This window comes from Zingiber officinale, chromosome 6A (assembly GCF_018446385.1).
Source record: "Zingiber officinale cultivar Zhangliang chromosome 6A, Zo_v1.1, whole genome shotgun sequence".
NCBI classification, from domain to species: domain Eukaryota; kingdom Viridiplantae; phylum Streptophyta; class Magnoliopsida; order Zingiberales; family Zingiberaceae; genus Zingiber; species Zingiber officinale.
In genome coordinates this window covers 148,282,644-148,345,797 of record NC_055997.1, presented here as the reverse complement: position 1 = coordinate 148,345,797, position 63,154 = coordinate 148,282,644, and the positions used below count along the sequence as shown (strand labels likewise).

Below are 63,154 nucleotides of genomic sequence, written 5' to 3'. Positions count from 1 at the left end.
TTTGGGAGGGTTAAATTTCCCACTTGCATATGTACAAATTTTTTCTGAGGAGATTGGGTCAAATTTATTCTTTTTCCATTTACATATACCTCCCCACCCATCCATGCATCCATCAACTTCAAGAATGATGTAGCATTCTAATGGAGGTATTTCAAGATCTGGAAGCTGTTTAACCTTTTCTTTTATCTGTTTTATCAAATCCCAATATTGCTGGTTTAGCTTCTTCTCACCATTAGGTGAAGTTTTAGCATATAGGGGTCCCAGAAGTTTTCCCAAGTTAGGGATATATTTTCTGGCATAATTTAGAAGACCAAGCCAAGACCGCATACCTTTAGTGGTTTTGAGTTCATTGTCTTTGAAATTAGCAATTTTTGAGATCACATGCGGTTGAAGTTTGATTCCGCAGTTTCCAATAATTGCTCCAAGAAATTCAATTTCTGATACTGCAATTTTCATTTTGGTGGAGCTTAAAACAAGCCAATTCAGCTGGCAAATATTGAGCATACGTTGAAGATGTTGCTCGTGGCTTCTTTCATCCGGAGAGAAGACTAGAATATCATCAATATAAACAGCAATAAAGTCTTCTGTTTCTTTGAAACAAAGATCTATCTTTCTTTGAAATATTGCAGGGGCATTTTTAAGACCGAATGACATAACAAGCCATTCATATAATCCATCGGGTACCCAGAAAGCGGTCCATTCTATTGAGTCAGGATGCATGGCAACCTGATGAAATCCACTCTTAAGATCAAATTTTGAAAATATACAACTATTGCTCACCTTTTTCAAAATGGTGTTAATGCCCGAGAGACTGTACTGGTCTTTATGAGTAATATCATTGAGACGTTTATAATTAAATATCTATCTCCTTTCCTTTCTTTTCTCTTCCAGTTTCTGGATTAATAGTGGTACCTGAGTTGACAATGATAGTCATTGTTCTGTGCCTGCTTTTACTGGGCCGAATGATACCCAAATCTAATAAGGCCTTGACATGTTTAGAGAATGCTTCCTTTTGGGTTGGAGTCAAGTGCTTCAAAGGACTATCTTTAATAATGAATTCAGGATTTTTAATGTCTAGTTGACACAGGATTTTATTCTTCTGCCAATGTTGGAGAGGATTTTCCTCAATAACTCCTTATTTTTTCAGCTCTTATAATAAAGGACTAAACTTTTGTTCAAACGTTGAATTGATTCTTCCAGAATAAATGACCATTTCTTTGATTTGTATATATTCTTCCTCCTCAAGGTCAAGTTCCTCGATAGCTGCATTCACAGATGATAACGTATTGATAGTAGTTAGATTTTTATAAAAAGTTACCGTGTTACCCTCAATTCGGAGTCCCCCATGCATTGCTATGATAAAATTACATCCAATAATAAATTGGATGTTATCTCCTAATACCATTGGGAAGCTGTAAGTGTATGGTATTCTGAAAATATTATCTCCAATTATCATACGCCCATTTTTTAGCTTCATTTTGACAGATTGTTGTGAATTAATACCACTGAAGTTTGCCACAAATGTATTTTGTTCCAAGGCATCTTTGGGAACAGATCTTTGATCCACACAATAAGTTGTTGCACCGATATCCAAAATTGCTTTTAATTTGAACTTCGAAATACCTGGGATTTCAATTTTCACAGTTAAATTATATAACATGTTTTTTACTAACCGTGGACTTGATGCAGTTGCAACTGTTTCTTCTATGAGCATGTTGGCAGTTTCTTCAAGTTCTTGGAAATCCTTTTTCAAGTCTTTTTCTAATTGTACGACTTCTAACTGTGACTTGTAGTATGCAATTTCTTCCTTTAATCTTCTGATTTCCTCTTCGTGCCAGATAATATAGTTCCTTTGTTCCTGTATTAAATTCATCGGGTAAAATAGAGTAGAAGGTGCAGGAGTGACGAGTACCTCTTTATTAAAATAATACGGTCCACATAAGTTGTATATTGTAAGATAGCAGTCAGGGCAGTGTATCCTCGCCCTTTGAATAGTACTTCTTTTGCAACAGGTACATATATGTGATTGTGGGGCAAAATTTTTTTTCATTATGCTTCCATTGATGCAAGCAGTTTGACTGTGCATCTGTTAGTTTGATTTGCTGTTGATAGCCTTCATCCACTAATCCAAGCATATATATAGAATTTAATTGCAAGTATTGAATAGAATGTTGTACCTCAAGAACATCATCTTCTCCTTCAGAGATGCTATAGATAGCATCGCTCTGTGCTTCTCCTTCTTGTACAGATAGGATGTCATAATCATCAGGAAGGTCAAGTTGCTCAAAAATGGCAACTCTCTTGACATTTCGTTTTTCATTTGGGCAGTCTCTTGCAAAGTGCCTTTCTTGACCACATAAATAACATTTGCATTTTTTGTTTCTTAATAAATGCTTGCGTTTTTCTATCCTGGCATGAGTATTATGTGGTTTACCTTTGTAGGTTTTGGTTTTTCGAACTCCCATTTTCCTGGATCCAGATCCAATCTTCTGATAATACCCCGGGATGGGAATTTGGCTGCAGAATGATAAATCCTTCAAAGGTCACTTAAATGCTGCATCTTTACATTCTTGCTCAAGAAATTTATAAGCAAAGATAATCCTTGGAAAACACCAACTGTTAAACCAGGGTGTTTTGCTTCAAAGGTTGCCTTGATTTTATTTCCAAGGTCTCCTGACATTTTTAACCAGAATTTCTCAGAGAGCTCAGGTCCCGCAAAGAGGCGTCCAGTTTTTGCTGCTAATATCATGTAATCGTTAATATACTGGATAATATTTTTAACATTGTCACATGCCAATTTTTCTAAATCTCTGTAGGCTGAATTTTGAATTTCAGTTGAACCCTGAGTTGGGTCTTCTACAGATAATACTCGCCTCATTTGTGATAGAATATTCTGTGTTCCTTCACGACCTTCACTAATAGAGATAAGAACATCATATTCAGTGGAATACGTCATTCTCCATTGTATCCATGTAATTTTTTCAATTTCCCCCAGTAAATTTTCAATAAACTCTATTTTTTTTTCTTTTGAGTCTGAGAAAGCTTGTGATGCCACGAAATTTTTTGTATTTGATTCCCACCTTGAAAAGGCATCATCAAATAAGTTTAACTGCTCAGGAATAACAAAAAGGGCCCCACTTTGTTGTTGTGCAGATGGTAAAGTCCATAATTCATTGTTCATTCCTCCTTTAAATCTAGCCTTGGGGGGTTGCTATTCATATATCGACTGAAATTTAGGGGGTCCTGGAGAGTTATTTGCTGGTGGATAACCAGGTGGTCCCATTACTGTATCCGTAGGTGGTATATACGGAGAAATAACAGTACTGGTTGAATATATGTCTCCTGATAAAGTATTTTCTGTTAGCCTTTGAATACTTGGGTATTCTATTTCATAATTTGCCGCAATAATTTGAACAAATTCTTCACAGTGTGCTGGAATTATTTCGATAAAATTCTCTTGTCTCCCACCACCTTCGCTTGCAAATGGATTTGTCCATTCAGTATCAGATGCTGGATATGTATCCCATAATGGTTCAGTATTTGAAAGTGATGCCAAGTATTGAATGTAGTCTAAGTAGGAGTCAGTTTTTTCCTCATAGCTAAGAGTAGTTTGCATGGAATGCGGTACAGAGGCCCCTGGGCTTGTAGTCGCTGCATGGTTTTGCTCAAAACTATTTTGGAAATGGTCTCCTTCTATTAAAAATGCTATCTTTTCTTGGGGTAATAGGAGAGAAAAGATGTCCTGGGTTGTAAGCTTCTGTGGTTCATGGGAAGATGAGGCTTCGTCTACTGGTAGGAAAACATGGTGATCAGTAGATCCGAAACCCTTGTCACCTCGATCAGTATAACTGAGGTGCGGAACCTCATAAACTTCAGGCATAGCTATCTTTTCTAAGATTAGCTGAGCAATGATTTGCTGTGATGATATCATTATTGGAAGATTAGTTCTATTAAATAGAAGAACTTGTACCTCTCCTCGAAAATTAGAGTCTATTACTCCAGCTCCAACCTCAATCCCGCTTTTCCATGCTAATCCGGATCGTGATGCTATTCGGCCATAATATCCATATGGGATTTCTATCCAGAGTCCAGTATGTATAAGATGTCTGCCATATGGTTCAATAATAGAGGCATGGCTAGCTGCTATATCCAGTCCAGCAGATCCTTCTGTTTGCCGTTTAGGCAATACTGCCTGCGGGAACATTCGATTAACTAAAATATGAGGTTCAGAGGAGTACCTTTCTTCTTCTTATTCTGCTATTTGTTTTCCTTTTAACATATATTCATCATAGTCCCCATAATTTTCAAACTATTCCTCTTCTGTGCCTTCATAATGAGTGAAAACGCTTGGATGAGTTTCAATTAATACCGCCAAAATTTCTTCATCATTATTGCTATATTTTGGCTCTTCTGCTGGTTAAGCTGCTGCATAGTTACTAAAGCTCAGCAATATCCGTCCATCCATCATGGTTTGGATGTTTACCTCAGCTGGCTGCATGGGAATTGCTATTTGAGTTGGATTGATAGTCCAATTTAAACCTTGTAGTCTGCTTGTTGAAAAGCTTCTTCCTGGTAGGGCTTTAACTCCATGGGATGTTAAATAATCTACAACACCTTGAATTTCATAAGCAAAGCCAACGTTAGGTGTGTTTGAAAGCCTACCTACCAGTCCTCTGGTGATTAGCAGATTAGCTTCACTGTTATGTCAGGCTTCATATCCTCTTGTAAGAATGGATATTTGGATATTTCGATAGAAATCACCTATTGTCATCATAATTTCTGGAATAACATAATTCATGTGACTTCCATGAGTTAGATCTACCTCCATTGTTGCCAGAATTGCTTGGTCACCTTGCCATCTATTATCTCGGAAGACAATAAATGCCATTGTTCCTTCTCGTTGTCGATGCAATATTTGTATTCGTACCTGAAGGACTCCCAGGTGGATATATTGCATTCCACTACGTCGTAATTGATGAAAGCTTTCTTCTTGAATAAAGCTTCTGTCTGCTTGGTGGTTGTCAGTAACAAGCATAACTTCTTTTGATCTATGCACATATGCCCTGTGATGGGCATCATCTCTTCGTGAATGGTAGAGTACCTCAGCAGGTACTATAGAGGCTCGCTCCTGCATGGATAGCTGTAATTGCGCTTCTGGTTCTATTTGTTGTTCGAGGGTATGTCTTGTGGAAGTACCGCCAGTAAGTGCTTGCCCAACACGCCTTGCCGCCTGTTGTGCATTATAAAGTCTTCGCTGATTTCTTCTGTAACCTCTTATTTGATCCTCGAATAAAGGTATTGTGGTTACTTGTTGTTGCTCTGTTCTTGTGGTGGCCATAATCCTTTTAATTTCTCCTGTTTTTCCTTCAGAATTTTATAGGGATCTTTGAAGACACGGAGTTTTCCGGATTTTTCCTTAGGCTTAGAAGGTGAAAGAGATAGGTTTTGGAGTTTGGTGATGAGATCTTATGGGAAAGGAGTGGGGTTTTGTTTTTGTAAATTGGATTGAATCTCTTTCAGGGTTTCAGTTATTTGGATGAGGAGCTGGATTTGAGTGTTTTTTTGCTTAATAATTGTTGCAATACTAGGTGTAATTCCCTGATAATCACTTGATTTAGCAAAGCCAGTAGAAGGGGATTATATGGGATCAGTTGCAGAAATGACTTCTCTATAAGATGAAGTGTTTTTTGAAATGATATAATTATTCATAAAAGGGATCAGTACTTACAGGGATTCCTGAAGCTCGGGCGAGGACAATTCCTTCCATGAGAATCTCATATAGATATGACCTTGATTATTTTGTAGGCCTCCTTACCTTTCTTTAATCAAGTTAAGACTGGTTGATCGTGGTGGGTGAGAAATTCGACTCCACCAAACTTCGAGTAAAGATAGGTCTAGTGGATCTTCAAGATAATCTAATTTAGTTACTGGACTTAAGTAAAGATAGGATCCTGTGGCTCGTGTTAGCATTAATATGGAACTGATTTTATGTTCATTTATAAATTTAATAATAAATTAATTTGACAGTATTTAATTTATATTTTAACTTATAATTAAAATTTAGTTACACAGAGTAAACCTTTTAATATAATTTATTCATAATTTTAATTAGTCTGTACAATAAATAGACAGCAAATCAAACCTTCTTTACTCATTATTTTAGTTCGTCTACACAATAAAATAATATTACTCACAGCAATTTGAAGTTATTTTATATAAAACAACACCATGTTATGAAAATAAATTTAGTTTGAAATAACGTTTAATTATTTGAATATATATAAAAAAATTATTTGATAGAAAACAATTGCAAGGAATAACTTTTTTTTCATTATTAAAATTAAGGATTGAATTATCAAATAATGTTTTTACTATCCCTTTTATAAAAAATTGGTAAAAAATAATTATTAATTTTTAAAATCTATCACTAACGATAAAATTATAAAATTAAATTAAAATAAAAATTAATAATATTCCTCACAACAATTTGAAGTTATTTTATAAAAACAACACCATCTATTATAATAAATTTAGTTTGAAATAACCTTTAATTATTTGAATATATATAAAAAATTATTTGATTTATTCCATTAATTAATATCTTCCTGGTAGATAAAGAAAAATACAATTGGTCCTTATTTTTATATATGTTTTTTATTTTTTAAACATTTTATTTTTATCGTCTATCCCATCAATACTTGGAACGTTAAAGCACGCTCGATCGAGTAAAATTAAAATTTAAATAGAAAACAATTGTAAGGAATAACTTTTTTTCATTATTAAAATTAAGAATTGAATTATCAAATAATTTTTGACGATCAATTTTATAAAAAATTGGTAAAAAATAATTATTAATTTTTAAAATCGATCGCTAATGATAAAATTATAAAATTAAATTAAAATAAAAAATAGTGATTGACTAAATTTTTTCATAGTTATAATTAATGACGTCAAATAGATCATTGACTAATTATTTATAAAATCGATCAACAAATAATGATCTATTTTATAAATAAAATAGTAAAATTAAAAAAATAATAATAAAAAAATTGTATATGAATAACTTTTTTCGTCATTATATTAATGATCAAAATATCAAATAGGTTAATATTTTACTTCTCCGATCCAAATTAATCTGAGCTTGGGGTTGCCCTAAATTATGTAGTTATTAATTTTCCCCCATTTAGTTTGCATTTAGGTGAAATTTGTCATCTCAACGGTCCTACACGATCGGCCCCACGACTATTTGTGAAAAAATAAATCGAAAAAATTATAGTTGACTAGTGTGGAGGAGGATTTTTTTCCTCGACTTATCGAGATTTGAATCCTTATCCTATGAGAATAATTTTGTTATGTATTAATCAACTCAATCTTACCCCGAGGTTACTTGTTCTTGTTATATGTACCTTATGTTGTGAGATTTTGATGCTTAATTATTCTTGTGTTTTGCTAGGGTTTGATCATTGCTGTTTTGAGTTTACTTAAGTGCGGTAGTTCATATTAAGGTCTAATTGTTGTTCTTTTCAAATATCATGGATCGATTTACAATTCTAGTTTAGGTTTAATGGAATTACCCTTGTTTCCTTTCTTAGGGGTAGTTTTAATTGTTCACTTCCTTTATAAGAAAACTTCCCAAATCAATTCATGACTAATAATTTAAAAATAATATATCATTAATTATATATGACTGAATATTAAATTTTTATCATTAAATTAGTATTCTATTTAATAGGGATGTCAATTCAGATGGGTCAGATCGGGTTGAGTTTTTTTTTTAACCCAACCCGAACCCGAATTCAACCCAAAACACTTCAACCCGAACCCGAACCCGAACCCGACCAACCCGATCAACCCGAACCCGACTCATATAACCTAAAAATCCTATTCAAAACGACTTTTTAGGTTATTTTTCTTATAATTCTTTACTTTTATCTCAATACTTCATCATTATCATACAAACATGATATTAATATACATAAAAACATCTAAATTTTTAAAATAAAATTTAATTTAACCTAAAAAAAATCCACAAAACCCTATATTTAAATCAACCCAGGTGAACCCGAATCTGACCCGATCCCACCCGAAACTTTTTTACTCTCCAACCCGAACCCGAACCCGAAAATGCCCAACCTGAACTTGATTTTTTTTCGGGTCGACTCGGATTGGGTCGTTGGATCGGATTCATTTTTGATACCCCTACTATTTTAATTGATCGGTAATTTAGACACTGATATAATTTATTTACGGGGCTTCCACTACGTACCTTCTCCAATCTCCATTCCCTCTTCTTCTCTTTTAGTAAGTAGAGCTTCCTTGCTGGCACCAAAAGGTTAAGCAAGAAGAAGAGATGAGCTCACCGGGACTGATAGCCTGGCGCACTCTAATTTCATATCTTTTTGGAAGCTTTACTGCAATGTCATTCTAATAGCCATGGCTCTGCTCTGATCTAATCGCAAGTCATCCTGATCAATTCGCCATCACCATGGCAGTGGAGCCAATTAGGTTTGGGGTCATAGTCATGGCTGCAACTCTCGGTAGTTGGGAGCAGCCAGCTACACTTTAAGACGAGGGAGTTATACAATTCAACTTATCAAAAATTTATAGACTCTCATATAGATATATATTTTTTTTACTAATTTAGTTAAATTTAAATATTAAAATTATTTCAACATTAATAAAATCATCGTAAAATTATTATAATCATATCTACTACAAGATTATAATAGACAATAATTTTACTATAATTTTAATAATGATAGAGTGATTTTTTTTTCACGTTTAAATAATTTTAATTAAATTTAAAAAAATAATATAAAGATATTGTATATATATATATATTTATTTATTAAATCAAATTAATTTATTTTTATAGTATTTTAGGTAAAAGAATATAAAAAATATGGTCGGGTGTTTTCTTTTTTTTTTTAAATGTTCTTTTAATTAATACTTGTGTCAATTAGAAATACTTTATAAATTTTTAAAAATATTAAATATCAGAATTTTAAAAATTATTGTAAACAAATCAAATAACACAAACCACATACTACAGCTCAGCATGTCGGCTCCAATAATTGCTGCAGGACTTGGCAGTTGGCAGTTGACTTCAAATCCACTGCCTGATCTCCATTCCTAAATCGCTTCTCGATTACTGAAGCTTCAGAAATCTCCTTCCGAGCATTCGTTGTTTCGCCTCGATCGCCATGAATCCCTCCATCAATTTCGGTCAATTCCTCAACAAGATATGGGATGCAGCTTCGATCTACCTCGCCAGGCCTCGATCTCGCGTCGAAGACTTGGGCAGAGATGCGGAGCTTTTGAGGGCCAAACTGGAAGACCTCAACCGGGCCATCGATGAGGCTGAGCGCAACGGGCAAACCGCCACTGAAGAAGCTCAACTGTGGAAGCGCCGGTCTGAGACATTTTTATCTACGGAGGTCGTCGCCGCCATCCAACGGGACTACGGGGCGATGCGGTGCCTCGGAGGCTGGTCGTGGAATTGCGTCTCCATCAATCGGAGGGCCACCAAGAAGCTGGAGGAGGTGAAGGAGTTGATTAGCCGAGTGGATGTTTCTAGGGTTGCCGCGATGCTGCCCCCGCCGTCTGCCGTGGAGCTTCCTATTTCAAATGATATCGTTGGGATGCAATCGGATGTGATCCAGATTGTAAACCAGATTAGGGATGAAAATGTCAGTGTTATAGGCATCTACGGCATGGGAGGGATCGGAAAGACGACACTTTTGAAGCTCATCAACAACCATCATAGAGAGATCTCCAAGCTCAAGTTTGATCATGTCATCTGGATTGTGGCTTCCCAAGGATGCAAACTGCAAAAGCTTCAGATGGATCTGGCTAAGAATATAGGATTGAATCTTAAAGATGATGAGAGTGAAGAAGGTTGTGCTTGTAAGCTCTTCAACTCCCTCAAGGAAAAGAATTGTCTATTGTTTCTTGATGACATTTGGGAAACCTATGATCTTTATATGTTGGGGATGGAAAAAACACATGTTGAGCAGGGCAAGGAGCAAAAGCGCAAGGTGGTGGTTTTCACGACGCGCAGTGAGCAAGTATGTACTGGAATGAAGGCTAATGTGAAGAAAAAAGTTACAGGCTTGGCATCTGATAAAGCATGGAAACTTTTTCTTAAAAATGCAGGTGAAAATGTTATCAACTCCGAGTCAAGAATTAATCGACTAGCAAAAGAAATTGCTAAAGAGTGTGCTGGTGTGCCTCTTGCTCTCATCACAGTCGGAAGAGCCATGTCCGCAAAGAGGTCATGGGAAGCTTGGAATGATGCTCTCACGCAGCTGAAGCAATCACAAATGCCAGATGTCACAGGTATGAAGAAACGAGATCCTATGTTCGCTGCCTTTAAGCTTAGTTATGATAGTTTGGAAGATGACAACATGAGAGTCCGACTGTTGTGTTGCTCTTTGTGGCCTGAAGATTTTGAAATTGACAAAGTTGAACTAATACAATGTTGGATAGGCCTTGGCTTAATTGATGAGTTTGACTCGATCAATAAAATTTTCGATCGAGGGCACTCCCATATCGAGACTCTTACATTTGCATGCTTATTAGAGCTTGTTCATAAGGAACATGCGATAAATATCAAGATGCATGATGTGATCCGAGACATGGCTCTTTGGATGGCCTCATATTGTGGATCCAATCAACACAGATGGATTGTTAAGGCAGGTGCTAGATTGTATGATTTAGAACTAGAGAATGAGCAATTGCAAGTGGTGGAGCAAGCATCATTCATGCATAATCATATACGTTCTTTGCCAAGTGAGACTCCTACTTTTCCCAAACTTTCTATGCTCATGCTCCAACAGAACCTTAAGCTATACTTAATTCCCGGGTCATTTTTCCAGGCTTTGCCTGTTTTAACATTCTTGGATCTCTCGGGCACAAATATCACAATGCTTCCAGGGGAAATCAACTTGTTATTTGAGCTCCAACATTTAAACTTGAATTTCACCCCAATAGAAGCACTACCAACAAATTTGAGTAACCTTTCCAAACTCAAGTACTTGTTTTTGAAAGGAACTATGAGGCTGACCCAAGTACCCAAAGGAACAATATCCAACTTACCTTTACTCAAATTGTTGGATTTATATGAAAGCAAATATGATAACTTGGCTGAGCTAAAGGGATTTAAAGGATACCGGAGATACATTGGAATTACCATCCGCACAATGATGGCCCTTGAACAGTTGGGTTCTCTACGACAATTATATACATGGAAACTCCAACTAGAAAACATGAAAGATTTGGCTTATCCTAGACAACTATTTAAGAGCATCACGAGTAACCACAACACAAGGCAGAGCCTCGAACGACTAGATATTGTAAATATCCTAACAGGTGGTGAATTAATAGTTGCTCAGAGCAACAAGGATAGTGAAGAAGGCTTTGAATGTTTGCGGTATATGGTGCTCATAGCTGTCGATGATTTGCAAAAAATCACTTGGAAAGCAGTCGAGCCTCAAATAATATTTCCTAATCTTCACGAATTGATCATCGCTAAATGTAAAATGTTGAGAAATATCACCTGGGCTCTTCAACTACCAAACCTTAGTGTTTTGAAAGTATCATATTGTGATGAGATGGAAGAATTGATAAGTTACGTTGGGAGTAATGTCAACTCTAGCATTGACCTACACTTACTGTCTTTGGCTCAATTGCCTAAATTGAATCGCATCTCACGACGGCAACTAACCTTTCCCTACTTGGAGCGGATATATGTAAGCGAATGCCCAAAACTCAAAAAGCTGCCGTTTGGAGCTGAAATTTGTCAAAATAAATTAAAAGGTATATTTGGCAGAAAGAAATGGTGGGAAAATATCAAGTGGGAGAATGCCAAAGACAAGAATTCTCTCACCTCCTATTTCAAGTCTAGTATGGTAAGTAATCTTATGAACAAACGCATGCAAATCTTTTTTCCATATATACTTTTAAGTAAGAAACAACATTATTAGAAAGTTACCATCTCTATGTATGAAATCTCTGAGAACATCTACAATCCATCACTAATACCCGCTTATTCATCAAAAAAAAATACTGTCACATACTCATTATAACACCATATTTTTTTTCACTCACATTCCTTTTAGCATTAACACTTATTATTTATGGATTCCACAGTACACTCAATTATTTTAAAATTATATCATATTAAATAAATATATTTTAAATATATTTTAAAATATTTAAATTATTATTATTACTTTTTAAAAAATAATTTTACTATTTTTAAAAATAATATTAAAATTTTTAAATATATTTATTAAATAAATAAATGGTTATTTAATTTTAAATTTTAAAATTTATAATTTTTTAATAAATAAAAAAAAAAAAAAACACGGGGTGGGCTAGCCAGGGGCTGGCCCACCCCACATTGCTCGAACGTGTTCAGAGTATTGAACGTGTTCAAGTGAATAACACCTCTTTACAATAGTATTTAACATTAATAATACCCTATTAATATATGTATTGCGGATGTCTTGAAGGTACTTAAGCTTTGTTATAGCATCATTATTAATTTGTGAACAAAAAGTCATGTAAGAAAATATTTAAAATAAAATAGGAGACATAACCTATCCCTATTCAAATCCATGCAAACATTCTTGATTTTATTTTACTTTCTGATAAAGAAAGTGATTTAAGTAATCTTAAAGACAGTTCCTTTTCCTCTTTAAGTTCTCTTTGTTCCAAAATATTAAATTGTAAGGGAACCTTTTGGCTGCCATGTCCTCTATTTATTTTGCTGTGCTCATAAGTAGTTTTCTTAGAATCCGATTCAATGGAACTACTTAAGCTAAATCACTGGTGAGTATGTGGGTAAAATATATACCCACCAAGTGAAACTGACCATGGTAATGGAAGACATGCATGCAGAGAAACGTGCATAAAGAGTATTTGGATGCTCGACACCTCTATAATATATTTCACATCTTTACTAGTATATTACTCATATATCCTCATTTCTGAACATTCACAATCTCTTTTTTTTTTATTAAGAGATATATAGATACATTGATAGAAATAGACCACACTTGATATATCTGTAGTTCTGAGTTTCTTGAAATTAATTAGATAGTAATTTTAATTTGCTAATATTTCCATTTTTCAGCAAATAATTATGTTGAGATTGGATATAAGGAGTGCGAGTTTTGATATGGGAGATACTAATGCTAGAGCTGTGGCTATCAAGATTGCTCTAGCAATTCCTGGTAATCATTCATTTCATTGCTGGTCTATATCCATTTTTCCATTCTAAACAGGACAATTACTCTAACGATCAACTACTGAAATATGTGGATATTAATTTGTCTTTTTCCTTGTATCTTTCTCCCTAAAATTATATTTCAGTATATATGGTTGATATCAAATTACTAATTAATTATTTAGTTAATTCTACATCTTTTGTAGCTTTTTTAAAAGTACTAATTAATTAGATGTTTATATTCCATAATCAATTGCAGGTGTTATGTCAGCAGAGCTGGATGATGAGTGTTTGATCGTGAGAGGTGAGCAGCTCGACCCGGTGGAAATAGTTGCCCGATTGCAAAATCTATTTCAGGCAGAACTCCTCAACGGTGATATTGAGAACTGAGGTACTGTGATATTTTGTTGATGTATACAAGTTTTAAAATAAATTATTTGAATGGCATGTAACTAATAATTTGATAATTTTTAAGATATAAATTTAATAATATTTATAATATATTTTAAAATTTAGTAGCAGATAGTAGTTCTTATGATATAATTTACAATCATATACAATATAATTTACTAATACGTACAATATCATTTTAGTTATATTTTAAAAAATTAATAATATTTATAATATAATTTTATAATAATTGAGACAATTATATAATAGCACTTGCCATTTTTTTTTCTCTGCAATTAAATTGATGAAACATTATTATAAAATTAATTGACAATATTATTTTCATAGGAGAAAATTTTTAAAAATTTATATGACGAAATAAGGGAGGGTTAAAGATAAATCATTTGATTTATTAAAAAAAATTATTTTTAACAATACATCAATTGGAAACCACAAGCATCTGAATTTTGAGTCAGATAGAAACTTTAAAATAAAAACATAAATATATTCATGAATAGTGCTTACTAGCAATAACCATTAACAAACAAATACTGAATATTATAAATATTCAAAAGCCAAAAGATATTCCTTATGTCTACGTACCTTTCATTTCACCCAACGAATTAAGAATCACTCCGGAAAAAATAAAAAATAAAAAAATCAAACGTATTATATCGTAGCATATATGTAAAAGAATGTCAGCATGTCCTCGAGAGCAGAACAAAAACAATGTTATTGGGCTGGCATGAATTCTAGCAAACTTGAGCAAGGATATGAGGGGCATTAGAGTTACCAATAGATGAAATTTCATATCAAACAATTAAACGATCCTCAATAGAACATTCATATATTGGGGAAAATACAATAGCAAATGAATAACAGTAAAGACTTGCAACAATGAATAAAACATTGGAGAAATAATATTCTTAATGAAAAATTTTAAGAAAAACTTTTAAGGATAGACATATAAATGATGGGATCCATCATATTGTAGCCTACAAATGATCTAATAAGCAAGAGGTAGTTTTTGTAGGATTGTAAACAAAAACACAAACAAAAAAGATTGTGGCCTACAAAGATGCAAGTTGCAAATGAATAGTAGCAAAGACTTTAACAATGAATAAAACATTGCATGACCTACACTCGAGGGTTCACTAAAACAGAGGGAGAAAAATAAGATAATAAGCAAGAAGTAGGCCTGTAGGATTAAAAGATAGCAGTAGTAATGATTTTAAAACAAAAACAGCAACAAAAAAAAGATTGTGGCCCACAAAGGATGCAAATTACAAAAGATTTAGATGAACCTGGCTAAGAAGGTAGGACTGCATATTGAAGATGATGAGAATGAAGGCGATTGTGATCAGGGACTTGTCTTACTCGTCACTCTGCCCGGCTCTCACTACTCTTGCCTCACTTGCCGCTTTTCCCGACTCTTATCCCTCACATCTTACTTGCCGCTTTGCACAACACTCATCAAACTTTCTTTACTCGCCGCTCTGCCCAGCACTCATCACACTTGCTTCACTCGCTGCTCTGCCTGACACTCATTATACTTGCTTCACTCGTCGCTCTGTCCGACACTCGCCATTCCCATTTTGTTCACCTCTGTTGCTCAGTCGGCACTCACCATCCACGCATCGCTCTGCCAAGCACTCACGGCTCGATCCACTCGTCGCTCTGCCCGGCAGTCATCGTTCGCGACTCACTTGCCGCTCTGCCCAACACTCACCATTAGCGTCTTAATCACCGCTCTGCTCAGCACTCACCACTCTTGCCCCACTTGCCGTTTTGCTCGGAACTCGTCCCTCGCATCTCACTCATCGCTTTGCCCTGCATTTGCTGCTCGGTCAATACCCGCTTTCCTCGCTTGACATTCGCATAACCACCTGATTGTTCTACTCCCGTTTGCACTCCATCCACAGGCTCTGCTCGCATTCACACCCAATCCACAGGCTTTGCTCTTGGTCGCTTTCAATCTCTCGGGATCCGCGCCCGACTCGGCTCACAGAGCCTTTGCTCCCATTCGCGCTTGATCCACGGGCTCTGCTCTCATTCTCATTTGGTCTCAAACTTCGTGTTTATCTAGCGCACAGGCTTCGTGCCCACTCAGCATTCTTTTGATCACCCGGTCGGCCTTCTCTTAGTCGATCGATCAGTATCGCCTAGCCATCTGCTCGGTTGTTCGCTTGGTACCGGTCGGCATTTTTCTCGTTTGCGCTCACGACTTTGCTCGTTCATCATTCTCTTTATTACCCGGTCGCAATTTACTGTCGCTCGATCGACATTTTTCCTTGGTTACGCTCATGCTTTGCTCGTCCATCATTCTCTCTATTGCCAGGTTACGATTTATTGTCACTTGGTCGGCATTTTTCTCAGTCACGCTCACAACTTTGCTCGTCCATCATTCTCTCTATTGCCTGGTCGCGATTTATTGTCGCTCGGTCAATATTTTTCTCGATTGCGCTCACAGCTTTGCTCGTCCATCATTCTCTCTATTGCCCAGTCGCCCCGGTCGCGATTTACTGTCGCTCGGTCGGTATTTTTTCGATCGCGCGTTCGACACCGCTCGCCCATCGTCTTTCGACTCGGTTGACATTCTCCCTATAGCTCGGTCAATATTTTCTCGGTCGCGCGCTCGACGCCGCTTGCCCTTTGTCTTTCCACTCGCTCGACATTATTTTTTGCTATTTGGTCGGCACTCGTTTTACATCTTGCTTAGCACTCGTATAATCGCCCTGTCATGATTTACTGTTGTAATTGACATTTTCTAGTCCGTCTGCTCAACAATCACCCAATTTGCATTTGCTCAGTCGCCTGCTCAGCCCCGTCTGATCGTCTTCTTAATATCACTTGGTCTCCCGAACGACATTCAATTGATCGCTTGCTCGGCATACGCTCGGTACCATTTTTCGTCGCTCACTCGATATTACTTCAGTCACTTACTCGGCACCTCCATAGCTACTCGTTTGATGTTATACGATAAGCCTAGCGATCGAACTCTGTATTCAGGAGGAATTTTGCTTTTCGTTTGACTGGGTCTAGTCAGTCAGGTTGTGCCTTCTTCGACTAGACTTGAAGGGGAGGTTTGTGATGTGGATATATCTAGAGGGCTTAGAGGGAATTAGGGGAAAGGGGAGGGGCAATTTGGTTAAATCACTGTGTAGGGTTTTTAAGAGGAAGGGGGCATTGTTGAGAGGGGGTCTTCTTCGTGGTTTTTTTCTTCCGCCGCAATCAATAGAGGGAAGGAGGTCAGCGCCGCCTTGCTACCTCCCCTTTCATAGGCGCACACGGACTTGACCCTCTCATGCCAGCAAACCTCCGACGCTTCATTCCCCCTTGTTGTTTGGAGAGGCCGCCGCCACCTCTCTCCCTCACTAGTGGCGAATCCAGGAATTCAAGTATGGAATTCAATCACGATAAACAAGGGGCGGTATCCTCCATCTCCACCGGTGGAACCCCATAACACTAGGGGTTCCACCGCCGGTAAGCGGGGGCGACCGCCGATGGCGCCCCCCACTGGATCCGCCCTTGTCCCTCATGCAAGCCACTTTTCCCTCTCGACGTTGCACCTCGCTGTCGCCTCCTCTCCACACGTGTTGCTCCCAGATGCCGTCGATGCTAACAGCCGCCTCCTTCCCCTTCTCCCTCTCTACGCGTCGTAGCCTTGCTTGCCGCCATCCGCCATGCACCGCAGCCACTCCCGCCGACGCCACCTTCGACTCCTCTTGCCACCGCTGCTGCACAAGTCCACGCGAGAATGCCGCCACATGTTTTCTCCTCTCTCTCTCTCTCCCGCAACTCGACTACAACCACCGCTTCCACTACCGGACATACCTTTGGACGCCGAAGGACGCCACCACCTTCCTACTTTGTGCGCTGGCAGCACACACTCCGATCTCTGAGTTCATCGGCACGCCGACAACCGCTCTTTGGCGGCTGCAACCTTCTACCCTCGACTCGTTCTAGCGTCGAGGGCGTTGTTATCGCATTCTACAGTCCTCATCTTCATGCCACCTGTCGGTAATCCACGTGGTTGCAGTCCACACGCCGATCCCGTCCCTATTCCAGCTTTGTGTGTTGTTGTGTCTCAGCCTTCGTGCCATTGTTACCGTTCAACACTCGATCTATTGTTATCCCGACTTTCGTGTCATTGTCACAGCCCAACCTGCGTGCTGATATTATATTCCAGCCTGTGTGCCTATGTCATATCCTAGTCTACGTGTTTCTGTTAGGTCCTGGTTTGTGGGTCATCTTCTGGATCCAGGTCGCATTCAGCTCCGCGCCGCCATACCCAGCTCTACATTCGACTCATGCGTATACTCTTCTAGGTCACGACAACTTGAGCAGCGTCCCATCCAAGGGCACCCTCCTGGGCAAGATACGTTATCATACTCACTCTCCATTCATTTGATTATTCAAGTATTAGTCTGTTACTTGTATATTCGTTGGATTTGCTTCGAGCCTCGGGTACCAGAGACTGGAGCAATCAGTCGCTAGGTAGTGTTGATCAGAGGACTTCTAACGACTTGGTCAACGTAGAAGTCATCTCAGCATACTTTCTTCCGAGACGTCGTGATTCGATCAATGTTCTATCCATTTCATCCGACGATCTGTCTGATTCAGATTTTGGACATGATCAAGTATCATTGAATAATGATACTTGATCGTGATGGGTGAGCATATCGACGAAGTGGGCCAATTGCACTAGTTATTATAGTTCGAAAAAAGATAGTTCGGGGCAGTCGGGTGGATCTAGTCAGGGTTAGCAATAGCATCAACGACTAAGGTCGATTTTCTATTCATGAATGAATTTTAAAATAAATTAATTCGATAGTATTTAAATGCATAATTTTAATAAATTTATAATATATTTAAAATTTAGTAGCAGATAAGTATAATTTACTATCACATGCAATATAATTTAATAACACATATCATATAATTTTAATTATATTTATCAAACAAATTTTATAGTATTTATAATAATCTATACTATTATGTGATAACATTTGGTATTCTTGGACTATTGATGAAACAATATTTATGAACATATTATTTTCAAAGGATAAAATTTTAAAAAATTTATACGACAAAATAATAAGGGCTAAAGATAAATCATTTGATTTATTAAAAGAGATTTTATTTTATTTTTTAACAATATATATCAATCGGAAACCATAAGAATCTGAATTTTGAGTTAGATAGAAACTTTAAAATATAATATAAAATATATTCACGAATAGTACTAGCAATAACCATTAACAAACAAAGGCTTAAAATTATAATATTCAAAAGTCAAATTAAATCCCACGATTATGAAAAATAAGATCATGGTGAATATAATCTGGAGATAACTAACTGTTAATAGTGGTCAATTTTGAGTAATTGACTATCTGAGATTTATTCACTATGCATCTAATTTTCGTATATCTATATTTATCTCTCTCTATATTCGTGGATCGACATTCAGATTGGTTAAAGTAGTGGATCTACCTTTACGGAATTAACTAACTGCTGAGCGAGCGAAAGTCAATATGCACAGATGGTCTGCGTCTGATGTTCAAGGCATCTGTCTGAGTGAACATTGGAAGGCTTCTCTGATCTCACAGATGACTTGCCTGTTGAAGCTATGGAGCTCTCGGGGCCAAGGTGATTGGTGGCAGTCACAAACATCGAAGATCAAAGATCTTAATTGGTTCTTGGGACGTGAGAGAGTTTGTATGTGATGGGTGAATTTGTTCATGATTGTGTGTTGAAAGCTGGACTCATGTGATAACAAAAAGTTTCTTGTGTGAATTATGTGCTGAAGATGTTGACACTTTAAAGTTGCCTACTTCATTAAGCGACCAAAGCAACACTTCAAATTGTTTAAACTATTTACAGGGCTTCCACTACCTTCTTCAATCTCCACTCCCTTTTCTTCTCTTTCAGTAGAGCTTCCTTGGCACCAAAAGGTTAAGCAAGAATTAAGAACAAGAAGAAGAGATGAGCTCACCTATACTGATAGACTCTAATTTCATATCTTTTTGGAGGCTTTACTGCAATGGTCATTCTAATAGACATGCATGGCTCTGCTCTGATCTGATCGCAAGTCATCCTGATCATATCGCCATGGCAGTGGAGCTAAGGTTTGGGGTCATAGTCATGGCTGAAGATAGCATTCCTTCTTTTGTTGCAACTCACGGTAGTTTGGAGCAGTCAGTCAGCTGCATGGTAAGAAAAGGGAAGTTGTACCAGTTCAATCAAGGGAGTTAGGCAAAAGTTAAAATAGGTTTTGTTATTTTTTTAAAATAAATAAAATACAATTCAACTTATCAAAAATTTATACATAAAGGACTTTCATATAATTTTTTTTACTCATTTGGTTAAATTTAATAATTAAAAATGATTTCAACATTAATAAAATCATCATAAAATTATTATAATAATAACTACTGCAAAATTATAATAGACAATAATTTTACTTTAATTTAATGATGTTAGAGTGATTTTTTTTTCAAGTCTAAATAATTTTAATTCAATTGAAAAATTAATATAAAAGTATTTTATGTATATTTATTTATTAAATCGAATTAATTTATTTTTATAGATATTTTAGTTTTAAAATATAATAAATATGGTCGGATGTTTTCTTTTTTTTTTAAAAAAAAAATCTTTTAATAATTCTGTTAATTAGGAATACTTTTTTATTTTTTTTTTAAAAAATATAAAATATCAGAGATTTAAAATTATTTTAACAAAAATCAAATACTTAAAAATAACACATGACCACACACTTCAGCTCAGCGTGGCGGTTCCAATAATTGATGGGGCAGCTATCTGTTGACTTCTGGTACGAGACAAGATCTATGCCCGTTCCTAATTCGCTTCTCGATTGCAAAAGTTTCAGTAATCACCCTCTTCCCAATTCCTTCTCCACTGATTGCTATCCAAGCATTCGCTGTTTCCCCTCGATCGCCATGAGTATCTCCTTTGACATCGGTCAATTCCTCAACAAAATATGCCACGTAGCTTCGATCCACCTCGCCAGGCCTCGATCTGGCGTCGAAGACTTGCACATAGACGCGGAGCTATTGGGGGCCAAACTGAGCGACGTCGACCGGGCCATCAATGAGGCTGCCGGCAACGGGCAAATCGTCATGGAAGAAGCTCTGGTGTGGAAGCGCCTGGCTGAGGCGTTTGTATCTAAGGAGGCTGCCATCCAACGGGACTACAACGAGATGCGGTGCCTCGGGGGCTGGTCGTGGAATTGCGTCTTCATCAATCGGAGGGTCACCGAGATGAAGAAGATGCAGGAGTTGATTAGCCGAGGGAATGATATTAGGGTTGTTGCGGCTCCGCCGCCATCTTCTTCTCCTTCGCCGCCGCCGCTGCAACTGCCCGTGAAACTTCCCATTTCAAATAATGTTGTTGGGATGGAATCAAATGTTATACAGATTGTAAACCAGATTATGGATGCAAATGCCAGGGTTATAGGAATCTACGGTATGGGGGGAATAGGAAAGACGACACTTTTAAAGCTCATCTGCAACCACGACGAGATCTCCAAGCTCAAGTTTGAGTATGTCATCTGGATTGTGGCTTCCAAAGGATGCAAATTGCAGAAGCTTCAGATGGACCTAGCTAAGAAGGTAGGACTGAAGCTTGAAGATGATGAGAGTGAAGACGATCGTGCTTCTAGGCTCTTTGACTCCCTCAAGGAAAAGAATTGCTTGTTGTTTCTTGATGATATTTGGGAATCCTATGATCTTTATAAGTTGGGGATGGAAGAAGTACCTGCTGAGCATGACAAAGAGCGGAAGCGCAAGGTGATAATTTTCACGACGCGCTACGAGCACATATGCACTGGAATGAATGCTAACGTGATAAAAAAAGTGGAAGGCTTGTCATCTGATCAAGCATGGGAACTCTTTCTGAAATATGCACGTGAAGATGTAATCAACTCAGAGCCAGGAATTAATCAACTAGCAATCGAAATTGCTAAAGAGTGTGCTGGTGTGCCCCTTGCTCTCATCACTGTTGGCAGAGCCATGTCCGCAAAGAGGTCATGGGAGGTTTGGAATGATGCTCTCACACAGCTTAGGCAATCACAAATGCCAGAACTCACAGGTATGAAAGAATCAGATCCTATGTTTGCTGCCTTTAAACTTAGTTATGATAGCCTCGAAGATGATAACATGAGAGCCCGGCTGTTGTGCTGCTCTTTGTGGCCTGAAGATTTCGAAATTGATAAAGTCGAACTAATACAGTGTTGGATAGGTCTTGGACTAATAGCTGAGCTTGACTCGATCAATAAAACATTTCAGCGAGGGCACACTCATATCGAGACTCTTACATCTGCATGCTTGTTAGAGCTTGCTGATAAGAAATACGCGACAAGGATCAAGATGCATGACATAATCCGAGACATGACTCTATGGATTTCTTCGGACTGTGGATTCAATCAACACAAGTGGATTGTTAAAGCACAGGCTAGATTTAGTCAGTTGGAATTAGAGAATGAGAAATGGCAAGTGGTAGAGCGTGCATCATTCATGCATAATGATTTAAGTTCTTTGCCAAGGCATACTCCTACTTTTCCCAAGCTTTCCATGCTCATGCTCCAAGGGAACTATAAGTTGAGCTTAATTCCCGGGCCATTTCTCCAAGCTTTGCCTGTTTTGACGTTCTTGGATCTCTCGAACACAAAAATCACAGAGCTTCCAAGGGAAATAAACATGTTATCTGAGCTCCAACATTTAAACTTGAATATGACCCCAGTCGAAGCATTGCCAGCAGAGTTGAGTAGCCTTGCTAAACTCAAGTACTTACTTCTAGTAAGGACTAATCGTCTTGCGAAAGTACCCAAGGGAACAATATCCAACTTACCTTTACTCAAATTGTTGGATTTATACGAAAGTAAGTATGCTGACTTGGATGAGCTAGAGGAATTTAAAGGATGCCGAAGATGCATTGGAATTACCTTGCAATCAGTGACAACCCTGGATCAGTTGGTCTCTCTACAACAATTGTCTACATGGAAACTCCAACTAAAAAACATCAGTGACTTAGCTTATCCAAGCCAACTATTTGAAAGCATCATGAGTAGCCACAACATAAGGAAGAGCCTTGAACGACTAGAGATTGTAAATGTCCAAACAGGTGATGAATTAATAGTTGCTCGGAACAACAGGGATCGTGAAGAAGGCCTTGAATGTTTGAGGTATATGGTTCTCAAAGCTGTCGATGATTTGCAGGAAATCACTTGGAAAGCAGTCAAACCTCAAACGGTATTTCCTAATCTTCGCGAATTGAAAATTTCTGAATGCAAAATGTTGAGAAATGTCACCTGGGTTCTTCAGCTACCACACCTCAGTGTCTTGACAGTATCAAATTGTGATAAGATTGAAGAATTGATAAGTTGTGTTGGGGATTCCGTCAACTCTAGCAGTAGCCTACGGTTACTGTCTTTGGCTCAATTGCCTAAATTAAACTGCATCTCACAACAGCCACTAACCTTCCCCTACTTGGAGCAGATATGTGTAAACTCATGCCCAAATCTCAGAAAGCTGCCTTTTGGCGTTGAAATTTGTCAAAATAAATTGAAAGATATATTTGGCCAAACGGATTGGTGGAACAATATCCGGTGGGAAGATGCCAATGATAAGATTTCTCTCACACCCTATTTCAAGTCGACTTATATGGTAAGTAATTTTAATAACAAAAGCATGCTAATCTTTCTTTTTCCATATAAACTTTGGTAAGAAACAATACTTTTCTGAAGTTACCATCTCTATGAAATGCAAGGTACTTTAGCTTTGTTATAGCATGACTAATTTACAAAAGAGCATGAATATTAATTTATGAACAAAAAGTCATGTAAGGAAAATTTTTAAATAAAAAAAGGAGGCATAATCTATACCTATTCGAATCCATGCAAACATAGTTGGCTTTATTTAACATAATGAAGGTGGTTTAAGTAATCTTAAAGAGCAATTCATTTTTCTATTTAAGTTCTCTTTGTTTATATATTAACAACTGGAGTATTTGTTCTAAAATATTAAATTGTTAGGAAATATTTTCGCTGCCAAGTCCTCTATTTATTACACCGTTCTCAGGTCATGAGTGGTTTTCTTAGTATCAGACGTCCGATTCAATGAAACCAATTAAGCCAATTCATGGTGAGTAAAATACCCAATAAGTGAAAGTACAGACGTCCGATTCAATGAAACCAATTAAGCCAATTCATGGTGAGTAAAATACCCAATAAGTGAAAGTACAGACCATGGAATGGAAGACATGCATGCAGAGAAGAGCTCAGCGTGCATGAAGAGTATTTGGCTGCTCGACACCTCTATAATATGTCGGAAACGTAATATGAATGAGAATTAAATCTAGATCATTAGATAAGATTAATAAATCTAGAACGTCAATTTCAGAAAGAATAAGTGCTCTGACTCAATTTCGATCATTAATTGATATCTAAATGAAGAGACATTGTATCTCTTGGGAAGGGATATAATCTAAACCATCTAATTCAAGTTGGATGGTTGAAATCTAATTAACCAAAAGATTCTTATTGTTAAGACCCTCGGCGGCTGACTAGGGGAGGGGGGAACAAACACAATTTTTCTCGAACTTATAACTTAAAATAAAAGAACACTTGCATAAGATTAATAAACTAAAAAGACAAGGCTCACAGATTTACTTGGTTATATCCGAGGAGGTTGTTAATCCAAGGCAGATGAAAAAGTACACTAATTTCTCTTTCAGGCGGAGAAACCTCTTACAGCATTCAAAACTCACAAAACAAAGCTAAACAAGAACTAGGAAGTGTACAAGTGTTGTTTCAAACTATTCTTCGTTGTTGTAAAGCTTCTGGGAGCAGGGCTATTTATATAGCCATGCTCGGGGCGCCTGGAAGGGTTTCAGACGCCTAGAATGGGATAATATTTTATCCCTGATACAATGGTACGTGCCACGACAAATTTGGCTAAGAATTGGGTTCCGAGTGCCCCGGACTGCTTCGGGCGCCCGGATTGGTTCCGGGTGCCCCGAAGGTGAAAGTCAACCTTTTGTTTACTTTATCTCCGGGCCTCCATCTTTGACTCCGCTTGCTTTGGTCCGGGTCTTCCATTTCGGCTTTGCTCGCTTGGGTGATTTCGGCCATCCGAAATAGGGTTCATTCGAACCCAACTTCCGGCTTTCTCGAGCAAGCTTCCGCTCATGGCTTCTCGTCCTTCGGAAACGCCGCGCGCCTCCTTCTCGTCCGCCTACGTACTCTTCCACAACACCTCGTCCCCCAGACGCATCGAGCCCGTCGGCTCTCTCCCGTGCCGTCCTTCTCGCTAGCTGTGTCTTTGCTCAACATCATGTGCTCCTAAGTTCCTGCACACTTAGACACAGGGTTAAACACAATAGGACCTAACCTAACTTGTTTGATCACATCAAAATTACCTTGCCAATAGATATGTCAGAATTAGACCTGACTGTCATTGTATTTGCAGCTAACTTGGTGGACAATCCTAGAAAGTGGTGGGTCGATATTGGTGTTACACGACATATTTGCTCTGACAAGCCCTAGTTTTCAATTTATAGTCCTATTAATGGGAGAAAACTAATCATAGGTAATTTTGCAACTTTCAATATTGTTAGTCTTGACAAGGTGGTATTAAAGAGACATCAAGCAAATAAGTGACATTAATTAATGTGCTTAATATTCCTGAGTCAAAGCTAGATTCTGACTAGTATTTGAGTCAAATAAATATATATTGATAAAAAATGGTCAATTCATAGACAGAGGGCTCATGGAGAATAGTTTATTCAAAATGAATGTAATGGTTGTACACCGCAAATTCAATGACAATAAAGTTATAAATTCTGGTTATTTGGTCGAGTGTTCCAATTTATAACATGTTAGACTTGAACATGTAAATTATAACACTTTGCGACGACTTATGAATTTAAATTTATTGTCAACATTTAATGTTGATTCAACACATAAATGTGAAATGTGTTGAAGTTAAAATGACAAAGTTGTTTTTCCATTCAGTGAAAAGAAGCACAACCCTTCTAGAATTAATTTATAATGATATATGTGACTTGAAATTCGTGCAAACTAGAGGAGGTAAATAATACTTTATTACTTTCATTGATTATTGCACTTGATACTGCTATGTGTATCTATTGAAAGGAAAAGATGAAGCCTTAGAAACATTTAAAAAATTATAAGAATGAAGTTGAGAATTAAATTGGTCAACAAATTAAAAGAATTTGAAGTGATCGAGGAGGAGAATATGATAGTTCATTTGATAATTTTGTATTGTAGAGACTCCGACATTATTCATCAAACGATAGCTCCTTACTCTCCTCAATCAAATGGTATTGCCGAGCGTAAGAACTGAACTCTTAAGAAAATAATGAATGCTATGCTGATAAGTTAGGGCTTATCCCAAAATTGGGGGGGGGGGGGGGGGGGGGGGCAATTTTATCGATAAACCATATTCTCAATAAAATCTCTCGCAAAAGGAAAGATAAAATTCCTTATGAGTTATGGAAGAGTCATAAGTCTTCTTATAAATATCTGAAAGTGTAGGGGTGTTTGGCTAAGGTGGAAATGCCTAAGCCAATGCAAACCAAAATAGGACCAAAGACAATCTTGAAGTATAAGAATATGCCAATAATAGTAGTGCATATCAATTTTTGATGCACAAATTAGCAGTTCTTGATATACATGTTGGAACAACAATTGAATCAAGGAATGTTGTATTTTTTGAAGATATCTTTCCTTGCAAAGATAGGAAAGAAGAAAGTTCAAATCAAAGAACTATGAAACTGTGAGTAAAGATAATGTTGGAAATAGTGAAGAACCAAGACACAACAAAAGGACCAAAATAATAAATTCATTTGTTCCTGATTTCATGACTTATATGTTGGAAAATGAACCAAGGACAATAAGCGAATCCTTATCAAGCCATGAGGCTCTCTTTTGAAAAAAAAGTCATCAATAGTGAAATAAATTCTATCATGCAAAATCATACTTGAGAATTGATGGATATTCCACCTGGAATCAAACCTTAGGATGTAAATGGGTCATAAAGATGAAATATAAGGTTGATGGAACTATTGAAAAATACAAGGCAAGACTAATGGCAAATAGATTCAAACAAAAGGAATGTCTTGACTTCTTTGATAACTATTCACCAGTAATTAGGATCACATCCATTCAAGTACTCATTGCTTTTGCTGGCAATACATAACCTTGAGATACATCAAATGGATGTGAAAACAACTTTTCTAAATGGTGAATTAAAAGAAGAAATATATATGGAACAACTTGAAGGATTTGTGGTTCCAAGACAAGAAAATAAGATGTGTAGACTCGTGAAGTCATTATATGAACTAAAATAAACACCGAAGTAGTGACATGAGAAATTTGACAAAATAATGATGCCAAATGGATTTAAAATAAACAAGTGCGATAAATGCATATATATCAAAGGCACACCTGACTCTTTTATCATTATCTGTCTATATATAGACTATATACTCATAATGAGTAGTAATCATGATATAATCATAACTACTAAGAAGATGCTGACCAAAACCTTTGATATGAAAGATATGGGTATAGCGAACGTTATACTCGGGATTAAGATCGATAAGACATTAGATGGAATTATCCTTTCATAGTCTTATTATATTAAGATAGTACTAAGGAAATTTAATGCATATGATCTTTCCCCTATAAAAACACTAATAGACTTAAGCTTGCATTTGGCTAAGATCCATGGTGAACCTATATTCCAATTGGAATATTTGAGAATAATTGACAGTTTGATATATATCACTAACTCGTACGTCCAGATATTGCCTATATGATCAATAACTTAAATAGATTTACAAGTAATCCAAATGATGACCATTGAAAGATATTATTAAGGGTTCTTAAATATTTAAAATACACCTTAGAGTATGGATTGTATTATACGAGATATCCAGCGATACTTAAAGGCTATTGCAATGTAAATTAGATATCTGATACAAAAGACTCTAAATCCACCAGTGGATATGTATTTACCGTTGGTGGTGGAGCAGAGTCATGTAAATCCACGAAACAAACTTGCATAGCTCAATCAACTATGGAATCCGAGTTTATAGCCTTAGATAAACCCGTAGAAGAATCTGAATGACTTCGTAACCTCTTAGAAGATATCCCATATTGGGAAAAAATAGTGTCTGACGTGATGATATACTATGATAATCAATCGGCAATTGGAAGGACACAAAATAGCTTGAATAATGGTAAGTCACAACATATTCATCAACGACACAATACCATTAGGTAGTTGATCTCTAATTGAGTTATCTCTGTTAATTATGTCAAATCAAAAGATAACTTGGCAGATCCGTTTACAAAAAGTTTGACTAGAGATAAAATATACTACACATCAAGAGGAATGTGATTAACAATTTACAAACAAGAGCATTCATAGTGGTAACCCAACCTTATTGATTAGAGATCCCAAGATCTTGGTTCAATAGAACAACGAAATTATGAAAGTTCGCGTGAGTACTTTGACTAGTTTCCCTCTCATTCCTAGGATGGAAAAGTGTTACCTACGATATGTAGTGATGTTAAGTTATAAACTTTTAATGATTACTATATTTGAAAAAGTAGAGTATGATACAATACTCTTTATAGGAGGTCACCTATATATATATGAAGACGGGTCGCTTCAATGAAATACTTATGAATCTAAGATGTTGTCCATGGCCAAAACGGACAAAATAGTGAGAACTATAAAGAATTGAGAAATATTATTGTGTATGTATCATTGTCTTGGTTTATACGAACGATTGAGTAGTTTAAGGCATGTTCACTAAGCAGCCTAGTAAATTCGATGATACTTTACTATGGAAGGTTCAAAGCCACAAGCTACCTCTCTTGATGTAATAATCTTTGGATTGAACTCTCCTTAGATGATAACATGCATGTATTAATTTTGATTCATGCGGAGAATTGTTGGAAACATAATATGAATGAGAATTAAATCTAGATCATTGGATCAAGATTGACAAATCTGGATTGTCGATTTGAGAAGGAATAAGTGTCCTTTGGATGACTCAATTTCAACCATTGATTGACATCCAAATGAAGAGACATTGTATCTCCTGGGGGAAGGGATGCAATCTAAACCATCTAATTCAAATTGGATGGTTGAGATATAATTGAACCAAGAGTTTTTTATACCCTTTCACTTAGTATAAATAAGGCTCCTCTCATTCTTATTTTACTCACTCAATTCATGCCAATTCAAATCAAGCATTACATTCCATACTTGCATTTGGAGACTTTGAGAAGATTTTTCGGTTCGGAGGTCTTGCGATTTGCAATATTGCTATCATAAGATAAAGTCGTTGTATCTTGGGAGACGATTGTCGTGTTCCGTGAGCACCGTGTGCGGGCAAATTCATCTTAAAGAGATAGAGTCCAACTCTAACCTTGATTTCGTCAAAAAGGTGTTACACTGTATTCTGTCCACGCTCAGATTGCACCAACACTAGCTCCCAACATAATATATTTCACACATTTACTAATATATTATTCATTTGTTGCTAACAGAAGTTCATCAAGTACTGCTATCTATTATCCTCATTTCTGAACATACACAATCGCTTTCTTTGTTAAGATATATAGATAGATTGATAGCGATAGACCACACTCCTTTTGTTCTCAGTTTCTTGAAATTAATTAGATTGTGATTTTAATTTGCTTTCAGTTTCTTGAAATTAATTAGATTCTGATTTTAATTTGCTGATTTTTCCGTTTTTCAGCAAAAAATTGTGTTGAAATTGAACATGGAGGATGCTAAATCTAGAGCTAAAGCTCTCAAGACTGCTGTAAGAATTCATGGTAATCATTCATTTCATTTCATTCCTGATCTATATCCACTTTTCCATTCTAAACATGACAATTAACTTAACGACAACTGAAATATGTGGATATTAATTTGCCTCTGTCCTTGTATCTTTCTCCCTAAAATTATATTTCAATATGGTTGATGTCAAATTACTAATTTATTATTTAGTTAATTCTTCATCTTTTGAAGCTGTTTAAACGTGTTTATATTTCATAATCAGTTGATGCCGTTGTGGTCGTAGGTGTTGTATCAGTAACGCTGGAGAATGACCTTCTGATCATGAATGGTGACCAGGTTGACCTGGTGGCACTTTCTAAGACAATGCGAAGAAATTTTGGTTGGGTGGAGCTCATCAGTATTTCCGAGGTACTTTGATTTTATGTTAGCGTATAAATTTAAAAATAAATTAATTTGATGATATTTAACTTATAATTTGATATTTTAAAGAGATTTAATATTATTTATAATATATTTTGAATCTATAATAAAATTTAGTAGCAAATAGAAACAAATTCACTACCACATCCGATATAAATTTAGTTGAATCTATAGAATAATTTAATAATATTTATAACTATTATTTGACAACATTTGGTATTTTTCTTAAGCATAATTAAATTAATAATATATTTTTTTTCAATTGATCTGTTAAAAGAGAACCATTAATATCACATAACACATCATATTTTTTTTTTTTAAAAAAATAGGTTCAAATATTTTTCTTTTAAAAAATTATCGTCAACCAATTTTAACTTTTCTAATTCATAAAGTATTATATGAAGAGAGAAAAAAATTTCATCATTTTTATTTTTGTGAGTTCATCACTGTATGTGTCTATTCTTGAGTTTTTTCCTTAAGATTTTTTCCTTTTGCATATCATTTTTTATATTTTAAATTGTTCGAGCCTATTTTGAAGTAAAGAAATGATAGGGTCTTAAATAACTAGACATTTTAAATGTCTTGACAGATGGTGGATTAATCATTGCTCAGAGTAAGCCTTGAATCGGAGGCGCTGGGACGAACGAATTATCTTTTGTCATATGAAGAAGACATTGAATATTTGAGGTATATGATTCTCTAAGTTATCAATGTTTCGAAAAAAAACATTCAAAATCAGTCAAGCCTCGAAGGATATTTCCGAATCTTAATGAATTGAACATTTTGGGATGCTATTGCATGTGTTGTATTAATATGAGTAAAATGCCGATCGAAATTTCAATTCAATTAATTTGTTTTTTAAAACAATCTTAGTTAATTTGATTTTTCCTGTTTGATTTCGATTTTAAAATTCAAAAATTAGTTAAATTGATAGTCGACTGTCATGTTTAAGTAATCCATTGATATACTTGAGTCGATGTTTAAAAAAAAATAAATCACGAATTTATAGTAGCAGTTGACTGACAAGAAATTAAGTTTGGTTAATTTAATAATCGATTGATTTAATCAATTTTATATCAGTTCAACATGTTTTGTATGTTTATGACTTGCCTACTATTAATCCATGCAATATTAGCTATATGTATTAATGTTTTTATTATTTGTCATGGAATATTTGATACATGTATTTATTATTACATGACTGGTGTATTTTTTATCTGTTGTTATGTTTAATTACAGGTTTCATGTATATATATGTTTCATGTAATTAAGGATGAATGACATCTTTTGACATCCAAGGTCAAAACCTTTGATTACATCTTACAAAAATCATAAGGTTAACTTGTTTATATATCAAAACACATAGATACAAGTGATATGCTGTAATGATGAATTAAATTTTATTTGTTGACACATAGATACAATTGATAAGTTAGACATGAATGTAACTTTCAATTTGTTTGTTTCTAACACAGGAAAAGAAGAAGAATGGAAGAAGGAAAAGCAAGTGTTTACTGAGGCAGAAGAGGATGATGATTTATATTTATATTTTTTTTATATTGTTTGATATGAAACTTATTGAACTATGACATCTGTATATTTATGGATATGATGAGTTTGTAAGCATATGTGATGAGTTTGTAAGCATATGACTTGTATGATTATATTTGTTTTGATTTGTTTTTTAGGATTTCATTTTGGATATTTGGACTTGTATGAATGACTTGTTTAGATGAATTGTGTATATACGATGTGTTGGATTGCTTAATTATTGTGTAGGATGTGTTGGAATGCATTGTTGTGTAGGATTGGTTGGATTGTTTAATTATTGTATAGGATGTGTTGGGAATGTTGATGTTGTGTTTATATAAAAATAAGTTTGAGTATGATTTGTATACACGATAAAATGTACAAATGATTAAGTTTTGTGGAAAAAATTTATATTTTGCGATGAAATTTTTCATTGCAAACTTATCGTAAAGTTACATTGTGTATCGCAACTCTGCGATGAAAACCTTTTTTCGTCGCAAATATACACTAAAAATGGATTTGTCACAGATTTGCAATGAATCTAGACTCATCGTAGATCTGCAATGACTTTCGATTCGTCGCATATTTACGATGAATAACCATTTTTGTCACAATTTTTCGAATCTACAACGAACTTAGATCGTCACAAATTTACGACAAATATCTCTTTTCGTCGCTTTTGATATCATGAAATTTCGTGATGAATTCTTTTTCGTCTCAAATTTGCAATGAAAAAAATTTGTCACAAAATTTGTGATGATTATACCTTATTTTGTCATAGAATTTGGCAACAGCTTATTCACGATGAAAAATTTTTCATCGTAGATTTGATCGCAACATGCCCGTTTTTGTAGTGAATTATCTTCATATATATGAACCGTTCAAGCCTACTTCGAAGTGAAGAAATGATAGGCCTCAAACGACTAGAGATTGTAAATGACTTGACAAGTGGTGAATTACCTCGGAGCAACAAGGATGAAGAAGACATTGAATGTTTCGGTACATGGTTCCCCAAGCCGTTGACTATTTATAGGAAAATATTTGGGAAGTAGTCGAGCCTCAAATTATTTTTTCTGATCTTCACAAATCAAATATTTTTGGATGCAGAATGTTCAGACACGACACCTGAGCTTAGGGGTGAGTAAAAACCACAACTGATCGAATTCGGAAGTTTGGTTCAAATAATTTGGATATTAGTTTTTTTAATTTATTCAATTTGATTTTGATTTAATAACCAATACTAAAAGTACGTTTGGTTCAAGTCATCATGTATAATCTTGATTATGTGGTTACCAGGTAATCACATAACCAAGGTTATAGAGAATAAAACATAACCAAATATTGTTTGGTTCAACTTAGGTAATGCAACAAAAATTTGTTTGTTTGAAGGTTTTAATGAATACCCTACTTTAATATTTTACCGTATTACCCTCAGTTACAAAACCAACTATACATAAAATTATTATTATTATTATTATTTATTTTTTTATGTTTTTTTACTTTTCTTTTTCCTTGTATATTTTTTTTACTTTTTTATGTGTTTTTTTATTTTTTAATGTTTTTATATTTTTATATTATTTATATTTATATTTTTTTTACATTTTTTAAATTTTAATTTTTATTTATTTATTTTATTTTTTTTAATTTTTAAAATTTTTAAATTTTTTTTTAATTTTTTTAAAATTTTTAAAATTTTTAAATAATTTTAAATTTTTAAATGTTTATAAATTTTTTTTAATTTTTTAAAATTTTTTAAATTTTTAAAAATTTTATAACATTTTTAAAATTTTTATTTTTTATTTTTAAAATTTTTATTTTTTTAAATTATTTTTTTTAAAAATAAATTTTTTAAAACATTTTTTTATTTTTTGTATTTTTTTAATTTTTTTTCCATTTTTTCTCTTTTTTTCATGTTTTTTCTTATCGGAGGATATTTTTGGTAAAAAAAATTCGTTAACCCTGGAATCAACAAAAACCTTAGTTTTCTGAGGTTTTCCAATTCCAGGCTACATGACCCTTTTACTGACGTGTCGGGCATGGAACATTACTTGGGAATCATCGAATACCTAAACCAAATAAGGTTTTTGTTGATAACCTTGGATGGATAATCAAGGTTATCAAAAATAACTCCGAACAAAACGCACCCTAAAAGTATTATCATTACTATTCTATAAGTTATGTATTGAGAAACTAATTTAATATTTTTTATAAGATTTTGTATCTAAAGTGCGATTTTTAATTTTTAATTTATTATTTAAAACAAATAATTTGAAAAATAAATTTAAACTATTAATATCACATAACATGTCATATTGTTTTAAAAAAGTTAAGGTTCAAATATTTTTTTTTAAAAAAAAATTATTAACAACCGATTTTAACTTCTCTAATTCATACCATATTAAATACAGGATTGATTGACATATTAAGAAAAAAATCCTAATCGAATATTATTAGGATTCAAATTAGAAAGATTTTAAAAGATTGTAGATTTAAAATGATGAAAGATATTCTATTGGATGATCTTGAACAAAATTACTGAGAGGCTTGTGTTGGTGCAGCAGAGGTTGGTAAGAGGGGGTGAATTGCTGAAAACACAAAATAAAAATACCCTCATCGGATTTCAACTCAGAAAAATAATAGTATAATAATAACAATTAAATTAACAAAAGTAAAAAGAAACTCAGCAATTAACCTGGTTACAACCAAGGAGGTTGTTAATCCAGGACGATGAAAAAGCGCACTAGAAGAATCTCCTTTACTGAAGGTGGAGAAGCCTTTTACACACTAACAGCTCAGAACTATTGCTAGGAATTAAGTACAGAGTTGATTGTCAAAGTTGTTATTGAATTCCTAGCTCCAGGGGCCTTTATATAGGCCCTGGAAATCTTATCCCGAGAGTCCAAGGCGCCTCCAACAGGGTTCAAGGCGCCTCCAACTCGATCTGCGGATAAAACTTTATCCGCAGCGCAAGCTGACTCGGCTGCTCAAGGCGCCTTGAACAGCTTGAAGGCGCCAGGCGCCTTGAAGCTGTTTAAGCGCCTATACTCTGATAACCACTACTGATAACTTTACGCTCGATGAATTTTGACTTCTTTGACTCCTTTTCTTCTTCGCTTTCGAAGCTCCGTTCTTTTGGGTGATTGCGGCCAACCGGAATAGGGCTCACCCGAACCCAATTCCCGGCCTTCTCCTCGAGCAGCCTTCCATCCCGGCTTAACGTCCCTCGAACGCCGCGCACGCTCTTCACGCCCACCGGAGTAGTCTTCCGCAGCTCTCTCGTCCTTCGGACGCACCGAGCCCGTCAGCTCCCTTCCCATGCCGTCCTTCTCGCTAGTTGCGTCTTTCGCTCGACTTCCTATGTTCCTAAGCTCCTGCACACTCAGACACAGGGATCAAACACAGCAGGACCTAACTAACTTGGTTGATCACATCAAAACTACCACGGGGTCCAACAATCTCCCCCTTTTTGATGTGCATCAACTCAAGTTTAAGTTAGGGTTAAAATAGACATAAAGAGTAATTTTAAAGAAAAAATTACTAAACTAATAAGTTAAGCATAATTTTTGCAATTAGTAAAATTGCAACACTTTTTATAAAAATAATAACAGAAATTTTAAATTTTTCTAACTCCCCCTAAACTTGTACTTTTCTCTCCCCCTTTGATCACAGCAAAAATGGGGTCCTAATTAGAGGGAACTTTTAAAAAAAATTCTAAGTTAAAAGATTTTTTGAAAAAAAATCCAAGTAAATGAACTTTTAGAATTTTCCAGAAGAATATTTTAAAAAAATTCTAAGGATTTTTCAAAAAAAATTCAAGTCAAAAGCAAATTAAGTCTTTAGAATTTTTTAGGAAAAAATATTTCTAAAAATGAATTTATAAACAAAATTTTCAAAAATGTTTGATTAAACTTTCAAAGCATTATTTAATTCTAATTTTTAAATGCTTTTTCAGAAAGTTAATTAAACCTTTCATTTCAATATTTCAGCTTCCAGGTCGTGGCGAGGCACTAGGCCTTCTTGGTTATTGGAGCAACAACCACTTCCTTGATAAAGCTTTATAAAGAAATTTACTGTTTAATTTTCTTCTCTGAAAGCGCTAAGTTTAATATTTCAACTAAAATCAGATATTATGATTTTTAAATTTCCATTTTAACTTCTCATAAGTTCTTAATTCACAGTTTTTTAGAATTATGGCAAAAAATATTGAGCATGCAAAAAGTTGTACATTTTCTATTGTTAGTTTATCAAAATCTTTTAATTGACAAATTGTGTCTTTTAACTCAATAATTTGTAATTCACGAAAACCTTTCGGCAATATTTCAATTGAAGCAATTAATTTGCCAAGAGGTGGAGACCATACTTGACTTACCTTGTCGGTGGTTGATTCTCCCCCTGTCGAGTTGTTTTCGTCTTCTGATGTTTCTCCCCCTTCATCGATGCTCATTTGTGATGAGCATTCTAGGTCTTTAAGTTGGAGTTCAGTTACTAGTTCTGTCTCGGCACTTACCTCAGTTTCGGACTCTTCTGACGTCAGATCAATGTCCATCGAGGAGTCAGATTCAACTTCAATTTGTTCTTCGTGGAGTTTTAAGAACTTTTCCCAAAGTTCTTTTGCGCTATTGTGCTCTCCGATTTTGTCGAGATCTTCATTTGATATTGTGGTTAGAAGATGAAATTCAGCCCGCGCATTTGCCATCGACTCATCACGTTGCTTCTCGTTCCAGAGGTATTTCTCGAGCTCTTCTCCGTTTACTTTCTTTGGTGCTTTATAACCAGATTTCATTATTAAATAAATACCAAAATCAGACTTAAGGTATACCTCCATTTTTTGCTTCCATGAAGCAAACTCCCCCTCTAATGCAGGTGGGTAGTCACTGGCTCCGTCCATCGTCTAGATCTTCGTGCTTCAGTCGGCGGTTTGCCCTTCTGAGGCGGTCTGACTCTGATACCACTTGTTGGTGCAGCGGAGGCCGGCAAGAGGGGGGTGAATTGCTGAAAACACAAAATAAAAATACCATCCTCGGATTTCAACTCAGAAAATCAATAGTATAATAATAACAATTAAATTAACAGAAGTAAAAAGAAACTCAGCAATTAACCTGGTTACAACCAAGGAGGTTGTTAATCCAGGGCGATGAAAAAGCGCACTAGAAGAATCTCCTTTACTGAAGGTGGAGAAGCCTTTTACACACTAACGGCTCAGAACTATTGCTAGGAATTAAGTACAGAGTTGATTGTCAAAGTTGTTATTGAATTCCTAGCTCCAGGGGCTTTTATATAGGCCTTGGAAATCTTATCCCGAGAGTCCAAGGCGCCTCCAACAGAGTTCAAGGCGCCTCCAACTCGATCTGCGGATAAAACTTTATCCGCAGCGCAAACGGTCAAACTGGCCTACTCAAGGCGCCTTCAAGCTTGTTTAAGGCGCCTTAAAGCTACAGTAACTTCTGCTACAGTAACTTTCTGCTACAGTAATTTCCAACTTCTTTTGACTCCTTTTCTTCTTCGTTTTGGCTTCCGAAGCTCCGTTCTTTTGGGTGATTGTGGCCAACCGGAATAGGGCTCATCTGAACCCAATTCCCGGCCTTCTCCTCGAGCAGCCTTCCATCCCGGCTTAACGTCCCTCGAACGCCGCACATGCTCTTCACGCCCACCGGAGTACTCTTTCGCAGCTCTCTCGTCCTTCGGACGCACCGAACCCATCGGCTCCCTTCCCGTGCCGTCCTTCTCGCTAGCTGCGTCTTCCGCTCGACTTCCTGTGTTCCTAAGCTCCTGCACACTCAGACACAGGGATCAAACACAACAAGACCTAACTAACTTGGTTGATCACATCAAAACTACCATGGGGTCCAACAGCTTGGACCATAAGAATAATTATGATCCTTTCGTTTGAGAAGAGAATTGTTAAGTATTCAATCAAAATTTTATATTGAAAAAATTTAAAAAAGATCATATTTTCTTAGCAATATAAGATGTCTTTATTAGAATTAGACGTAACGCTATGAGATTAACAAAATTTTCCTACCATGCATTTTTATATTTTTCATACAATATAAAAATCCCGTCCAAGCTTACTCCAAAGTGAAGAAATGATAATGTGAATTAGCCATTGCTCGGAGCAACAATGATCACGAAAAAGACATTGAATATTTGTGGTATATGATTCTCCAAGCGGTCGCAAATGATATTTCCTAATCTTCACGAATTGAAGATTTTGAGATGCAAATGGTTGAGAAACGTCACTAGAGTATTAGATGGTGGTGAGATGGAAGAATTGAGTTGTGTTGGAGCTTTGATTAAAGCTCTAATTTCCATTCTTATATTTCCATTCTTATATGTCATAGGCGTTGTATTCATATGACTAGGGAGGACTGAAATATTGATTAAATCATAATAATCTATGAAATTTATCAAATTCAATTAGTTAATTTATTTTTTAAAATATATCTTAGTTATTTATTATTATGCTATGAGCAATCCATTGATGTACTAGAATCGGTGCTTAAAAAATATTAAATCATGATAGTAAAAGGTGAATACGTTCATTTGTTCATCCCTAACATTCCTATCAATCCGTCTTAGGATTAGTAAATCACGAATGATTATTAATTTTTAGAATAATAATGACTAGCACATAAGAAATGTATTTATTATAACTTTACTTAGAATCGAATTTCAATCTCGCACAACGTCTTATATATTATTCGTTAGACCATCCCGAGAAAAAAAAAAAAATTAAATCGTGACTCAACTCTCGATGGGTTGTACAATATCAGCCGATTCCGTTGACCCACAATAACAATCTACTAATAAAAAAAAGTTAATTTAGTTAATTTAATAATTAACTGAATTAATTGATTTTATATTAATTGATTTAATTTTAACGGTAAAGTTCGGTCAATTTTGTTTATCTTACAAAATAGTTAATTCGATTTCAATTTGTACCGTTCAATTTTAAACTTATTTTTCAACCCTTTATAACTGGAATGGAATAAAGATGGTTTGACTGGGTGAGCAAGTCGACTTGAAGGTCATAGTCACCAAACTTCCTTCCAGTAAAGACGGTGTAAATATCTCATGCTAGCTAGTTTTAATGTGATGAATTAAATTAAGTTAGGTCATATTATTTTTGATCTTTGTATTTAAGTATTTAGAAATTTAAGAGTATACAGGGGCGTAGTTAGGATCTTAATTTACATGAAGTTGATCATCGAGAGCAAAACAATGTACATAATATGCACATGAATAATTTTTCAAGAAAAGAACGTATAATCTATTTCAAGAATCACGCATATTTCTAGCACCATTATATCCTTATCCTCGTATATTGTGAATATGTAAGTCATAAGAACCAAAAACATAAGATATTTTTTTAACTAAGTGTTGCAATAGTTGTACCAATCACATCTATAATGGTGAAAAATCGCTCTTGCAGATATTTACTCTTTTTCTTTAAAAAATAAATTGATAGTTTTTTTCTTCATTCCTTGAATTTTCTATATTAAAGTGAATAAATATAGAAATTATCTCATCTAATGCTGACGAAATACTTCTTGGTGATCGATCTAATATTTAATATCTAATATCAAACCAACAATAAAGAAAAGTAACCAATTATATAAATAAAACTAATCAAATTAATTAATAAATCTGTTAATAAATTTAATCAATTTATAAAAAGAAAAAAATAATAGTTGACTCGTACGGATAATATCAAAAGAAAATAAACCTACAGTGATGGTCACACATATATTATGTGCTATTTGAGAGAAAGGATATCGCGGTTATACTCATCGAGTTACTATCGAATGTCTATACAGCACATGAATATGAAATATCAAGTGAATGATAATGTAAAGATCTTCAAAAAAATTAAGAGATTACATCGTTGAGAAAGGAGCTCGAAGGACATTCATTCCAAAGATGAACAAATTTGTTCGAACCCAGTGATGGAAAAAGATAGAGAATCGAAACCAAAATCTTTTACACTTGCGGTTCCACGATTGTGAGGAAGAACAAGGAAGGCAACAACACCTATTGTTCGTGTAGCGTGTGACAAATAGAACGATGTGTGAGATTGTGGAGTAAAGAGTCGTGCACAATTTTGATTCAATTAAAAGTCCTAATAAAGTAATGTGTACCTGGAGCTTTAATTAAATCAAATAAAAAATTTTAATTTAATAAACCACATGGGACAAGCAATAGTTGGAAAAAATTTTTGGTTTTATTTTTTGTACCAATGGGTGGGGACGGAGCCCACCCTAACCCTAGGATGGCTCCACCCATGGGAGCACAGGAAGTCAAACGAAAGATGCAGCTAATGACAAAGACGGTATAGGAAAGAGTTGACGGGCTCAGTGCGTCCGAGGGACGAGGTGCAACGGAAGAGTACGCTGGCGGACGAGAAGGAAGCGTTCGACGTTTCTGAGGGACGAGAAGCCGGAATGGAAGCTTGCTCGAGGAGAAGGCTGGAAACTGAATTCGGGTGAGCCTTATTTTGGATAACCGAGATCACCTAAGCAAATTGCCACATTATTTGGTCCAGCCAGGGCGCCTCGACCTCTCAGTGCTGTGGATGGGGTTCAAGCGCCCAGAGCGGGATAAAATTTTATCCCGTGTCCGTTGCGTAGCCGTTTGCAAGAAGATGAGATTTACCGCGATGGGGGCGCCCGGAGAGGGTCTAGGTGCCCGAACTATGTCACGTCACCAATCGGCCAATTCTGATCAGTGGGCTATAAATAGAGCCCTAGTCTTCTCCTTTTCAAATAACACACTTTGTTCTCGACTTTCTTTCCGTTTTTCATTTCTGAGCACCATTTCTGTGTACGAGGCTTCTCCACCTTCGACGTTTTGTTCGAGAAGGAGATATTCTTATAGAGCCGACTTTCCTTAGAGTATCAATCCTATGATTGCCAACCAAGTAAATATTTATGTGTCTCATACTTTTTTTTATTCCATTATTTTTGACTAAGTGTGTAATTAATAAAGCTCGATTGTTGGAGAAAGATGTTTGTTGTTTTATATTGTATAGGGCAATTCATCCCCTATTGTCGGCCCAAGGGACCTACAATTGATATCAGAGCAAGATCACCTTAGAAGGACTAGTTGCAAACTGAAGCAAAGATGATGGCCGGAACAAACATCTATCCGCTGAAATTTGAGGGAGACTTTGCACATTGGAGGAAGAAAATGGAGGTATATTTTAAAACCAATTTCGATATATTTTTAATTTTGAAAAATAGTTTTGCAGTACCTATTGATAGCAACGGTGAGTTAAAGAAAGAAGAAAGCTGGACAAAGAAAGAAAAAGCCGAGTTCGTGGCAAACGGAAAAACAGAATTCCATCTGCTAAGTGCGCCACCACCTCAAGAGGTAAACAAAATCGAACTCTATGAATCTGCAAAAGATCTTTGAAAAAAATTCTTAGAGATTCACAAAAGATCCTCCGAAGCCAAACTTGTAAGAAGAGATCTTTTGAAATCAATGACAAATCTGCTACTAAAGGAAGGTCAAACAGTTCCTCAATTGCACGCCAAGCTAAAGGAACTCGGAGAAAAGGCAACCAACCAAGATTCGCTAAGGTATGTGCTTAACCCTTTTCCTATAACACATGAATGATCATTGCTAATAGATGCATATTACATCTCTAGAAACTTAGATATAAGTAATTTAGAAGAATTATTTTCCACTTTTGAAATTTATGAGTCTAGATGTGCATATCTAAAGAAGGAGTCGAAGCAAAACATTACCTTAAAAGCAAAAATAGACAAACCAGAGTTCAAAATATCTCTCAAAGATGAGAAAACAACATTTATGGTAAGGAAGTTTAATGTTTTTTTTAAAGCTAATAAATTCAATCAAGTGCTGGTCAAAGTGTGCAAGAACTTAAGAGCACAGGAAGTCGAGAGAAAGACGCAGCTAACGAGAAGGACGATACGGGAGAGAGTCGACGATCTTAGTGCGTCCGAGGGACTAGGTGTTGTGGAAGAGTAAGTTGGCAGATGAGAAGGAAGTGCGCGACGTTTCAGAGGGACGAGAAACCAGAGCAGAAGCTTGCTCGAGGAGAAGGCCGGAAACTAGGTTCAGGTGAGCTTTATTCCGGATGGCCGAGATCACCCAAGCGAGTGGAGCTAGAGCAGAAGCTCGGACAAAAAGTCAACTAGAAGTTGACTCTTGTCCGGATGCCCGGACTCTAGGTGCCTGTACCATTTTAGTCTAGCCGGGGTGCCTCGACCTCTTGGTGTTGTGGATGAGTATTGGACAAGGTCCAGGTCCCGAGAGCGGGATAAAATTTTATCCCGCGTCCGTTGTGTAGCCGTTTGTGAGAAGATAAGATTTGCCACTATGGGGGCACCGGAGAGGGTCCGGGCGCCTGGATCGTACCATGTCAGCAAACAGTCAATTTCGACCAGTGGACTATAAATAGAGTCATAGTCTTTTTCTTTTCAAACAACACACTTTGTACCTCGAGTTTCTTTTTGTTTTTCATTTTTGAGTGTCATTTCCATATACGAGGCTTCTCCACCTTCGACGTTTTGTTTAAGAAGGAAATCTTCTTATAGATCTGTCTTTCCTTAGAGTAGCAATCCTCTGATTGCTAATCAAGTAAAAATTTGTATGTCTCATATTTATTTTTATTCTATTATATTTTGATTAAGCCCGATTGTTGGAGAAAATTGTTTGCTATTTTATATTGTGCAGGGTAATTCACCCCCTTTTACCAATCTCGAGGTACCTACAGATGGGTCTCATGGCTCTTGAAGACACTAATTATTTGACTTCGAGTAAAGATAGGTCGGATGACTCTCGAAGACACTAGTCATTAGACTTCGAGTAAAGATAGATCTGATGGCTCTTGTTAGCATTAGAATGGAACACTAAAGTTGTAAGATATGATACTTAAAAATAATTAAATAAGTATTATTTGAGAAATAATATTATAGAATTTTTTAAAAATTTTTAGATTTTTTTTGAAATTTAAACGAAGTTCGTGTAACATATTTTAAGGGGATGGATCTATTGGACCATGGAGCATTCCTCTGTCAGCAAGGGAGGCGTCGACAAGTACAATCGCGGTGGGACCCTCCAACGGTCGAGGAGTCTCAGCCGATTCACGACTTCTCGACACCACGTAGAAGGTTCATCAATAAGGTATGCGGGGGCCGCCATCTCGGAGATCAGCGTCGATGACCTTGTGGAGGAGTTTTTTAGGGCTAGGGTTGAGTCAGATGAGGAAAGTGAGCCTTCCTACACTAAGAATCGGTGTCGGAGCTCTGTCGCTAGCTACTTGAGAGAGACGGAGTCGTCCCGCCAGAGTGGGAGGTTTGTATCAAGGCCTCATGATAGACTGGCAGCGCCGCCGAAGGGCATGTCCAAGAGCATCTCCAGGCGACGGTAATCCCTCTATGTTGTCTGGTACCGGTATAGTGACTTGGAGGTACTTGTCTTCTAAAGCCAATGTTGACTAAATTTTCTAAAAAATGTGTCATTTAATGAATTATAAGACAAAATCCATCCCTATAGACGACTGTTGGACAATCTACTGGAGATATTTAGGAATTTAGCCAAATTTAAATACACCAAATTAAATTTAACTTATCTGTCGAGATGACCTGACCTAATAATCTCAGGTTGCCAACAGGGATTGGTTTCTGCCAAATGCTGAACGCAGATTTCACAATATCTGAGCGAGTTGAGTGGTCGAGCAGGCATAACAGCTGAGCGAGTAGATCGGCTAAATGTCTGACCGGTTAGAGGGTCGAATGGTCTAGTGGATCGAGCGAGTGGCTGAACGAGTGGCCGACTGAGTAGATCGAGTAAGCGATCGGGCGAGTGAGCGGTCGAGCGAGCGTGCAGCCAAATCGACTTGCGACCAAGCGGACAAAGAGACCGAGTGTCTGACTAGGCAGAGGGTCGAGCGATCGAGCGAATGTGGGGTGATCGGTCAAGTTAACTAAGCAAGTGGTCGGCGAGTGAGTGAACGGCTGAGCGAATGAGCGGCCGTGTGAATGAGCGATAGAGCAAGTGTGCAGCCGGATGGTGCTCTACTTGGATCATTAAAAGCCATGTGCTCAACCTCCATCCTTCACTGATCCTTTGGGTTGTTCCCCCACAGTGAGCAACTCTATCGGTGCAATTAGGTTATCCCTTTGAACCTAGCTCTTGGGATCTCCTGTCTACATAGGTTGGGTTTCATTTGCACCAACATTTCTCATTGGCATCAAGCTCATCTCTCACGATGAGCTTGCGACTAACTCTCTGTTTAACCCTTTGGTTAGTGGACCTGGTAGGTTATCCTTTGACTTTACATAGTCAACATCGATAACTCCCGCTGAGAATAATTATCTAATGGTATTATGTCGATGACGTATATGTCTAGACTTACCATTATATAGATGGCTCTATGCCCGATCGATTGTTGATTGACTATCGCAATATATGCAAATTGCCAGTACAAGTTTCGACCATCTCAGAATATCTTCTAAGAATTGTCTTAGCCATTCAGCCTCTTTACCACATTTGTCAAGAGTCACAAACTCAGATTCTATCATGGATCTGGTTATTACCGTTTGTTTAGAAGATTTTCAGGAAATGACTATACCTCCCAGAGTGAATACATATCCACTCATAGACTTAGAGTCTTTATATCAAATATCAACTCATATCGTTGTATCCTTCGATCACAACAGGATATTTAGTATAATGCGCCCTATATTCACGAGTATACCTTAAGTATCTCAGTACTCTTGTTATTCCTCTTTAGTGCTCAATTAATTTATTATTTAAAACAAATAATTTGAAAATAAATTTAAACTATTAATATCACATAACATGTCATATTGTTTTAAAAAAGTTAAGGTTCAAATATTTTTTTTTAAAAAAAAATTATTAACAACCGATTTTAACTTCTCTAATTCATACCATATTAAATACAGGATTGATTGACATATTAAGAAAAAATCCTAATCGAATATTATTAGGATTCAAATTAGAAAGATTTTAAAAGATTGTAGATTTAAAATGATGAAAGATATTCTATTGGATGATCTTGAACAAAATTACTGAGAGGCTTGTATTGGTGCAGCGGAGGCTGATAAGAGGGGGGTGAATTGCTGAAAACACAAAATAAAAATACCCTCATCGGATTTCAACTCAGAAAAGTAATAGTATAATAATAACAATTAAATTAACAAAAGTAAAAAGAAACTCAGCAATTAACCTGGTTACAACCAAGGAGGTTGTTAATCCAGGACGATGAAAAAGCGCACTAGAAGAATCTTCTTTACTGAAGGTGGAGAAGCCTTTTACACACTAACAGCTCAGAACTATTGCTAGGAATTAAGTACAGAGTTGATTGTCAAAGTTGTTATTGAATTCCTAGCTCCAGGGGCCTTTATATAGGCCCTGGAAATCTTATCCCGAGAGTCCAAGGCGCCTCCAACAGGGTTCAAGGCGCCTCCAACTCGATCTGCGGATAAAACTTTATCCGCAGCGCAAACGGTCAAATCAGGCGCCTTGACAGCTTGAAGGCGCTTCAAGGCGCCTTGCTGTTTAAGCGCCTTATGTAAGCGCTTTCAAGAACTGTCAGCTCCAATTTCAGCTTGGTTTCTTCAGTTTCCGAAGCTCCGTTCTTTTGGGTGATTGCGGCCAACCGGAATAGGGCTCACCCGAACCCAATTCCCGGCCTTCTCCTCAAGCAGCCTTCCATCCCGGCTTAACGTCCCTCGAACGCCGCGCACGCTCTTCACGCCCACCGGAGTACTCTTCCGCAGCTCTCTCGTCCTTCGGACGCACCGAGCCCGTCAGCTCCCTTCCCATGCCGTCCTTCTCGCTAGCTGCGTCTTTCGCTCGACTTCCTATGTTCCTAAGCTCCTGCACACTCAGACACAGGGATCAAACACAGCAGGACCTAACTAACTTGGTTGATCACATCAAAACTACCACGGGGTCCAACAATCTCCCCCTTTTTGATGTGCATCAACTCAAGTTTAAGTTAGGGTTAAAATAGACATAAAGAGTAATTTTAAAGAAAAAATTACTAAACTAACAAGTTAAGCATAATTTTTGCAATTAGTAAAATTGCAACACTTTTTATAAAAATAATAACAGAAATTTTAAAATTTTCTAACTCCCCCTAAACTTGTACTTTTCTCTCCCCCTTTGATCACAGCAAAAATGGGGTCCTAATTAGAGGGAACTTTTAAAAAAAATTCTAAGTTAAAAGATTTTTTGAAAAAAAATCCAAGTAAATGAACTTTTAGAATTTTCCAGAAGAATATTTTAAAAAAAAATTCTAAGGATTTTTCAAAAAAAAATTCAAGTCAAAAAGCAAATTAAGTCTTTAGAATTTTTTAGGAAAAAATATTTCTAAAAATGAATTTATAAACAAAATTTTCAAAAATGTTTGATTAAACTTTCAAAGCATTATTTAATTCTAATTTTTAAATGCTTTTTCAGAAAGTTAATTAAACCTTTCATTTCAATATTTCAGCTTCCAGGTCGTGGCGAGGCACTAGGCCTTCTTGGTTATTGGAGCAACAACCACTTCCTTGATAAAGCTTTATAAAGAAATTTACTGTTTAATTTTCTTCTCTGAAAGCGCTAAGTTTAATATTTCAACTAAAATCAGATATTATGATTTTTAAATTTCCATTTTAACTTCTCATAAGTTCTTAATTCACAGTTTTTTAGAATTATGGCAAAAAATATTGAGCATGCAAAAAGTTGTACATTTTCTATTGTTAGTTTATCAAAATCTTTTAATTGACAAATTGTGTCTTTTAACTCAATAATTTGTAATTCACGAAAATCTTTCGGCAATATTTCAATTGAAGCAATTAATTTGCCAAGAGGTGGAGACCATACCTGACTTACCTTATCGGTGGTTGATTCTCCCCCTGTCGAGTTGTTTTCGTCTTCTGATGTTTCTCCCCCTTCATCGATGCTCATTTGTGATGAGCATTCTAGGTCTTTAAGTTGGAGTTCGGTTACTGGTTCTGTCTCGGCACTTACCTCAGTTTCGGACTCTTCTGACGTCAGATCAATGTCCATCGAGGAGTCAGATTCAACTTCAATTTGTTCTTCGTGGAGTTTTAAGAACTTTTCCCAAAGTTCTTTTGCGCTATTGTGCTCTCCGATTTTGTCGAGATCTTCATTTGGTATTGTGGTTAGAAGATGAAATTCAGCCCGCGCATTTGCCATCGACTCATCACGTTGCTTCTCGTTCCAGAGGTATTTCTCGAGCTCTTCTCCGTTTACTTTCTTTGGTGCTTCATAACCAGATTTCATTATTAAATAAATACCAAAATCAGACTTAAGGTATACCTCCATTTTTTGCTTCCATGAAGCAAACTCCCCCTCTAATGCAGGTGGGTAGTCACTGGCTCCGCCCATCGTCTAGATCTTCGTGCTTCAGTCGGCGGTTTGCCCTTCTGAGGCGGTCTGGCTCTGATACCACTTGTTGGTGCAGCGGAGGCCGGCAAGAGGGGGGTGAATTGCTGAAAACACAAAATAAAAATACCCTCCTCGGATTTCAACTCAGAAAAGCAATAGTATAATAATAACAATTAAATTAACAGAAGTAAAAAGAAACTCAGCAATTAACCTGGTTACAACCAAGGAGGTTGTTAATCCAGGGCGATGAAAAAGCGCACTAGAAGAATCTCCTTTACTGAAGGTGGAGAAGCCTTTTACACACTAACGGCTCAGAACTATTGCTAGGAATTAAGTACAGAGTTGATTGTCAAAGTTGTTATTGAATTCCTAGCTCCAGGGGCTTTTATATAGGCCTTGGAAATCTTATCCCGAGAGTCCAAGGCGCCTCCAACAGAGTTCAAGGCGCCTCCAACTCGATCTGCGGATAAAACTTTATCCGCAGCGCAAACGGTCAAACTGGCCTGCTCAAGGCGCCTTAAAGCTACAGTAACTTCTGCTATAGTAATTTCCAGCTTCTTTTGACTCCTTTTCTTCTTCGCTTTGGCTTCCGAAGCTCCGTTCTTTTGGGTGATTGCGGCCAACCGGAATAGGGCTCACCCGAACCCAATTCCCGGCCTTCTCCTCGAGCAGCCTTCCGTCCCGGCTTAACGTCCCTCGAACGTCGCACACGCTCTTCACGCCCACCGGAGTACTCTTCCGCAGCTCTCTCGTCCTTCGGACGCACCGAACCCGTCGGCTCCCTTCCCGTGCCGTCCTTCTCGCTAGCTGCGTCTTCCGCTCGACTTCCTGTGCTCCTAAGCTCCTGCACACTCAGACACAGGGATCAAACACAACAAGACCTAACTAACTTGGTTGATCACATCAAAACTACCATGGGGTCCAACAGCTTGGATCATAAGAATAATTATGATCCTTTCGTTTGAGAAGAGAATTGTTAAGTATTCAATCAAAATTTTATATTGAAAAAATTTAAAAAAGATCATATTTTCTTAGCAATATAAGATGTCTTTATTAGAATTAGACGTAACGCTATGAGATTAACAAAATTTTCCTACCATGCATTTTTATATTTTTCATACAATATAAAAATCCCGTCCAAGCTTACTCCAAAGTGAAGAAATGATAATGTGAATTAGCCATTGCTCGGAGCAACAATGATCACGAAAAAGACATTGAATATTTGTGGTATATGATTCTCCAAGCGGTCGCAAATGATATTTCCTAATCTTCACGAATTGAAGATTTTGAGATGCAAATGGTTGAGAAACGTCACTAGAGTATTAGATGGTGGTGAGATGGAAGAATTGAGTTGTGTTGGAGCTTTGATTAAAGCTCTAATTTCCATTCTTATATGTCATAGGCGTTGTATTCATATGACTAGGGAGGACTGAAATATTGATTAAATCATAATAATCTATGAAATTTATCAAATTCAATTAGTTAATTTATTTTTTAAAATATATCTTAGTTATTTATTATTATGCTATGAGCAATCCATTGATGTACTAGAATCGGTGCTTAAAAAATATTAAATCATGATAGTAAAAGGTGAATACGTTCATTTGTTCATCCCTAACATTCCTATCAATCCGTCTTAGGATTAGTAAATCACGAATGATTATTAATTTTTAGAATAATAATGACTAGCACATAAGAAATGTATTTATTATAACTTTACTTAGAATCGAATTTCAATCTCGCACAACGTCTTATATATTATTCGTTAGACCATCCCGAGAAAAAAAAAAAAATTAAATCGTGACTCAACTCTCGATGGGTTGTACAATATCAGCCGATTCCGTTGACCCACAATAACAATCTACTAATAAAAAAAAGTTAATTTAGTTAATTTAATAATTAACTGAATTAATTGATTTAATTTTAACGGTAAAGTTCGGTCAATTTTGTTTATCTTACAAAATAGTTAATTCGATTTCAATTTGTACCGTTCAATTTTAAACTTATTTTTCAACCCTTTATAACTGGAATGGAATAAAGATGGTTTGACTGGGTGAGCAAGTCGACTTGAAGGTCATAGTCACCAAACTTCCTTCCAGTAAAGACGGTGTAAATATCTCATGCTAGCTAGTTTTAATGTGATGAATTAAATTAAGTTAGGTCATATTATTTTTGATCTTTGTATTTAAGTATTTAGAAATTTAAGAGTATACAGGGGCGTAGTTAGGATCTTAATTTACATGAAGTTGATCATCGAGAGCAAAACAATGTACATAATATGCACATGAATAATTTTTCAAGAAAAGAACGTATAATCTATTTCAAGAATCACGCATATTTCTAGCACCATTATATCCTTATCCTCGTATATTGTGAATATGTAAGTCATAAGAACCAAAAACATAAGATATTTTTTTAACTAAGTGTTGCAATAGTTGTACCAATCACATCTATAATGGTGAAAAATCGCTCTTGCAGATATTTACTCTTTTTCTTTAAAAAATAAATTGATAGTTTTTTTCTTCATTCCTTGAATTTTCTATATTAAAGTGAATAAATATAGAAATTATCTCATCTAATGCTGACGAAATACTTCTTGGTGATCGATCTAATATTTAATATCTAATATCAAACCAACAATAAAGAAAAGTAACCAATTATATAAATAAAACTAATCAAATTAATTAATAAATCTGTTAATAAATTTAATCAATTTATAAAAAGAAAAAAATAATAGTTGACTCGTACAGATAATATCAAAAGAAAATAAACCTACAGTGATGGTCACACATATATTATGTGCTATTTGAGAGAAAGGATATCGCGGTTATACTCATCGAGTTACTATCGAATGTCTATACAGCACATGAATATGAAATATCAAGTGAATGATAATGTAAAGATCTTCAAAAAAATTAAGAGATTACATCGTTGAGAAAGGAGCTCGAAGGACATTCATTCCAAAGATGAACAAATTTGTTCGAACCCAGTGATGGAAAAAGATAGAGAATCGAAACCAAAATCTTTTACACTTGCGGTTCCACGATTGTGAGGAAGAACAAGGAAGGCAACAACACCTATTGTTCGTGTAGCGTGTGACAAATAGAACGATGTGTGAGATTGTGGAGTAAAGAGTCGTGCACAATTTTGATTCAATTAAAAGTCCTAATAAAGTAATGTGTACCTGGAGCTTTAATTAAATCAAATAAAAAATTTTAATTTAATAAACCACATGGGACAAGCAATAGTTGGAAAAAATTTTTGGTTTTATTTTTTGTACCAATGGGTGGGGACGGAGCCCACCCTAACCCTAGGATGGCTCCACCCATGGGAGCACAGGAAGTCAAACGAAAGATGCAGCTAATGACAAAGACGGTATAGGAAAGAGTTGACGGGCTCAGTGCGTCCGAGGGACGAGGTGCAACGGAAGAGTACGCTGGCGGACGAGAAGGAAGCGTTCGACGTTTCTGAGGGACGAGAAGCCGGAATGGAAGCTTGCTCGAGGAGAAGGTTGGAAACTGAATTCGGGTGAGCCTTATTTTGGATAACCGAGATCACCTAAGCAAATTGCCACATTATTTGGTCCAGCCAGGGCGCCTCGACCTCTCAGTGCTGTGGATGGGGTTCGAGCGCCCAGAGCGGGATAAAATTTTATCCCGTGTCCGTTGCGTAGCCGTTTGCAAGAAGATGAGATTTACCGCGATGGGGGCGCCCGGAGAGGGTCTAGGTGCCCGAACTATGTCACGTCACCAATCGGCCAATTCTGATCAGTGGGCTATAAATAGAGCCCTAGTCTTCTCCTTTTCAAATAACACACTTTGTTCTCGACTTTCTTTCCGTTTTTCATTTCTGAGCACCATTTCCGTGTACGAGGCTTCTCCACCTTCGACGTTTTGTTCGAGAAGGAGATATTCTTATAGAGCCGACTTTCCTTAGAGTATCAATCCTATGATTGCCAACCAAGTAAATATTTATGTGTCTCATACTTTTTTTTATTCCATTATTTTTGACTAAGTGTGTAATTAATAAAGCTCGATTGTTGGAGAAAGATGTTTGTTGTTTTATATTGTATAGGGCAATTCATCCCCTATTGTCGGCCCAAGGGACCTACAATTGATATCAGAGCAAGATCACCTTAGAAGGACTAGTTGCAAACTGAAGCAAAGATGATGGCCGGAACAAACATCTATCCGCTGAAATTTGAGGGAGACTTTGCACATTGGAGGAAGAAAATGGAGGTATATTTTAAAACCAATTTCGATATATTTTTAATTTTGAAAAATAGTTTTGCAGTACCTATTGATAGCAACGGTGAGTTAAAGAAAGAAGAAAGCTGGACAAAGAAAGAAAAAGCCGAGTTCGTGGCAAACGGAAAAACAGAATTCCATCTGCTAAGTGCGCCACCACCTCAAGAGGTAAACAAAATCGAACTCTATGAATCTGCAAAAGATCTTTGAAAAAAATTCTTAGAGATTCACAAAAGATCCTCTGAAGCCAAACTTGTAAGAAGAGATCTTTTTCGAAATCAACTGACAAATCTGCTACTAAAGGAAGGTCAAACAGTTCCTCAATTGCACGCCAAGCTAAAGGAACTCGGAGAAAAGGCAACCAACCAAGATTCGCTAAGGTATGTGCTTAACCCTTTTCCTATAACACATGAATGATCATTGCTAATAGATGCATATTACATCTCTAGAAACTTAGATATAAGTAATTTAGAAGAATTATTTTCCACTTTTGAAATTTATGAGTCTAGATGTGCATATCTAAAGAAGGAGTCGAAGCAAAACATTACCTTAAAAGCAAAAATAGACAAACCAGAGTTCAAAATATCTCTCAAAGATGAGAAAACAACATTTATGGTAAGGAAGTTTAATGTTTTTTTTAAAGCTAATAAATTCAATCAAGTGCTGGTCAAAGTGTGCAAGAACTTAAGAGCACAGGAAGTCGAGAGAAAGACGCAGCTAACGAGAAGGACGATACGGGAGAGAGTCGACGATCTTAGTGCGTCCGAGGGACTAGGTGTTGTGGAAGAGTAAGTTGGCAGATGAGAAGGAAGTGCGCGACGTTTCAGAGGGACGAGAAACCAGAGCAGAAGCTTGCTCGAGGAGAAGGCCGGAAACTAGGTTCAGGTGAGCTTTATTCCGGATGGCCGAGATCACCCAAGCGAGTGGAGCTAGAGCAGAAGCTCGGACAAAAAGTCAACTAGAAGTTGACTCTTGTCCGGATGCCCGGACTCTAGGTGCCTGTACCATTTTAGTCTAGCCGGGGTGCCTCGACCTCTTGGTGTTGTGGATGAGTATTGGACAAGGTCCAGGTCCCGAGAGCGGGATAAAATTTTATCCCGCGTCCGTTGTGTAGCCGTTTGTGAGAAGATAAGATTTGCCACTATGGGGGCACCCGGAGAGGGTCCGGGCGCCTGGATCGTACCATGTCAGCAAACAGTCAATTTCGACCAGTGGACTATAAATAGAGTCATAGTCTTTTTCTTTTCAAACAACACACTTTGTACCTCGAGTTTCTTTTTGTTTTTCATTTTTGAGTGTCATTTCCATATACGAGGCTTCTCCACCTTCGACGTTTTGTTTAAGAAGGAAATCTTCTTATAGATCTGTCTTTCCTTAGAGTAGCAATCCTCTGATTGCTAATCAAGTAAAAATTTGTATGTCTCATATTTATTTTTATTCTATTATATTTTGATTAAGCCCGATTGTTGGAGAAAATTGTTTGCTATTTTATATTGTGCAGGGTAATTCACCCCCTTTTACCAATCTCGAGGTACCTACAGATGGGTCTCATGGCTCTTGAAGACACTAATTATTTGACTTCGAGTAAAGATAGGTCGGATGACTCTCGAAGACACTAGTCATTAGACTTCGAGTAAAGATAGATCTGATGGCTCTTGTTAGCATTAGAATGGAACACTAAAGTTGTAAGATATGATACTTAAAAATAATTAAATAAGTATTATTTGAGAAATAATATTATAGAATTTTTTAAAAATTTTTAGATTTTTTTTGAAATTTAAACGAAGTTCGTGTAACATATTTTAAGGGGATGGATCTATTGGACCATGGAGCATTCCTCTGTCAGCAAGGGAGGCGTCGACAAGTACAATCGCGGTGGGACCCTCCAACGGTCGAGGAGTCTCAGCCGATTCACGACTTCTCGACACCACGTAGAAGGTTCATCAATAAGGTATGCGGGGGCCGCCATCTCGGAGATCAGCGTCGATGACCTTGTGGAGGAGTTTTTTAGGGCTAGGGTTGAGTCAGATGAGGAAAGTGAGCCTTCCTACACTAAGAATCGGTGTCGGAGCTCTGTCGCTAGCTACTTGAGAGAGACGGAGTCGTCCCGCCAGAGTGGGAGGTTTGTATCAAGGCCTCATGATAGACTGGCAGCGCCGCCGAAGGGCATGTCCAAGAGCATCTTCAGGCGACGGTAATCCCTCTATGTTGTCTGGTACCGGTATAGTGACTTGGAGGTACTTGTCTTCTAAAGCCAATGTTGACTAAATTTTCTCAAAAATGTGTCATTTAATGAATTATAAGACAAAATCCATCCCTATAGACGACTGTTGGACAATCTACTGGAGATATTTAGGAATTTAGCCAAATTTAAATACACCAAATTAAATTTAACTTATCTGTCGAGATGACCTGACCTAATAATCTCAGGTTGCCAACAGGGATTGGTTTCTGCCAAATGCTGAACGCAGATTTCACAATATCTGAGCGAGTTGAGTGGTCGAGCAGGCATAACAGCTGAGCGAGTAGATCGGCTAAATGTCTGACCGGTTAGAGGGTCGAATGGTCTAGTGGATCGAGCGAGTGGCTGAACGAGTGGCCGACTGAGTAGATCGAGTAAGCGATCGGGCGAGTGAGCGGTCGAGCGAGCGTGCAGCCAAATCGACTTGCGACCAAGCGGACAAAGAGACCGAGTGTCTGACTAGGCAGAGGGTCGAGCGATCGAGCGAATGTGGGGTGATCGGTCAAGTTAACTAAGCAAGTGGTCGGCGAGTGAGTGAACGGCTGAGCGAATGAGCGGCCGTGTGAATGAGCGATAGAGCAAGTGTGCAGCCGGATGGTGCTCTACTTGGATCATTAAAAGCCATGTGCTCAACCTCCATCCTTCACTGATCCTTTGGGTTGTTCCCCCACAGTGAGCAACTCTATCGGTGCAATTAGGTTATCCCTTTGAACCTAGCTCTTGGGATCTCCTGTCTACATAGGTTGGGTTTCATTTGCACCAACATTTCTCATTGGCATCAAGCTCATCTCTCACGATGAGCTTGCGACTAACTCTCTGTTTAACCCTTTGGTTAGTGGACCTGGTAGGTTATCCTTTGACTTTACATAGTCAACATCGATAACTCCCGCTGAGAATAATTATCTAATGGTATTATGTCGATGACGTATATGTCTAGACTTACCATTATATAGATGGCTCTATGCCCGATCGATTGTTGATTGACTATCGCAATATATGCAAATTGCCAGTACAAGTTTCGACCATCTCAGAATATCTTCTAAGAATTGTCTTAGCCATTCAGCCTCTTTACCACATTTGTCAAGAGTCACAAACTCAGATTCTATCATGGATCTGGTTATTACCGTTTGTTTAGAAGATTTTCAGGAAATGACTATACCTCCCAGAGTGAATACATATCCACTCATAGACTTAGAGTCTTTTATATCAAATATCCAACTCATATCGTTGTATCCTTCGATCACAACAGGATATTTAGTATAATGCAGTCCATATTCACGAGTATACCTTAAGTATCTCAGTACTCTTTTTATCACTTTTCAGTGCTCAACACCTGGATTACTCGTGTATCTACTTAGTTTACTTACTGTGTAGGCCAAGTCTGGTCGTATACAACTCATCAGGTACATCATGTTGGTACAGCGGAGGCCGGCAAGAGGGGAGTGAATTGCTAAAAACACAAAATAAAAATACCCTCCTCGTACTTTCAACTCAGTTAGTGCAATAGTTAACAAAATAATAAAACAGTAAAAGAAAGACACAGAAGAATTAAACTGGTTACAACCAAGGAGGTTGTTAATCCAGGGCAGTAGAAGCGCACTAAAAGAAACTCTCCTTTGCTGAAGGCGGAGAAGCCTTTTACACTTTCAAAAGCTCAGAACTATTGCTAAGAAACACTACAGATTGAATGCTTGAGTTGTTGGTGAATTCCTAGCTCCAGGGGCCTTTATATAGGTCCTGGAAATTCTATCCCGAGGCTCCAAGGCGCCTCCAATGAGGGTCCAAGGCGCCTCCATGGGAGTCAGCGGATAAAATTTTATCCGCGCGCAGAATGGTCACTTTGACTGGTTGAAGGCGCCTCCAATCAGGCTGAAGGCGCCTCCAGCCTGGCTGAAGGCGCCTTCAACCTGGTTGAAGGCGCCTTCAAGCTGGAGGCGCCTCCAGTCAAGTTGGAGGCGCCTCCAAGCTGGCAGCTCAGCTCCTTTGACTTCGTTTCCAGTTTGTTGCGACTTCCGATGCTCCGATCTTTTGGGTGATTGTGACCAACCGAAATAGGGCTCACCCGAACCCAATTTCCGGCCTTCCTCGAGCAGCCTTCCGTCCCTGCTTAACGTCCCTCGAACGCCGCGCACGCTCTTCACGCCCACCGGAGTACTCTTCCGCAGCTCTCTCGTCCTTCGGACGCACTGAGCCCGTCGGCTCCCTTCCCGTGCCGTCCTTCTCGCTAGCTGCGTCTTCCGCTCGACTTCCTGTGTTCCTATGCTCCTGCACACTCAGACACAAGGATCAAATACAACGCAGGACCTAACTAACTTGGTTGATCACATCAAAACTACCATGGGGTCCAACACATCAGACTTCCAATCACTCGAGAGTATTTTATCTTAGAGATACTTTCATTTTGATTTTTTGATAGATGTTGACACATATCTATCGGTGTTTGTGCCAATGCAGTATCACCCTTGGTGAATTTTTTAAGAATCATGTCCATGTAATGAGACTGACTAAGAACAAGTCCTTCTGTTGTCCTAAGAATTTTGATTCCTAGAATCACATCAGCTAGACTCATGTCTTTCATGTCAAATCTTGAGTTCAACATATTTTTAATGAATTTAGTTATCTTATCATTACTCTCAATGATAAGTATGTCATCTACATATAGATAAAAGATGATGTAGTCATTCTCTGTGAGTTTCATGTTGAGACATTTATCACATTCATTAATCTTGAATCCACATTCTTTCATGACATTATCAAATTTCTCATGCCACTGTTTTGGTGCTTGTTTCAAGACATATAATGATTTCACCAATCTACAAACTTTATTTTTCTGTCCTAGCACAAAAAACCCCTCAGGTTGCTCTATATAGATTTCCTCTTCTAAATTTCCATTTAGAAAGGTTGTCTTTACATCCATCTGATGTATTTCGAGATTTCATAAAGCTGCTATAACCAACAATACTCTAATGGAAGTTATTCTCGACACGGGAGAATATGTATCAAAGTAATCAAGGTATTTTCGTTGTCGGTATCCTTTGATTACCAATCTGGCCTTATACTTATCAATTGTGTCATCAGACTTCACTTTCTTCTTGAAAATCCACTTGCAACATAGTGGTTTACTTCCAGGAGGAAGATCCATAAGTTCCCAAGTGTGATTTTGCAAGATAGATTCTATCTTAGATATAATTGTCTCTCTCCAGTGAGATCCATCAGAAGAGCTTACTGCTTCTGAGTAACTTTCGGGCTCACTTGCAAATATGAAAGTAATAAAATCCGATCCGTAGGATTTTTCTATCCGAGCTCTTTTGCTTCGTCTAAGCTTAACCTTGACTTGTTTATCATCATCTTCTTTGCATTGTGTTTCATGTGCCCATTTTGAGGAGCGAGCATCCTCTCGAGTCTTATATGGAAACATATACTCTAAGAACGAGACATTTCTCGATTCTATTATCGAGTTCTTGTGTATATTTGGTATTTGTAACTCATATACAAAAAACTAATCACACTACTGTTATGTGCATATCTAATAAATATATAATCAACAGTCTTTGATCCTATTTTAATCCTTTTCGGATCAAGCACCAACACTTTGGCAAGACACCCTCACATTCGTAAATATTTATAGGATAGTTGTCTTCCATTCCATAACTCATAAGGATTTTTATCTATTTTTCTTCCGGGGCACCTTATTTAAAATGATTTAGCTGTTAACATAGTTTCCCCTATTGGTGCAATCGACCTCCAAGGTTTTAATGTCCGACAAATATGTTTAAGTTAGTTTAATAGAGCTTGATCATAGGAAGTCTTAGTGGTGGCTAGGCAAGGGTGGGAAGTCAACCGAGTGACTAGTCCTAATTGCGGTTAGACAAGGGAAATCTTAGTTGTAGGCTAGGTAAGGGAAATCTCGGTATATCGTGGAAGCCAGGTGGATTCAATATGTCTGGAGGACCTGATCCCTGGGTAGCCGAATACTATATCTAACACTGTTTTGCAGGTTCGGCCTGATCGATCGACCGAATAAGGCCAACTCAGAGCAAGTACAAGTTCAGGCAAACAGAGTTCGATCAAAGCTTGATCGGTCGACCAAACCATATGATCAGTCGACCAAATCCTAATGACTCAGCACACTTCAGATCAATCAGAAGCAGAAGGAAAGCATGTTGATCGATCAACCGAACACATGGATCGATCGATCGAACAATCAACTCATCAATGCGACATTAAGTGCATATCTCGACAAATCTCGATGAACAGGGAAGGATACTGTTCGTTCGACCGAAAAGAAGGATCGGTCGACCGAAAAGAAGGATTGGTCGACCGAACCCTTAATGATCAGTTAATGTCGAATATCAAATCAGCATCAGATCTCAGCGAAGATGGAAGGGACCTACTCTCAAGCTTCTGCTAATTCTGCTATTGCTCTACAACTCGCAAGATGCTCCATTCAGAAGTGTCGACCAAGCTTCATCTTTTATTATTGTTGGTACATTTATTTAAACTTACATAGTACTTAAACTCTTACAAGATAGTAGGGGTTACTATCTTGCATATTGTATGCACTGTTTCTTTTCGAGGTTTTCGGAAAGAAGGATTTTAGTGGATTGCCCATCGGTGAGGTCAAGGATCGTGGGCATTGGAGTAGGAGTCGACCTAGGCTTCGAACCAAGTAACTAACTGAGTATTTTACTTTCCGCTGCATATTCTGATTGTTTTTAAAATATGATAAGAAGAGTTTTAAGTGTGATATTCACCCCCCCCCCTTCTATCACACTATTCCGATCCAACCCCCCCACACGAACTCTGGCTGTCCAGAGCTCAATAGAAGAGCATTCATCATTGTTGGATCGTGAAAACGTTAGAGGGGGTGAATAGCGTTCGTGAAAATCGTTATCGAGTAAGCAGCGAAAATAAAATATAAAAGCAACACTAAAAAAATACAAGCTATTTTTTACTTGGTTCGGAACCTTCGACGACTTTTACTCCAAGACCCAAGTCCCGCGGACCTATCGATAGGTAATCCACTAAAAATATCTTCCGGTACCCTCGGAAGAGTGAATCAAGTACAATAGAGATGAAGCCAAGTGCAATACACTACACTTGCCTTTTATAATAGTTAATTATAATAGAAGAAAATATTACCAACACTTTTAGGGATAAAGAATAAAACACTTTGAGTTGATGTCTGTCTGCCGGGCACGATTGGAACTCCTTGGAGCAGTCGTTGGGCTTATCAACTTCGTAAGAGAGTCACAACAAGAACCGGAAGCAATCGTAAGCTCAAATGTATGCGTAGTAGCTCGAATGTACTTGATGTACAAATGTCTCCTCGAAACTGCCTTATAAAAGGCTTGGAAGGCGCCTCCAATGAGGTAAAATCAATCCCGAAGTTGTTGCGCCTTATCTGCTAACCAGTCAAATTTTATCCGTGGAAGGCGCCTTCCATGAACAGTACCAAGGTGCCTTCCATGAATAGTACCGAGGCGCTTTCCATATCCATGGAAGGCGCCTTCGGGTATTGTTCACCCGAAGACAGCTTTGCTTCTTTGCTTGCTTTCTTGCCCTGCAACAAATATGTTAGTCCAAAATACCCTGCAAGACAAGTGTTAGCACAATATAAAAAATAGAGTAATTAGTTTCTGTCCTCCCAAGATCAAAAGCTAGTCAAGGTTTCAACTTAGGGATCTCAAATGGACCGAAACTGGGCTGACGCCTACTGCCCCTCAATTAGGACGCGTCTTCACAATCACTCTCCTCTGACTTACCTTTACTTACCTTTTGCCAGACACGGTCAATCTGTCGACCAGTCTGGACTTCGTGCCAACTATCACCAAAAATCAGTTGTCTTTAGAACTCATACATAAAAGACTCCCAATGTATTTGTTCACATCATCAATATATGTGAATTAATATAAACCAACAAACATACCTTGAAACTCCTAATGTGGGACTCAGTCCCATTCATAATAAAATTTCATACTTCTTTCACCTATTCTCCATTCACATATATTCAACAACGATTTCTACGACTGTTCCACACATAGAGAGGTGCCTGAAGGTCACTGATAGATCACAGTATCTAATCCGGGCCTACGATACAAATATTGAATCGTCTAGAATGAATTTTATCACACCTTTTGCTCAACAAGGAGTCTCAGTGTAAACATAGGTGCAGAGGCTTAAGGCGTTTGAGTGCTCGTTGGAGCGATTCTTCTGATCTCATCGATGGCTTGCTTGTCGAAGCCAACGTGATTGGTGACCATCACAAGCATCAAAGGTAAAAGATCTTAATTGGTTCTCAGCATGCGAAAGAGTTTGTATAGAATACATAGTGAATTAGCTTATGAAAGATGAATTTATTAATTATTGAACTTTAGTATTATGGAATTTAATATTTTGGTAAAATTTATATCATATTAAAAGTTTAGTATATTAAAATTTTAATACGGTTTATAAACTAATATTGAAAAATAACACATGCCAACAAAGTACAGTTCGTGGCTCCTCTAATCATTGCACACACAGTGTGGAAGTCCACTGGCCGATCCCCCTTCCTAATTTTGCTTCTCCATTGCTTCCCAATTACTTCTCCACTTATTGTGATCCAAGCATTCGCTGTTTCACCTCGATCGCCATGAATCCCTCCATCGATTTCCGTCAATTACTGAATAGGATATGCGATGCAGCTTCGTTCTATCTCGCAAAGCCTCGATCTAGCGTCAAAGACTTGTGCAAAGCTGCGGATCAATTGAGCGCTAAACTGAAAGACGTCGACCAAGCCATGGGTGAACCTAAGGGCAATGGGAAAACCGCCACTGAAGAAGCTCTACAGTGGAAGTGCGAGGCCGAGGCGTTTGTATCTACAGAGGTCGCCGTCATCCAAGAGGACTACAGGGCGATGCGGTGCCTCATAGGCTGGTCGTGGAATTGCATCTCCATCAACCAGAGAGTCACCAAGAAACTGGAGGAGGTGAAGGAGTTGATTAACCGAGTGGATGTTTCTAGTGTTGCCACGACACGGTCGCCGCCGCCTGCCGTGGAGCTTCCCATTTCAAATAATGTCGTCGGGATGCAATCAGATCTGATCCAGATTGTGAAATGGAAAGACTACGGCAATTAGATGAAAGTGCCAGGGTTATAGGCATCTACGACATGGGGGAATAGGAAAGACTATGCTTTTGAAGCTCATCAATAACCATGAAGAGATCTCCAAGCTCAAGTTTGAGCACGTCGTCTGGATTGTCGCCTCCAAAGAATGCAAATTGCAAAAGCTTCAGATGGACGTGGCTAAGAAGGTAGGACTGAATAAGTGCTAATGAGAAGAAACAATTGGCAAGCTTGCCATCCCATCCATCATGTGAACTATTTCTAAAGTATGCAGGTAAAGATGTAATCAACTCAGAGCAAGGAATTAATCAATTAGCAAGAGAAATTGCAAAAGTGTGTTCTGGTGTGCCCCTTATTCTCATCACCGTCCGCAGAGTCATGTCCGCAAAGAGGTCATGGAGGTCAGATGCTCTCATGCAGTTGAGGCAATCACGGATGCTAGAAGTCACGGATATGAAAGAAAGAGATCCTATGTTTGCTGCTTTTTTACTTAGTTATGATAGCCTGGAAGATGACAACATGAGAGCTCCCCTATTGTGTGGCTCTTTGTGGCCTGAAGGTTTCAAAATTCACAAAGTTGAATTAATACAGTGTTGGATAGGCCTTGGTCTGATTAATGAGTTTAACTCGATCAATAAAGAATTCCACCGAGAGCTCTCCCATATCGAGACTCTTACATTTGCATGCTTGTTAGAGCTTGTTGATAGTGAACACACGGTAGGTATCAAGATGCATGATCTAATCCGAGACATGGTTTTATGGATGGTCTCGGACTATGGATCCAATCAATACAAGTGGATTGTTAAAGCACATGCTGGATTGAATCAGTTGGAACTAGAGAATGAGGAATGACATGTGGTGGAGCGAGCATCATTCATGCATAATGATTTAAGTTCCTTGCCAAAGCAGACTCCCACTTTTCCCAAACTTTCCATGCTCATGCTCCAACGGAACTGTATGCTACACTTAATTCCTGGGTCATTTTTTCAGGCTTTTCTTGTTTGACACTCTTGGATCTCTCAGGTACGGACATCACAGAGATTCCTAGGGAAATCAAGATGCTATCTGAGCTCCAACATCTAAACTTAAACTCCACCCCAGTCGTAACACTGACAGCAGAGTTGAGTAGCCTTGCCAAACTCAAGGTAGGAACTGAGCATCTTATCAAAGTACCCATGGGAACATTATCCAACTTACCTTTGCTCAAATTGTTGGGTTTATATGAGAGCAAGTATGCTAATTTGAATGAGCTAGAGGGATTTCAACGAAGACAAAAATACATTGGAATTACCCTGGACTCAAAGGCAGCCCTTGAATGGTTGGGCTCTCTACCTTATTATCTACATGGAAACTCCAACTACAGGACATGAGAGACTTAGCTTGTCCAAGCCAACTATTTGAGAGCATCATGAGGAGCGACTACATAAGGCAGGGTCTTGAACGACTAGAGATTGTAGATGCCATGGTAGATGGTGAATTAATAGTTACTAGGAGTAACAAGGAAATTGAAAAAGGCTTTGAATGTTTAAGGTATATGGCGCTCACAATTGGCAACAATTTGCAAGAAATCACTTGGGAAGCAGTCAAGCCTCAAACATTGTTTCCTATTCTTCATGAATTGAACATTTCAAGATGCAAAATGTTGAGAAACATCACTAATTGGGCTCTTCAGCTATCAAACCTCAATATCTTGAAAGTATCATATTGTAAAGAGATGGAAGAATTAATAAGTGGTGATCTTATCCAAAGGCGTGAAGATGGACAGCTAAGGAGGTGGTGAATCCACTGATTGGATGAAAACCTCGCTCCTTTCTGCAAAACCAAAACAGGGAAGGGGTCTCTGACATTGGCCCTCCAACGCTCAAATCAGAAATAGGAGAAGAAAAAGCATAATGGAGACAGAGAGATGATTCTTGCCTTTCTTCATACCTAACATCCCCTTTTATACTTTTCTTGATGACCCTCAATCTTCCCTTGTTTTAATGATATTAATTACCGATAGAAAGTATCTTTGTCTTGACTTCTTCTCATTTATTAATTATCTATCTTTTTCTCTTTTATGGTCTTGTAGGTTCACTATATGTACAATGCCAACGTCGTACCTAGAGTCGGATGGATGGCTTGTTCGGCTCGGGCTCCTAGCTCGCTCAACTTGCTTTCTTATCGACTGAGTTGACCACACTGATTTACTCAGAAGGCTGACCGGACAATGATCTCTCTGATCGGCCGATAAGCCGCTTCCCGCTCGGGTGCGACTGAGCCTTGCTTAAGCTCTGGCGTTGACCGCCTTGACTTTCACCTACACCGTGGCAATTGACTCATTTCAGGTAGGCATTGACTCGTACCAGGTAGGCTCCTCCTTATCGTCGTATCACAAGTCTCCCCTTCAAGTCTAGTCGAAGGAGGCTGCAAGTCCGACTGATTGGACAAGATGTGTCTTCGACGACTCTGAGGCCCGTTCGACCCAAATGCTACAGTGTCTGATCGGACTATGCTCGGTTTGTGATCACTGATCGGCCCACAAGCCAACGTCGCTCAGCTTTATTGCTGGGCTCAACTCTGTGACCCATTCTTTGCGCCCAGGAAGCTAAGAAGCAACACTTGGCACATGTTTTCCTTTTCTTTACGCGTCCTTGAGCATGTTCGGTCTTGGCTGACGTCATCCAGATTTCTTGAAGACCGTGTAAATCCCTAATAGTTATGGCCGAGCACGTAGCCATATCATTTTAATTAAGCT

The 63,154-nt window shown here is 37.3% G+C and overlaps 3 protein-coding genes across 6 annotated transcripts; all 3 read left to right on the top strand.

The window, feature by feature from the left end:
- The first annotated feature begins 9,108 nt into the window (after positions 1–9,108).
- On the top strand, positions 9,109–13,723 carry LOC121998648 (probable disease resistance protein At1g61300). Of its 2 annotated transcripts, XR_006116550.1 has the most exons (4): positions 9,109–11,750; positions 11,831–11,909; positions 13,139–13,238; positions 13,491–13,723. XR_006116550.1 is itself a non-coding variant. In XM_042553643.1 (3 exons), the coding sequence occupies exons 1-3, from the start codon at positions 9,204–9,206 to the stop codon at positions 13,619–13,621; spliced, it is 2,937 nt and encodes a 978-aa protein (XP_042409577.1). In that variant the 5' UTR covers positions 9,109–9,203; the 3' UTR covers positions 13,622–13,723. The 2 variants fall into 2 exon arrangements, 1 of the variants encoding a protein (XP_042409577.1); XM_042553643.1 differs by having other exon boundaries at positions 9,109–11,909.
- Positions 13,724–20,435: 6,712 nt separating this feature from the next.
- Positions 20,436–31,669, top strand: LOC121998646 (probable disease resistance protein At1g61300). Of its 2 annotated transcripts, XR_006116549.1 has the most exons (5): positions 20,436–23,304; positions 29,438–29,516; positions 29,765–29,889; positions 30,491–30,588; positions 31,377–31,669. XR_006116549.1 is itself a non-coding variant. In XM_042553642.1 (4 exons), the coding sequence occupies exons 1-4, from the start codon at positions 20,470–20,472 to the stop codon at positions 30,500–30,502; spliced, it is 3,051 nt and encodes a 1,016-aa protein (XP_042409576.1). In that variant the 5' UTR covers positions 20,436–20,469; the 3' UTR covers positions 30,503–30,589. The 2 variants fall into 2 exon arrangements, 1 of the variants encoding a protein (XP_042409576.1); XM_042553642.1 differs by lacking the exon at positions 31,377–31,669 and having other exon boundaries at positions 30,491–30,589.
- A 28,129-nt stretch (positions 31,670–59,798) lies between these two features.
- On the top strand, positions 59,799–62,451 carry LOC121998645 (probable disease resistance protein At1g62630). Of its 2 annotated transcripts, none has more exons than XM_042553640.1 (2): positions 59,799–60,605; positions 60,685–62,451. In XM_042553640.1, the coding sequence occupies exons 1-2, from the start codon at positions 60,483–60,485 to the stop codon at positions 61,267–61,269; spliced, it is 708 nt and encodes a 235-aa protein (XP_042409574.1). In that variant the 5' UTR covers positions 59,799–60,482; the 3' UTR covers positions 61,270–62,451. The 2 variants fall into 2 exon arrangements, with proteins under 2 accessions (XP_042409574.1, XP_042409575.1); XM_042553641.1 differs by having other exon boundaries at positions 59,808–60,605; positions 60,692–60,750.
- The last annotated feature ends 703 nt before the right edge of the window (positions 62,452–63,154 follow it).

Bases quoted from the DNA above. Each gene is read 5' to 3' on its own strand.
- LOC121998648 (XM_042553643.1), top strand. From the start codon at position 9,204: ATGAATCCCTCCATCAATTTCGGTCAATTCCTCAACAAGATATGGGAT. The intron at 11,910-13,138 runs GTAAGTAATCTT...TCCATTTTTCAG, and splicing joins CCTATTTCAAGTCTAGTATG to CAAATAATTATGTTGAGATT. The intron at 13,239-13,490 runs GTAATCATTCAT...AATCAATTGCAG, and splicing joins GATTGCTCTAGCAATTCCTG to GTGTTATGTCAGCAGAGCTG.
- LOC121998646 (XM_042553642.1), top strand. From the start codon at position 20,470: ATGCCCGTTCCTAATTCGCTTCTCGATTGCAAAAGTTTCAGTAATCAC. The intron at 23,305-29,437 runs GTAAGTAATTTT...TCCGTTTTTCAG, and splicing joins ATTTCAAGTCGACTTATATG to CAAAAAATTGTGTTGAAATT. The intron at 29,517-29,764 runs GTAATCATTCAT...TTGTGGTCGTAG, and splicing joins GACTGCTGTAAGAATTCATG to GTGTTGTATCAGTAACGCTG.
- LOC121998645 (XM_042553640.1), top strand. From the start codon at position 60,483: ATGCTTTTGAAGCTCATCAATAACCATGAAGAGATCTCCAAGCTCAAG. The intron at 60,606-60,684 runs GTAGGACTGAAT...CTATTTCTAAAG, and splicing joins AGATGGACGTGGCTAAGAAG to TATGCAGGTAAAGATGTAAT.